This window comes from Gossypium arboreum, chromosome 5 (genome assembly GCF_025698485.1).
Source record: "Gossypium arboreum isolate Shixiya-1 chromosome 5, ASM2569848v2, whole genome shotgun sequence".
Lineage (NCBI taxonomy): Eukaryota > Viridiplantae > Streptophyta > Magnoliopsida > Malvales > Malvaceae > Gossypium > Gossypium arboreum.
This window is the reverse complement of record NC_069074.1, coordinates 27,296,554-27,357,501: the sequence shown is the minus strand read 5'-3', so window position 1 is coordinate 27,357,501 and position 60,948 is coordinate 27,296,554. Positions and strand designations below refer to the sequence as shown.

The window sequence follows — 60,948 nt, the reverse complement described above, 5'->3', positions numbered from 1 at the left end:
GTTAATGATGCTAAATATTGAATGTTGATTTTTGAAATTGTATATGAACATCATAGAATTGATGATAGCATGTGAAAGACCATGCAATTTAGTTATTACGAGCCTTGAGAGTTGATATGAATATAATACGAACCAATGGATTCGATTGTGAGAAATGGGAAAATGAATATGTTATTATGAAATGCCATAAAATACATGTGATTATGATGGTAAGGTAAATGTTAAATAGATTAATATGTGCAATTGATATGCATCATGATTCTTGAAATTGAAATGATATAATAGTTAGAATTCAAAATAATGATATATGATACGTTAAACAAGCATGGAAGTATGATAAATAAAAGCATGAGATAAGAAAGATGGATATGGTTTATTTTATTGTTGAATCTTGTATATATATATATTGAATAAATTAAACTGTTATATATGTGTTCTATTGTTTTCAAATCATGTTAGCAACACTAAATTCTATTGTTTAGCGTGCAATTTTGTTTATTTCTGTGCTCGAGTAACATTAGATCTCAAGGACTCGAGAAGTACGATAACATCCAAGATTCAATTCTAGGCTCAGCAAAGTGTATATAGATTTTGATATGTTTTGTAGCAAGCGGCATGTATCTAGTCTCATAGTTTACTTTGAATTCATTTTGAATGTTTTGGTCACTTGATGTGTTAATGGTATGTAATATGAACATGTCCATATATGATTGTGTGTGTTGGATATAGGGATATGTGGTTATGCTTGTCTAATATGTTCTGTTTAGATCATATTTGATATGATGCTTGCGTGCTAAAAAAGTGAAATTGATGCTTGATGTTAATAAGATTGCGATCATACTTGTGAATAGGTGATTTAAGTTGTTAAACATGCTTAAAATTATATTTAGAACTTTATAAACATGTTTTTAATGTTTGGAAATGATATGGTATTGTTTTGGGTCAAACTAGGTATGTTTTGGGGTCCTTTTTAGGTCATGACAAACTTCTACCGATACAAGTTGTCAGATGTATTGGTACAAATAAGTCAGTAGCAAAAAATGAACAGTAGTAGTGTAATGACCCAAAATTCACGAGCATCAGAAAAGTGCATTTTTGGGCCTTCGTCTTAGCAAACCGAATTAGTAAATATTTATTAGAAATAATTATGAGCCTAGTTGTGTGTCTAATTAGGTTTTTATTAAGTGAATTTAGCTTAATTAAGAGTAATTAGGGAAAAAAAATGACTAAAGTGAATAAAGGGTAAAAATTGAATTGTAAATTAAAAGAAAAGAAAAAGGAATAAAAGAAACAAAGCATAAAAAGAAATAGAGAGTGAAACGAAACAGAGAAAGGAAGGGAGAAAAAGAAAACAAAAAGGAAAAACTAGGGTTTTAAAGCTTAGAGCTTATTTTAATTTGCTAGCAATGGACCAGAGGCATCGGCTCAAAAAGGAAAGAAAAAAGTTATCGAGGAGTAGACACGAGAAAATCACAGTTTGTATTACTATAATTCGAACTACTATTTATTAATGTTATATTTAAATTTATATGTATGATAAGTAAATTATAAGGTAAGTACTAGTATTGAAATGATTGAAATTGAGATGAAGTATGATTATGTATGAATATTTGATGATATATTGATTGGAAAGTGGAAAATTATATTGAATTGAACTCTGATTAAATTGAAAATTATTTGAATTGAAAATATAGAAAGTGATGGAACTAAAATATGAAAATTGAATACCTTATTAACTAGTCAAGCTGAGTCGGATATAGTTGGCATGCCATAGGATTGGAAGAATTTGGGGATTTTTCAGCTTGGCCGAGGAGACACTGATGTTACTATATTTCTTCGAACTATCCGAAGAGGCACTTAGTGCCATTCAGGTGTGTTTGGGTGGATTATTCTGGTGTGTTTGGTGGAATCATTCTGGTGTGTTTGGTTGGAATTCGTGTATCCGTCAAGGTCCGAGTTTTGTTAATAGGGTGAATAAATGAAATGAGAAAATCAAACGAATTTGATTAATCGTACTACTGAAAGTATGAAAAAGAAATTGTGAATCGAATTGTGAATTGAAATAGGATATGAGATTTGAAAGCCTGAACCTAAGGTTCATGAATTTGATAAAAGACCAAATTGTTGATATATGATATTAGTTGATGAAATGTTATAAATGATATATGAATTTGAATGTAAATTAGTTCTTATGATTTAAAATGTTATATGATTGATATATATATAATTTATTAATATTATATAGTTTGAATTATGGTAATAGCACTGAGTACAGACATACTCGGCGTACAGTTGTTTCTGTGCGCAAGTCGGTAGAAGTCAAAGGTCCTGGTTCAGCATCCAGATCAATCTCGACTTCATCACAACTTTGGTGATGTATTTTTTTCCTTTTGGTAAATGTGGCATGTACCTAGGTCTTATTTAAGAGTCTTGTGAGTTTTGGTTGTAAAGAATTGGTCTCTAATGTTTGAATGATAAATGAAATGTTAAGTTATAAAATGGTATGTTTGGTACTAAAGTTGAAATGAGATAAATGACGTTTATTAGTTAACTTTTATATAGTATCATGAATGTTGTTGATCAATTTGATAAGTCAATGTTTTAGGCATGATTTAAGTATGTTTGAATGTGAAAATGTGTTGGTTTCCATATTACCTGTAAATTGGTTGCGGTTTGAAATTATAGGGAAGGTTAGATATTTATAAAGGAGTTATATTGAGTTTAAAAAAATTTCGAAATTGGAGTACTCGAACAAGTCCCGTTCCACTTCTAATACGTGTTTTGGGCCTCGAAGGTCCATTATAGGGATTTAATGATTATATTATACTATATATGTTAATTTATTTATGAATTATTCGTAAATTGTCTGATATGTCCGGTAATGCTCTGTAACCCTATTTTGGCGGCAGTTTAGAGTTAGGGGGTGTTACAAGCAGGGACTTCTACCGATAGAATTCTAGAATTTTACTGGTACAAGCATGTCAAAACAAAATTCTTCCCTTATTTTGATTTTTTTTGACCCTCGGAGACCCAAATTAGATCATGATCGTCCTCGAACATCTAAAACTCGATTAAAAATAATTTGGTTAGTGTTTTGAATGACTTGAAGTTGATTCTAATCAATATGAATGTTTTGTAAAATGTGATAAAAGTTGGATATTTTGTTGATGTTGAATGAGAACTAGTTCTAGTTATTTTTAATTAATATTTTTGAACTCGTTTTCAAGTCATTCTAAAGTATTTGAATGCTTTAACTTGTTTATTGTTGGAATGAATAGGTTATATAATATGTCAAATGTTTGATGTTCTGAATTGATTGATATAAAAGGAAAGCTAGTTCATGTTGCTTCGACAATAAATGTGGAGCTTCGCATTCGAACTTAGTGATCAGTTTGAGTGTAGGATGCTACAAAAGAGGTGCCCACTAATTCAAGCACTAATTTAATTGTGTTGTTTTTGCTCTCAGCAACACCCTTTTTACTAACATGTTAAATACTTTCACATTATAATTAATTTAAAATTTGAATAACATGCACTATTAATTCTTACATAGCACATAAATGCAAATTAATTATAAAATAAGTTATTTAGCTATCTCAAAATTTATAGCTGTGAATCTCAATTATATGGTTTCTAATATTTTAACCTATGCTTTTCTAAATAAAATGTATCTTACCATTGACTTGTTGGTTAAACGAAACCTTTTTTAAGTTTTAACATATTTTATTTATTCTTTTAACAGTTAATAAAATTTAACAAACATAAGTTTCATCCTTTTTCTGTTGAAAAACGATCATACAAAATGACGTGATATTTTCCTTTTAACAAAAGAAAATAAAAGAATAAAAAATTCCTATTCCGCTCACGAAGTAACAGAACGCGAATCGCCGTCGCTAAGATCACCTCAACACACGCACTTTATCTTCTACAATAATTCCTTCTTTTTTTTTTAATATTGAATACGCAAAAGGAAACCAGGCCTTAACTCCGCACTCATCATTTAATCGCCATTCGATTGAGTATAATTTTCAGTCGGTTGACAAAGTTTTTGCAACGCAACGTGTTACGGTTTTTTTTCCCTTTAAAGAGAATGAAAATTTCGCATAAGTTTCAAATCTTGGACTCAGTTCCAACGTAGTCGAATAAAGCTATAAGAGGGGAAGATTTCTTTCATGGAAAAGCGTGTTTACGAAGTTTGGAAAGGAAGTAACGTAAGGATATCAATTCTTCGTTTGCATTCCCCCCCCCCCCCCCAAAAAAAAAATATATAAATGCTAGGTTTTGGCATCTAGGTATTTTTAGATTTGTTTGGTTTGAAGGACAATGAGTATGGTTTTGATTGGTATAGTAGGATTTTTGGCTTCGGTTTTCATTGTTTTTATTTTGCTATGATAGAAAATGGGAGAAAACATGTATAAAATGATGAATTTATTTTTGGTGCTTTGGACTGTTCATTGATTTGTTTTTACATTCTTGAGGTTAAAAAGAGAGTTATGGTTAAGGTCAATGAAGCATTCATATCAGTTATGGATTGTAAAGTTACAATGCAAATGACCTTACAATTTTTAGGTAGAATTGAGTGCTTTTGTGCTAAAATTGCTTTGATGCAATTAGGCCTAATTCATGCTTCACAAGTAGCTCATTTTATTTTATTTTTTGTGTGTATAGTGCTATGTGTGTGCTTTCTTCAAAGGAACTTGTATAGATTATGAGAACATCTGGTGATACTGTTGTGGCCTTTCCTAAGAGTATGAACTTATTCTAAATCTGCCAATTCTTTTAGAGAAACGTCCTTACTGAAGTACGATAATTATAATTTCACCATTTGGTGCAATTCCAAGCCATCATGATGATGATGATGATGATGATGATGATGATGATGATAAAGCCTTTTCTTTGTCTAGTTTGGTGATTATGTTGATATACTCGCTACTTTACTAGTGTGACAATGTTTGGATCAAAGGAATGATTTAGTGTAGGAATCGGTGCAAAAGTATTGTTTGAGTGGATCAACAATGTAGTATTAGATTGTGGTTAAGACTCAAGATTTAGATGAATGATCACATTTGTTGGAAGTGCCATGAAATCATAAAATATTGGTTGATATATATATTTTGCTATATTCACTATTTATTAGCACCAACATAGAATAAAAGGTGTGCTAGTTATGAAAAATATAGAGAATAATAGCTTTAGAATATTGGTAAAATATGAAAATGCTATAACACAATCTGATGTTCTTTGTTTTATCTTTTGATGTCTCCAGTCTGAATGGATCGTCCATGACTTTCATTCAGCATTTAATTCTCTTCTATATACGTTATGCAGAAGTTTTTCCTTGGTGGAAGGCTAATATTTGGTCCAGATGCTAGATCTTTGCCTGTTACCTTATTGCTGATCAGTGTTCCTTCTATAATCTTTTGCATATTTGTTGCAAGGCATCTTCGACATAGATTTTCTCCATACAATGCAGGATATGCAATTATGGTGGTAGCAGTTGTCTTTACTATCTATGTAAGTATCTTTACCCTTTATTTGTTGATTGAATTGTTTTTTAAGGTTTTAGAACAATTACTCTTGAAATTATCACCCTAGTTGCCAACAGTGTTAACAATTCTGTAAGAACTTTATGAACTCCAAGTTATGGATAAATACTAAGTGCCAATTTTTAACAGTTTAACTTTTATGTTTAAAGTCCCAAAGACAGTTTATCTAAAATTTGAAATATTTGTTTGGTGGAATATATGTAGTGCAACCCTTTCATTTGATCTAGATTACTTGCCGAGTTTGTACTGAAAATGAATTTCTCATAGAAGTTTGGCCTTCTCTAATCTAAGATAAGACTAGGACAGCTATAGCCCCTGTTAGATTTTAAATTACATATATAACTTTTTATCTTTTATTTTTGTCAACTTTGTCTTTTTGATATTGCATTCTTTATTTTGATAGGTGTTGATTATTCTTTTCCTCACATCAGCCCGGGACCCAGGAATCATTCCTCGCAATTCACGTCCCCCAGAGGAGGAGCCTCACCATGATTCTTCTGTTCCAGCTCAGGCTGGGAATCGGCATACACCTGGCCGTCAGTTTCCTCGAACTAAAGAAGTTATGGTTAATGGAATGCAGGTGCGGGTGAAGTATTGTAGCACATGCATGCTTTATCGACCTCCTCGGTGCTCCCACTGTTCCATTTGCAACAATTGTGTTGAGAGATTTGATCACCATTGCCCTTGGGTAGGGCAATGCATCGGACTGGTATGTTTTATCTGATAAACCTATCTATTCATACAAGTCCGGATGTTTCATGCTCCCCTTGAGCAGTGTTTTGTTAAGAGGCTGACTATTCTGTATATGAGCAGCGCAATTATCGGTTCTTCTTTATGTTCGTTTCTTCAACAACTCTTCTCTGCATCTATGTGTTCTCCATGTCAGCATTGTACATTAAGGTTCTGATGGATGATAACCATAGAACAGTTTGGGAAGCAATGAAAGAATCTCCTCCATCTGTCGTACTAATGGCGTATTGTTTCATTGCTCTATGGTTTGTTGGTGGGCTCACAGGGTTTCACTTGTACCTCATCGGAACAAACCAGGTATGATATTGTTTTTGCGCCCTCTTAACTTGTGAGAGTTGGGTAAACAAATATGGAAAGAAATCAACCAATGAATACAAGTTTTAGGCCGTGATTTGCTTATTGTGGTGCAGCCTGCAAGGAAAAAAGATGCTCTTTCTATGTTGTTTTAATTCGATAAGTTTATTTCGGAGTTTAACTAACCTAAATTCCTGTCTTCCAGACTACCTATGAAAATTTTCGACATAGGGCTGACAACAGAATCAACATTTTCGATCGAGGTTGTCCGAGTAATTTTGATGAAATATTTTGCACAAAGCTAAACCGCTCAAAGAATAATTTCCGGGCTTTAGTTCAAGAGGAGGTGCCAAGGCCTACTGAGGAAGCGAAAGCAGAAGATGTAGGTGGAGATACGCATCCGAAAATCGAGGTAGATCTAGAGAACTGCCAAGATCTATTGAAGATATCCGAGCAGCATAATATAGAGGAAGGTATAGACCTATCGAAGATCTCCCAACGACAAAACGACGAGGAAAATGATAGTAGAGAGAGTACTGATCCTCTTCGTAGTACCTTGGAGGCTGATTCTATTATGGGTATAAATCATCGAGCTTCTGTGAATATGACTATGATTCGATCCGACCCCGAACCCTCGAGTTATGGTAACAGTAGTTCAGAAATCGCAGCTGATTCCCATACCAATTCCAGAGTTATAATAAAAGAAGCTGGTCGTTTATTTGAGTAATTTGTACAGTAGCCATTGCATTCTTTTGGTTAGTGTTTTTACTGTATGAAGGGGATATTTCTTTGATTTACAAATGAGAAAGTTTCGATTGGGGAGGGAAATTTACTCCCTTTCAGGCATAAAAATGTATTACCATCGAACACGATGGCAATCAAAACAACGAAAAAGACAATTGTCCACAAGAAATGTACCAAGAAATAGATTCAGAGGGAAAAGAATCCACTTGGTCAGATGATTGATTTTTAGCTTTAATTCCGCTGGCCTAATTAAGGCATTCAATCATCGTCCGTACAATTGGTTTATAAATATATTGAAAAAGCTTTTTAAAATTTTTTTACATTTTCATTCGTGCAATCGTACACCTCAAGCAGGAAGCACCATCTGAACCATTTAACCTCCGAGGGATACCCACAAGGTTATTACTAATTATTTTTCTTAAAATACATTTAGATATAAGCATAAAATTTAATCTTCCAAATATATCGAACAACTTTTAAATTCTACCAAAGGGAAAGAAGGCAAATTTAATCAAATCAAAAGGAAAACTCTGTTAAAAAGTAAAACATTGGGTATAATTGGTTTTCTAACTGGTGCAAAACCCCAGTTATCCACACATTCAAAAAGAGTTGATAAAACAAAATTAATCCAACCAATGCATTTCAAAACATAATAGAGAATCAACATAAACTAAGCTCAGAGAATAACAAAACCTAAACATACGATAGACGGAAATTCCTGACAAATTTGCAGATTTATGCCTTGAGCCGACCATAGAATTTCTGTTTTTCTTGTGTAGTCTGGAAACGTCCATGCCCAAATTTTGATGAGGTGTCGATGAACTTGAGCTTGATTTCCTCTAGAGCTACACGAGATGTCTGGTTAATCAAAGACTGGCGGAGTGTAACCACCCTCTTCTTAGGTCCAACACAGCCACCTTTGATCATCAGATAATCACTCTTCACAACACCATAGTGAGGGAAGCCACCAATTGGAGTGATATCTTTCTCAGTCCTGATGACCATACACATTCCACAATTATATCAACCAAAATAAACAAAACCCATTGAAAGTCTATACAATACCTTCAAAATACTCCCAATCTGATCAAAGCAAAGATTTAAGTATATTCAACTAACCTGTCATAGTCGGTAATAGCAGAGTGGGTCTCGTCACCAACCTTGCCAACCCGGTAAACCTTCTTGTTCATCTCAGTACGATGATGGTATCCATTCTGACCTGCCCTAGCAACTGTAAAGGAGACTCTAGCAGGATGCCAGGCACCGATACAAGCAACCTTACGCAAACCTCTGTGGGTCTTACGGGGCAGGCGTGTGACACCCCAACGAGTCACAACACCTTCATAACCTTTACCCTTAGTGACACCGATGATATCAATCATTTCATCCTTCTGGAAAACAGCATCAATCGGGACTTGCTTCTCAAAGAACTTGTATGCAAAATCAACCTTGTCTGCAATAGTTCCACCATTAACTTGGATCTCCATTAGGTGTGCTTTCTTCTGCTTCAATCCCTTCATTTTCCTAATCTGTAAAAGCACAAATTAACCAGAAACAGTACTATTAAAACAAAGCATTTGAAAACTACCACTTATGAACAATCAAAATAAAACAAAACCAAGGCATAGATTAAATCATGTATTGGTAAAAACCTGAGTGTGGGCCAAAACCCTAACAACAGTGGCATACTTCTTGATCTTTTCCAGCTGAGCCTCGATACTCTTTTTCCCTTCTTCACTCTCGTACCGCTTTGAGTACTTGGTGAAAGCCTTCTTCTTGGACTTGCACCAATGCTTGTAGAACCTACGTTTGACTTCCTCGCTCAGATGCTGAGCCCAAACGGTGTTCAAGCTGCGAAGACCACATGGTGTCTTGACATAACCAACAACCCCAACAATCACCATAGGAGGGGTTTCAATGATCGTAACAGCTTCACATGTCTCTTTCTTGTGAAGCTCTATGCAGAAACAAAGAACGCAAATTAGCTTGAAATTCAAATAAATTTATGGGTGAAGCATAATAAATTTAAAAAGTCCAAACTCCAAATAACCAATGCCTACTAACCCTAGTTCCAGGATAACTTCTAAATTCAATGCACTATTTTCACAAATGTCAATAATAGTTAACACATTACTTGTAAATTCCTTTCATAAAAATCATCTTAACCAATGCATTAACATTCAAAATAAGCTCAGCAAATCTTAAGGCAAGAGTTTATAAAGCTCAAAGAAAGAACAATTTAGTAGTCTATATATCAAACAAGTGGCACAAGTATCAGAGTTATGTCATCAAAGTCAACTTACTAGATCCAGGTTTTTCGACCTCTCGGACAATGTGTGTCATGCCTGCCTTGTAGCCCAAAAAGGCAGTGAGCTTGCAAGGTTTGCTTGGGTCATCCTTAGGAAATGCCTTCACTGCACCAACCCACAGTAACACCATCACATACGTATATATAGTCATTTAAATACTGCATTTGGGATACAAAAACTGTAGTTTTCTACAGCCATATAATAAACAAAAGAAAAAAGAAAAAAAAAAAAACAATGTAACCTTTCCCTCTGTGACGAGAAGCTCGCTTCCTCGGAAGAAATCCAAGGGAACCATGCCTTGGGTGTTCAAACTTCCTGTGAGACATTCTTCCCCGCCTTCATCACCACCAAGAGTAAATTAAATAAATAAACCCATTGATAACACCAAATTAAAAACGCGTAACCAAAGACCAAAATGAATATTTCAGCATCTAAGACTAAAAACTAAACAAAAGAAAAAGATTTTCACAGCGACATCAAGTCATATTCTAACAAAAAGGGGAAAAAAAAAAGTAGAGAACACAGTTTATATTTTCTTTCATTTCCGACCAATTTCTATGTATATGTAGCTGAAAGAAACGAAGATGGAGAGATTAGATAGAAGAGAAAGGCAACCTGCTGAGACTGATGCCGTGCGGCGAATGCTGTGGCTGGCTGCTGCTAACCTCCTAAATGGCTAAAACCCTAGCTGATGCTTTTTTATTTATAAACAAATGCTTAGATATATTAATTTCCATAAACACCTCCTGTTTTCTTCACTCAAATTTAATTTTGTCCCCCACCTTTCGGTTTTATGACAAAATGGGGAATCCCTCTTTTTTATTGGGCTTACAAATTAGAGCCCAGAGTTATTGGTTAGTGTGGACTAGAACTTATTATGAGTCGCCTCATGATGAGATCAGCCCAACCATTATACTCATTTATACAATTTATTTTTCTGAGTTTAATTGGATTAGAAATACAAGGTTTAAATTTTTGTTTATGTTGGTTAAATAAATATTTTGTAACTTTGCACGTTTTATGTTTTAAAAATATAACCCTAATTCTTGAATTATATTTTAATAAGTTTAAATAAGTTATTAATTTAAATTCGACTTCACCCCAAAAGTATGAGTTTTAATGAATGTAATAATAAGTTATTTGGCTTTTTAATTTTATAAAAAATATTTTTTTAGTTTTTATTTAATTTTTAACTCTTTTAGTATTTAAACTTGCATTATTTGTTAAGTCACCCAAAATAGATGAAAAAGTTAATTTATGTTAATTTTGTTGATGTATCAACGATTAAATTTTTAAATTTTAAAAATTCAAAAAATATAAAATTATTTTTAAAATTAATTTTTTAAAAATAAATATATAAATATATAAAAATAGTTTTTAAAGCTTTTAATTTTTAAATAATTATTTGCTTTCGTGGCATACACGTGAATGCCATGTCGGTAAAGTTAACATTTGTTAGCTTTTCCATCTATTTTGGAGTGATTTGACAAACAATGTAAGTTCAAGAGCTAAAAGATGTGAAATTTTAAATAAATAACTAAAATGAATTTTTTTATAAAGTTAGAGGTCAAATAAATTATTATACAAATTTATTTGTATTTTTTTGTGAAAAAAAGAAATTACAGGTCAAAGATCAAATATTGAGAAAACTCATTACATAATCTTTATCAAATAACTGCAAACCAGGTTCCCTATCTTTCCTGAGCTTGATTATCTTATCAGCAAGGCTATTCTCTTCTCTTAGAATATGTTGAAGATTCCAATTACTTAATTGCTTCAAAATCAGTAGGATTCTCATAACTGAAGTAGAATTAGAACCTTTACGAACTCCTTCGTGAATGAGGTTAACTGCTTCAAGATTGTCAATCTGTGTGATAATTATCCGAAAGCCACGATCAAAGGCAATTTGCAACCCATCAAGGATGCCCTATAATTCTGAATCGATAACTTCACAACTACTCAAATACCTTGTGAAGCCAACAATCCAAGTGCCTTGATGATCTCGCAAAAGTCCTCCAGCTGCAGCAAACATATCCTCATATTTGACCGAACCATCTATGTTCAAGTAGACCCAACCATCGGGATAGCCAGGATCAAAAACCATGCTTGAGAGTTTAGAGCCATTTGGTTTGGACATCGAAACATATTGCTTCGCCCAGTAGAGGGAGTTTTTTATAACCTCATCAGTACTCCAAGAAAGACCTTGAAATATGCCAAGATTCTGATTTTTCCACATTCGCTAGATGATAATCCCGAATAAACTAGACCAATTAACTTTGGCCACTAGATTTATGTCCTGCTGATTTCTTAAATTGAGCTCGATCCACTCATGAAGGAACCTTGCAAAAAAAATAAAATGTTTACCTGTAGGAATTAGTTGCATCCGTATCTCATTTTCCGTTTTGCAATCCCGAATCACATGCAGAATATTTTCAAAATTATGGCAGCAAGTACCACAAGCAGTATACGAACCCAAACCTCTTCGAATTCTTTCAACATTAGTCAGTAAATGCTGTTTCAAAACAAGCCAAATGAACACCCTAACCTTTTGTGGCCCATGATACTTCCAAGATAACTTCCAAACTTCCTCTTTCGTATTCCAAGAATCTTCCTTAATTTTCTTATGTTCACTTTTAACTGAAAAAGTACCAGACGTGTTTCCCCCCCAAATAATTCTATCCACACCAGAATTAGGATAAGGTGGCGGAATTTCAACAATCCGTTAGATGGTATCTTCAGATAGCCAAAGGTGAAAAAAGTCCAAATTCCAATCCCCATTCTCCGTGACCATATTACTAAGGGAAAGATCCATGTCTAAGCTAGAATTGCAGACTTTCTTTTTGGATAATGGCCCAACGGTAGGAATCCAAGGATCCTTCCAACAATTAATATTCCGCCCATCTCCAAGAGACCAGAGCAAATTCTTCCGTACGAGCGTCCAAATCTTCGATAGTGATCTTCATAAGAAAGAACGTCTTCCCCTCGATAAAGACTCTGGTATTCCACATTGGACCCTATACTTGGACCGAAGCACTTTGACCCATAAAGAAGAATGATTAGTCACTAATTTGGATCCCAACTTCTTAATGAAAGAAGTACTATGGTCCCGAAGAGCCCTTAGACCAAGGCCACCATACGATTTAGGCTGACATATCGCATTCCAGCTTATCAAAGCCATTTTTTTAGTACCACTAGTGAACCCCCAAATGAATTGTCTAACCATATTTTCGATCTTATCGTACAAACCTTTGGGGATTAGTATCGATTGCATAAAGTGGCTTGAAATTGATAATAAGACTGCTTGAGCTAGAGTAAGTCTGCCCGCAAGAGAAAGTTGTCGAGTGTCCTAACTGCAAAGTTTACTTTTCACCTTATCCATGACAAAACGCAGAGTATTATTCGTAACCTTTTCATGAAAAAGTGGAACCCCTAAGTACGAACTAAAATTCTGCACTACTTGGAATCCAAAAAACCACTAATACACCTTTAAATGTCCTCATCCACTCCTTTAGAGAAAACCATATTTGACTTCTAAAGATTAACATTATGCCCCGAAACCCCACAAAAAGTGTCTAAAACTTCCTTAATAACTCGTGTCTGCTTCACTTCTGCCTGACCAAAAAGAATCAAATCATGTGCAAAAAAGAGATGATAGAGAAACAGAGTGATCTATTCAGCCGAATGGGCAACCATCTTCCATATACAATAACTGGGTGAATACCATGCCTTAGCCACTCCATACACAAAATGAAAATGTATGGTGAAAGAGGGCACCCTTGACGAACTCCTATTGACGGTTTGAACTTTTGCGAAGGCACTCCATTCCAAAGTACCTGCATCGTGGAACTAGAAATGGCTGAGATAATTACATTACGAAGAAAGTCAGGAATACCTGCGGCCTATAAAGAGGCATCAATGAAATCCCACCGAACACGATCATAGGCCTTTTCGAGGTCGATTTTAATGGTCATCCATTTTTTGTTTTTTTGCTTGCTCTTCATGGAATGAATGACTTCCTGCGCGATGATGATATTGTCATTTATGTTCCTTCTTGTGACAAATCTGGCTTGTTTTGGTCCTATAAGCTTTGGAAAGACCATTTTAAATCTATTAGCAATGACCTTTATCACGAGCTTGTATAGGACCGAACAAAGGCTAATAGGGCGAAATTACGAGAGACATTTCGGGTGCTGTACTTTAGGAATCAGGATAATAAGGGAATTATTAAGGTCTGATTCAATGGCATCACCAGAGAAAATCTTCTTGGCCTATTCACAAATCGAAGGGCCAACAAACTCCAATTAACTTTGATAGAAGATAGCGTGTAATCCATCACTGTCGGGTGCTTTTAAAGGCACCATGTCAAAAAGTGCCTTTTTAATCTCTTCATTAGAAACGGGCATACTAAGGAGTTGAATTTCTTCCGGCTCAAGACGCGGGAAAACACCATCCCTAAGACTGCCTATTTTCCTATATTGCTCCCCATAAAGATTTTTATAGAAATTTACCGCTTCCTGCTCCAATTCTTCTTCATCCATAACCTACTCTTCCGCTTGATTTTTTAGAGCTAGAATACGATTCTGTTTCCTTCTCTGTAGAGTTTGCTTATAGAAAAATCTTATGTTACGATCCCTAAAAACTAACCAATCACACTTAGCCTTCTGCCTCCACAAGAGTTTCTCATGATGTAACACTGATTCAAACTCCTCAAGGATTTCTAGCTCAACCTGATGTAAAAAGGTCGAGCTTCTTTAATCAATCACCTTTTGGACATTATCCAATTTTTTCTTCAAAAAAATCTTCCGCTGCATAATGTGACCATAAACCTCCTTATTCAATAATTTCACTTTATCAGTGAAAGTAGTATGAGCAGTCGTCATATCTCCCATAAAACTCCAATTATCTTTAACAAACTCGAAAAACCCCAGATGTTCAACCCAACCAGCCAAGAAACGAAAGGGTCTCCTACAGGAAGGCTGAACTTCCGGCATAATAGATAATTTGAGTGACTATGATCAGATTTTAGCTTTTGTAGATGTAGTACTTTGGATAAGGGGAATTTTAGGCTCCAAGCATCATTACAAATTGCCCTATCCAATCTCTCAAAAACTCCCCTTCTATTTCAAGTAAAGTTGGGACCATTAAACCCCAAATCATGTAAACCCATGGAATCTATGAACTCACTAAAGAGAGCACACCTTTTCTCTATGATCCAACCACCTATTTTTTCACTCGAATCTAAAATAACATTGAAATCACCAATCGCTAACCATGGAGTCTCATCCATCAGTACTGTATGCTTAAAAGCATCCTATAATTGTTTCCGCTTTTGACTATTATGACTGCCATAAACAAAAGTGACCAACACCGGTTGCCGATATGACTTTCCAGAAATTTTAAGAATAATGAATTAGGAATGGTTACCCAAAATATCAACAGAAATGGTATCCTTCCATCCTATCCAAATTCCTCCTAAGAAACCTATAGCGTCCACACGATTCGAAAATTCGAAACTAAGCTTAGAAATAACAGAATCCACTTTAAAACCACTTACTCTTGTTTCTAAGAGGCCAACTAAATCATGTTTATGCTCTCTATTATACTCCCAAAAAATACGAGGACATTTCAAACCAGCACAACCTTGACAATTCCAACAAAAAATAGTAAAATTCATATTTAAAATCATAATTTTAAAAGTAACAAAATTAAGAATATCACCAACTCATGCAGATGTGGACCCAAGACCAGCAGTCTGTCCCTCAGCATTGCCTCCCATCCTTTCTGCTCCATGCCCAACTTGCGAGTTGTTAAGATTCACCATAGAACTAATAGCTTCTGTCAAAGGAATTCGAGAAATTCCAGCATTTTTTAGTCTACCTCATTTTTCCTTGAACGGGCGACTAAGGGAAGTTCTACCACGATTATTACCTATTTTATTCTCCGAACTACGTCCTCTGGAAACAGAAAAAGATTTATTAGTATTAACTAAAATATTTTTCTTATTACCTTTTAGCATTTGTCGCATTATTATCATTAAAACTAACAACCGAATAGTACTTTGGGTCTAAAATTGACGCTTCTAATTTAACCACCGATTCATTAGGGCCTTCAAACATAGGATTATTGAGAACTAAATTATTCTCCATATTTTCAGAAGAACCCGAATACACCTCTACAATTTCCTGTTCAAATAAACCATTAGTAGAAAAACCATTTAAACATTGTTTATCTAAACTAGAATTTTGTCTATTTAATGAAGGCTTATTAAGACCACCAAGGGATAACCCATTAAACAATAATGGACCATCTGGTCCAGTCCTTTCTTTACTTGGCCCACCACGCTGAAAATTTATTGGTCCACTTGTCTGCGCCTCACCCCCCAACAAACGCGTTGAACCTGCAGTCGGCAATAAAGAAATTGAATTAGAGTTGGAAAATTTATTGGACTAATCCTTGTCCTTTTGCAGTAAATCATCTGACCCTACAGGCTTTTTCCCCAAAGACATAGAAATTTTGTCTCCCTTCAATTGACTTAGCCCAGCAAAACTCGACTCACTCTCTCCTGAGCCCACAATAGGCCTAGCCAACTTATTAAACCCCCCCTCAACTCCATGACCCAAATCAACTAAAATGCCCAAATCACCTTTAGAAAAAACCTTATTTTCATAATACTTTTTACCTCTAGCTGCGTGACCGTTCTCCTTTTCACTCAAAATCCCCCCATTATCTCCATTAAATCTCCCCCTAAGCCACCATCCACCATTAGCGGTGTAAACCTAGAACCCAAAAAGTCCTTTCCAGATTTTGCACCTCCACTAGCCTGAGAATCCCTTTTACCCCGCCGTGACTTTCTCTTGACCAACATCCAAGGTTCGTAATCGACTCCCTTTCCATCATTGTCTTCTCCCACGCCATCACTGGAAGCCACCACTTCCTCAGTCATCGGCCTTTTCAAAGCCACCTTAACCCTCACCGACAGGCATATTTCCTTAACATGTCCATACTTCTCGCAACTGAAACAAATCGTCAGGAGTGCCTCGTATTCAACCCGTTGGATTACTCCATCCACCAAGACTTTGGAGGTAAGTGGTTCGTCAAGATTAATGAACACTACTAAATGGGCAAAACGTCCCCGGGTTCTGTTATTGGTTTGTAGGTCTAGTTTAACAACTTTCCCTATTAATCCGCCAATTGCTTCAATGATTTGTCTCTTGTACAGATAACCTGGGAGACCCGGCAGATGAATCCAAGCCAACACCACACTGGGATAGGGTTGCTCTGGATTAAAATTTTTCGTCCATGGTTGCACAGTGAGGTATTGCCTGAATATAATCTATGCTCCCTGGGTTAAAACTTTATTGTAATCTTCCATTTCCTGAAATTTCACCAAAAAATATCCATTAGTAATATCCATTAAGTGAAAAGAATTGACCGGTTTCCATAGATTAAGGATACGGTTTTATAGCATGTTATAACCAATGTTACGCCCGAGCAATTTAAAATAACAGTCGATTCGATCTCTTTGAACAGTATGTCTTTAATGCGATCTAAAAAAGCGATTACCGGAATCCCATTAACCATTGACGTGTTAACATCCCCATCCTGTAAAACAAGATCACATTCGTTTCTTGTAAGGTACCTATCGGGAGAAGTCAGTCCACCCCCAAAAAGTTTATCTTTGAAAGACATCATCGACTGTTGATCTGAGCCAACAACCATGTTAGTCTCTTCTCCATCAACTGCTTCTTTGAAACGAACTTTTTTGGTGTTCCGATCCCCATCGTCGCAAGGATCGCTAATTGCACCAATACTAGGATTTTCCATTCGAGAGAGTCTCAAAATTGTAATCTTAACATAGTATAATAGAAAATGTTTTTCATTGTAAATGTTCTGCCCTTTAATTTGTTTATATTTTCATACTCTTTAAGTTGACACTACTTATTGTTTAGAAAAAAAATGAATATACATTAAACCCCTCGTTTTCTTCCTTAGATTTAATTTTGTCCCCATCTTTTGGATTTATGACAAAATGGGGGCTCTCCCTTTTTTATTGGGCTTGCATGTTACTACCAAAAAGTTAGTGAGGACTAGAATTGATAAATGGGTTGGATTAGGTTTAAGCATATATTAATATTAGTTTTAACTTTTAAGCCCTGTTTTATGTAAGGATAATTATTTCAAAAAAAATATAAATCACATAAAATTTTAGTATTTTTTAATTATTGGGTAGTAAATATAATTAGAGGTGTTTATAGGTCTAACCAAGTTGGATTTCGATCAAGTCCATATATATATGATATCGATGTCATACATAATTACTAGTTTAGTTTGACTTGAAATATGAGTCTCAACTTTTATTCAAACTTGATTATATTTATAACGTACTAACTCAAACCTATTTATATTCACCAATATTATTTTATTATTTAAAATTATTTTATTAATATTTATTAATTATATATATTTATTTCACTATCATTATATATATTTTCTTCTTATTAAAAGTTTAAGTATTATTTATAATATAGTATAGTGTATTTAATTTTCATATGACATAAATTACATAAACTTGAAAGTGAGTGGGGTCGGTATGTTTTGAATATTGGAGATTAAGCCCAACGTAAATTTTAATTGAGTTTAACTTTTTCGTTCAAATTTATTTTTAAACTTAATATTTTGTCCAAATCATTCCAAATATTATATAGGCCTTTTAATTTAAATAAATGTCCCCAGTTCTAACTATATATATATATATATATATATATAAAATCTAATTTTAAAATATTAAAATATTGAGATACAAAACAAATTGCAATATATGTTCTAAAGCTTTGTTTTTAATGCATACATGTAATTAAATTTTAAATAATTAGTATGGTTGAACGTTTCACATTAAGTTGATTATTTGTTTGGATTAAATTATGGTGTAAAAATTTGAAGGTTAAATATACTCTAATTTTTATACATTTTATACATTTAGAATTCAGCCACTACTTTTATTTTCAGGAATTTAATCCATTTAATTTGAATTTAAAAATTTAGGTCAAGTTGTTATCACTATTAAAAATTTTCTATTAAATTTATTTCAATGACATTTTGAAAAAAAAACTTGATAATTATGCAACAATAAAAATAATGTTGAAAATACTAATAAGGTTTGACGAAAAATACAAACTCTTTAAGGTTTATTTATTAAATAAATTTTACCCTTAATTAATTATTATTCTATTTTTATTTTTAATATTTTGTATTAAATAATTATAAACATAAAATAATAAAACCTATTTAATTATAAAAATACGTTAACTATTAAATTAAATTATAAATCGCTTTATATTTTAAAAATCCATAGGTTAAATATAATTTATTTTCAGTGTGTATTTTTTAAGTTAAATTACAATTGTAATTATGAAAAATAAAATCTAATAATAATAATAATAATAATAATAATATATTTAAACCTAAATCAAAATAAATAAATTTATAGAGTAGAATCAGTTGTAGCAAATAATTGCTTGAGGTAATTAGCGGCTGTTGACGAACCTTATCACTGAAATACAGTAACATGCTGCTTCACAACTCAACTCTTCATCTGCACTTAATTATATTCCATGCTAGCTTGAAATTAAACCAATATTTAATCCCCAATTAACACCCATTTACGCAAAATCCCATCAACTTCCATAGTAATTATACAATTAATCATATTAACTCTTTCATGAACTGTTGATAGAGTTGAATTCCTATATAAACCTACCATATGCTATCTCCACCAACATCTCATCCAATCTTGTTCTGCATTATCATCAAGCTTCTAAAAATGGCCAACACTTTCAAGCTTTTTTCAACACTCACTCTTCTGTTTTTAGCCCTGCCAATGGCATCTTCATTGGAAACCTCGAAGCTAACCCTTCAATCTCGACTCAATGCCGACTCCCCGAGTTGCTGGGAATCACTGACCCAGATTCAATCGTGCACTGGAGAAGTCATCTTGTTTTTCCTCAACGGTGAAACCTACCTCGGGGATTCATGCTGCCACGCTATTCATACGGTTAGCCACCAGTGCTGGCCGAACATGCTTGAAACACTAGGGTATACCACGGAAGAAGGTGACATACTTGAAGGATACTGTGATCATGAAACTTACAAGTCTCCGCCGTCTGTGAAGGCTAGCGTGGTTGCTCCGGCGAATGATATGCTTCCTTGAATGGATGGCTTTCTCATTCGTGAATAAATTTTACCATGTTTTATGTGTCTTTTTCTGCAATGGTTTCAGGGTGTCTTTGTTCTCTCTTCTTTTCACGTTGTTTGTAAGTCGGGAGCTATTAATGAAATAGTTTTTCATTACCAAATACGAGTACCACATGACAAATATAATACCAATATATATTTTAGCAAGATAAGGAAATAAAATTAAGAATTTTAAATTAATATACAACAAAATTTATGTAAAAACGGTGTTTTCTATTTTTGTATTAATTTAGAATTTTTTATAACAAGACATGGTTAAAAACGAATACAATAAAAACAAATTAGTTAAAATTAACATTCATGGAATGAGATTAATTTGTGGAAAAACTCTCGTAACAAAATTAATATCTCATCGCATACTCGAGGTCGTGTAATACTTGGGATACTATTTTTGAAGTTTCAAATAAAATTAATTATTATAATCATTAAATTGTAATGCACTAATGCTAATATTATAGTAGAAATTGGAAAAATAATGATAGAAGTCACTATATATTTGTAACCCATTATCAAACAGATTAGTCTGAGAGTTGCGCTACTGAATACTGATCCAGTCCCATGATTATTAGATTTATTCACGGGCTACCTATTCATTCAAGTTTGGAAATTTGTTTGAAATTTGAAAGTATTTAAATAAAAATATTAGGCTCGAAAGATGAGTTTGGATAAAAAAATTAACTTATTTAAAATATAGGCTGGACTCGAATTTAAATATTTAAGACTAGAGCTTGGCCCAGCTTATTTTTAACTTTATAATACTTTTATTATGTAATTTATAGCACATTAAAAAAGTTAACCTATATTAAATATATAATATTATTCTAATGATAAAATGAACCTCATGTGATGGCCTAATAGTCAAGGGTGTTCTTAGTCCCAAATATGGCTTCGGTTCGAGTCGCACTAGTCGCGTTGATTGTTCGATCTTTGCCCTATTATTGTAATTCACCAAAAAAAATGTTAAAGATGAATATAGAAAAATTTTAATAAAAATCATTAAGCATTAAATTAAAATAATATAAATATATTTTTTTTTAAAAAAAATAAAAAATAGTATAGACAAGTTTAGATAAGCCAAGCTTGAACAAGCATATGATATATTAATATTATGTTTAAACTTGGCTCATGAGCACTTCAAAGTGCCAGTTTAACATTAGTTCTCGAAGTACTTTTAGGTCAAAAATCACTTTTGAGATAAAAAACATTAGTAACTAAGATGTTTTTAGGCTTTTAAAAAATATTTTTTTTGACCAAAAGTAAAAAGCAGGAAATTTTAACTTTTACTTAAAAGTACTTTTTAACTCAAAAATGCTTCTGGAAAGCAATGATAAACTAGCCCTAAATCCAACTTTCAACTCTTTTTTTAGTTAAATCCTAAATTATTGTTTATTAGTTAAAAAGTAATTAAATTTAACTATAAAAACATGCCAAATATTATCTTTGAACATTGATATAAACTTCTAATCAATTCAAACCTTGCCTAATACAAGTCTAAATCAAAATATTAGAAACAAGAGACTGGTTATGGCTGTCATCTTAAGGAGGGCCGTGGTAGGAAGCCAAATTTGTTGTTTCATTTTCTTTTTCTTTCGTAAATTTTAAGTTACACTATTCCAACTCTTAATTATATATATATATATAGGGTCAAATATATAAAAGAAAAAAGTTTAAAAATAAAGCATATTTAAATTCTGAAATGGACTAATAATATATAATGTGAGGCAAAATGAATAAAATAAATGATAAACATGAGGAGATGAAATTGAGAGTTGTATGGCAAAGACAATAAGCTTGGTTAATACCTAAGAAATGTGAAGAATTAATGGATACTATTTTCTCGATCGGATTAGTTTGATAATTATGTTTTATTTTTACGAGAGAAACCTCAAAATATGTAACGCCCCAATTTTCGGGAATTCTGTGAATGTTGGCAAAATTTCATGCTTTAATTTTGTCATTTGTGAGTGAAATTATGAAATAGGACCTATGTGAAAATGTTTGAAAATGCTATAGGCTAAATTGAAGTGACCAAATAAATAGGAGTGCAAAAATAGGAGGATTTGCATGACAAACCTCCCATTTTACATGAAGTGGCTAGCCATCATGTTGTTGTAGACAAAATGTACACTTGATATCCATAATTTATGGTACAAATTGATACAAATTGATAATAGGTTAGGTAAATGTTTCATGATAATAGGTTAGGTAAATGTTCCATGATAATAGGTTAGGTAAATGTTCCATGATAATGGGTTAGGTAAATGTTTCATGATAAGAATTTCATGTCTTTTGTATTAAAGAATTAAATGGATGAAATATGAAGTTTTATTAAAAGAAAAAGGGGTGAAAAGAACAAAGTTTTGTCCATCTTTGTTCATCATAGCTGAAAGTTAGAGAAGAGAAAGGAGAGGAGAAAGCTCTTGAGTATTCGGTCATTAGGAGGAGGAAAATTAAAGGTAAGTTCTTGGTACCTTGCTTCTATTTTGAGGTTCATGAGTTCTTCTTGATTCTACCTTAACTCTTGAAGTATATTTTGATTTTTAGTTGTGTTGTGAGCATTTAGTCATGAATTAAAATGAAGGAAATGGTTGTTGTTTCATGTTCTTTTGATGAAAAATGGAAGATAAGTGAAGTTGAGCCAAACAAATGAGCATGCATGTGCCTTAGATGTTAAAGGAAAAATCAGCTAACATGTTGTGCTTTAAAATGATGAAATGGAGATTATACTTAAGTAAAATCATAAATATGTGATGATTGATTGGTGATATACATGTTCAAATAACATGCATGCAAGGTATGTGTGAAAGAGTGATTTGGTAATAAATCTGCTTAGAACAGCAGCAGTAACGTGACTTTGGAAAATCACCATAAATTGTGGGAGAAGAATTAGAAGCTGAATAAATTATGTAATTAAAGCTTATTGAGTCTAGTTTCTAATGAAATAAACAAGAACATATTTCGAATTCTGTACAATGAGAAATTTGATTCGTAATGAAGGGTGGTCAGATTAGTCAAACAGTGAAACATGGGAAACTTTGAGAAAATTCTGGTATTGATTGGCTAAACCAAAAATTCTGAAAATTTTATGGATAGAAGATATATGAGTCTATTTTCAGGGAAAATTAACGGAACTTAATTTGGAGTTTCGTAGCTCCAGTTATAAATGATTTAGTGACTGTTACTCAGGAAGACAGCTTGCAGTGAAATTATGATTATGTGGTAAACATTAACAAAAATTTGTTAATGAGTTGCTTATTGATTTCTTATAAGCTTACTATGATCTGTAGGTGTGGTTGGCCGAATATTGTAAGGGGTTAATATGTAGTTTGTATTTGAATAGTTAGATTAACGTGTTAGTAATCCAATTGTAGGCTGTTCGTGTGTGGATCTCGTCAACATATCGTCGCAAACAGGTGTGTAACTAACACCCTCTTTCTTAGTCTAGATCGGCAAAAGCCGAAAAGCCGAAATGCAAAAAATCGGTATTTTGTAGATTTGCGAGTGTGCGAATGCTCGTGAGGTAAATCGATTAATGTTTTTGGTAAGCTGCAAAATTTGGACTGCAAAGTGTATGATTTCTGTGCCCTCGATATTTTTGGGCTTAATGGGCCAAAATTTGAAATGATGGGCCAACGGGCCCAATTCGGTAAGAACCCTCGGTACGTGATTCTGTAGTACGTGAAAGGTAGGAATATGCATGAAAAACTCTAAAATAGATAATTACTGAAATACCTTTAAAAGTGGAAAATTTACAGTTTTACCCCTAGGAGATAAATTACCGAAATACCCCTAGGGTTAAATTGACTTAAATGCATGTTTGACTGTTGTTATTTACTGCATGCCATGTTGTTATCATCTGATGCATGAGATTGGGATATTGACGGAGGAAGTATTGAAAGTGGCTTGTCCACGATTGGAGGCTTTGCCTCAATTTATTGATAATCGAGCGAGCAAAGGTCGCAATCTGTGGAGTGTTGATTTGGGTGGGTTGAGCTATTCCCCACATGGAGTGTATGGCTGGTACGGTGGAGTGTAGTGGTTGGTGGGTTGAGTAGTCTCCCCAAATGGGCTTGCATATGTTCTTGATGTTGCATGTATTTTGAAATGGGCCTATGGGCCATCTTCATTATCTGAATAAGGGCTAAGGCCCGGTTTATTGTGATCTGAAAGGGCTCGCCCAGTACCACTGTTACTGAATGGGCTTAGGCCAATAGGCTTGAGCTGACTTGGGCTTTGAATGGGTTTTCCTTACACCGAGTTTCCCCAAACTCACCCTTTTATTTTCATCCACGCGAAAATCCCCAACCATAGTGGGCTTGGAGTCGTGAGGGAATTGGAGTGGCCACCCGTTCGAAAGTTTGATTTTCTTCCGTGAACTGGACATCCTTTTATTTACGTTTGAAGTTTTGGGCTTTTAAATGTAATAAGGCCACTTAATTATTTTTGATGGTTTTAATATGTATTACTAAGATAGGTAATACTTATTTTAACTGTTGAAATTGAATAGCTTTAGGGCGCGTTTTCAAAAACAACAATTGATTTCAAAATAACACGACAACAAGCAAAGCTTCCGCAATAAAAGTATTTTCCAAAATTAATCACTTTTCCTAAAAATGACTTAATCAAATCGGTTTTCCTAGAAATATCCATGACGTTAAGGTGTGGCAATGGTAGTATGCATGTCTAGGATTGGATCTGAAGGAGCTTGGTACTTAAGCGATCCGATGGACTCACCACCTCTTTTCGGTTTCCTACCGGTGCATGCTTCCATTCACTTTAACCCTTAATGAATTAATCTTTTGAACATCAAGTACGATTTTCTGGACTTAGAATGGAATTTTTTTTAACGTTTTTGATGTGGCATGCCGGATCCGGCCTTAACGTCTGGGTCGGGTTTGGGGTGCTACAAAATAGGTTGTCAAATAGGATCAATCAGGTTTGTTCGGCAATAAGCAGTTAAAAAAAACCATCTAAATTTATGATTTTTTTTATGTTTTAATTATTTATATTTGATATTTATAGTTAAAATATATTTTTCAAAATGTACTGAAAAAATAAAGCATATACTAATATAAAATTCTAATTCATGCCAATAACTTTTTATTTATTCGTGTTAAACTAGAGTTGTTCATGAGTCGAGTCGGGTTTTAATAAAATTTTAGGTCCAGGACTGAAATGGGTCTAAATTTTTGTCTATGTCTCGCCCAGATAAAAAAATGCTAAAATCTGAGCCCGACCCACCCTTATTTATTTTTTTATATAAAAAAATTTAAAAATATTAAAATAAATGTTTCCCAACAAATTGAAAATAAATTAAAAATTTTTATACTTAAATAACACTAACATAATTGCAATTTAATAAGTAAATACCTCTAAAATAGTAACAAAATTAACAGTAAGATAAGTATTATACAATATCTAAACATTAACAATATAATAATGAAATGATAACAAATAGTGATAAAAAGTGAAAAAATTACAACAAAACAACAATTTTTTATTTATTTATTACAAATTCATGTTAGTTCAAGTTCAGGCAAAAAAACCTTACCTGAGGCTCGACTTATTTTCTAAATGAACATTTTTTTATCTAAATTCATTTTTCGAGCTTATATTTTTATCCATACATTCTCATTTTTTTAGCCGGGCCCGCATCAACATAATATTCATTGGAGAAGCAGACATAATTTGAGTATCTAAGACAAATAATTTCAACCTTAAAAGAGTTCCCAAAACAGCAATGTAGTTGGACTTTAAGAGAGAAAGAAACAGCATAAAGGTCCTGCCATTCTTATTTAATGCCTTACGGCAAACCTTAATCTAAAAAATAAACTAAAAAACAAAGTAAGTGGCGAATATTCCCATGAAGTATATCTTACTATAAATATGGTTTCAAAGATCTGGTTATGCTATCTTCATACAACTCAAGTTTTCCTTTTACTTTTTGCTATTCAAATTGCACCAAAATGAAGGGTTCCAATTGCAATAGAGTTTTGATTATTGTTGCTGTTGTTTGTTTAAATCACCAGTTACTTATTTGTGGTGCAGATCCTACGGATGGATTTATTCGTGTGCCATTAACAGATGAGAATTTCGATTTACAAAAACCATATAATATACCACTCTCCCAACGTTATAATTACTCCAATGGTGTTCGAAGTTTTTGGGTCTACAATAAAGATAAGCCCTTCAAACCTGACAGTGGCACCAGGCCTCGCACAGAAGTACGCATAAAGGTAAACTAACGTATCTTCAATCGAATGATAAAGAGAAATCTTAGTCTCGAATTTTTTGAAAAGAAAAAACTTTTCTCCTTTGAGTCTGCTCTGATTCGATTCTAGAATAATTAGACGTAAGGTGGTTACGAGATATTCAAACATCTTCAATAATAAAAAAATGACATGCAAATGCACGTGTACCATTTTTGGGCATTATATTGTTATTCAATTTCATCCAAAATCGGACGGATCTTTGGACAAATACCTCGTTTGTCTAACACACACTATGAAGCCAAAGTGCATTCTAACTGAACCGTGGTGCATGGTGTTTTAGGGACATGACTATTCGTCTGGAATTTGGCAATTTGAAGGCTATGCTTTCGTCCCAGGAGGGACATCCGGGGTGACCATAGTGCAAATTCATGGCGCTGCTGAAGGAGCAACGACGCTGCAACTGCGGATTTACGATGGAAACATGAGGTATTATAGGTACAATTTGGTGGCCACCGACTTGTACGATAAGTGGTTTAGAGTGAATGTGATTCATGATGTAGGCAAAGGGAAGATCACTGATTTCATTGATGGAGAAGAGAAGTTTGTGGTGAACGATCAAGGACCCGGTGACTTGTATTTCAAATATGGCGTTTATGCTGCACCTGCTAAATCTAGCAACTTCATGGAATCTAGGTGGAGGGACATTAAGCTTTTCAAAAAATGATTGCTATATATACACACGTATATAATTAAAGAAGTGGTTATTGATTAATGTAATATGCTATTCATCTTGGTCTTGTATACATATATATAGTTAATATTTAATCTCTGCTTAGAAAAGTGATTATTTATATCAACGTAATCTGCTATTGATCTTGGTATTATATTTTGCTTCTTGATTTCTTCCCTTTTTCAGCTATGATTCTTCCTAGGAGTTTTCAGACCCAAACCCTCTACTCTTCAATTGCTTTTCAATGGATTTTTACATCTTATCCATGTCTACATGGTGTTTGAGATTTGCTTTGTTGGTAACCTCTAGATTCAGTCTATCAAGACACCGAGTCATGATGATATTTTCATCCTCTTCAATATTTGCACGGATCATAATCATCTCCGTGTCCTTATGATAATCTTTTATGAATTTATTACTTTGAGTAAGGGATTGAAGCCTTTGATGATGCTTTCGATAATAATGTAAGAAAATATTGTACTAGGCCAATTTCAGCCCAATCCCATTTACAATTTAAAACCCCATTTACAAAACACTAAACCCCTTAAAAACCCCTAACCCAATAAGCCCACTAAGCCCAACAACTAGACCCAAAACCCACTAACCCAATAACCCCAACTAACCAAGACCCACTAAACCCACTAACCCCTAAACCCGAAGCCCAACTACCCCAGGCCCAAACCTAAAACTAAAAGACCCAAATAATATAAAAAAAACCCTAAGTCCCCCCTATTTGGTTCTGTGCTGCAACCACTACAACCAGCCCCATACCCCCACTACAACAAGCCCCATACCCCCACTGCAACAACCCCATACCGCCACAGTCCTCGTACGCCACACTCCGTGCGCATGCTCGGCATGCTCTGTACCTGCAAGAAGAGAATAAAACAACAACAGCAATAGAGCAGTAGCCAATAGAAGAAACAATAGTTTTGAACATTCGGCTATAAAAGGCCATTCAAACTGATGTAAAAGGGGTCGGCCATTTTTTTTAATGAATACAAAGATAGATTTTTTACAAAAAATACAAGTAGTGAGATAAGGGAAGTCAAAAGAAGCAAGAATAATATCAAATAGGGGCCAAAACACGAAAATCGAACCTAAACCTAAGGTGATTGTGAATCTATTCGTGTTTTGATTTCTGTTCTATTTTCCCATATATATACATACTAAAATATATAAAAATAATAAAAATAAAAAATAAAAAAAAAATTAGATTTTTACCTTTCCGGCCATCACATGCGGTGGTTTGCACGACAGACGGTGGTCCGGCGGCCGTCCGGTGACCGGACCCCTAGCCGGAGTCCCACCGGAGCTCCCTCTCCCTCTCCCCTTTCTTTTCTCTCCTTCTCCTCTCTCTTTTTTCCCTCCTTCCCTAATGAATTTTTTTTGAAATTTTTTATCTTTTATAGGGGACCAAAACGCACCGTTTTGGTCCCCCCCCCCATAATACATAAAACGACGTCGTTTTGAACGCGGGTCGGGTCGACCCGACCCGCACCAGGTCAGATCCGCGTGTTTTTTAATTCAATGGTATATTTCCGCATTAGATCCTTCCGCATTTTCAATGTTTTAAATCAGGTTTATTTTTGTTTATAATCTGGCCCTAAAATTTAATCTGACTTGCAATATACTCCCTGTTGATGCGTTGCGTTTTGATAGAACGGGAATATTACTGATTCAGTCCCCAATGTTTCGCGCATGTTGCAATACGGCCCCGTGGTTTATTTTTATTTTAGATTTGGCCCCAAAACTTCGATTTTAATCCAATTTTGGTCCTTTTTTCGTTTGTCTTTAATTCTTATTTAAATTTTCTTGTATTTTCATATTATTATTATTATTATTATTATTATTATTATTATATATTTTCATTATATGCATATACATATATGTATTTATGTTTAGTATTTTAGCTACTTTATTTTAATATTTAAATGTTATGCTTGCTTTTATATATTTTAATAATATATTATTATTATCTTTATTATAATAGTGTATATTTTTATTTATGTGTATAGATTTATGTATATATGGTATTTTTGTGTCACATTGTTGTTCTTCGTATTTTAATGCCATTATTATTATGGTTGTTAATGTAGTGAATGTGTTGTTGTATGTATACATCTTTATATCGTCATTGTTGTTATCATTAACCATAGTATATATTTTGTTATATATGTATATATCTATTTGTGCATAGCATTACTTTTTAATTACTTTACTCTAATATTTCTATATCGAGTATATGTATATATATTTAATATGCCTATGTACATATCCATGTATTATTAACTGTTTGTTCCCTATATGCATGCATTATGTAAACATTTTAATATTATTTAACATGTGTATTTTCGTTTTATATGCTTTATATACGTTTTTAATATATTATACTTTATATATTGTTATGTATATTTTAGTATATATATATATATTTGTGAAATATTATCAACAGTTTTATTATTATTTTTAAATAAGTATATATATATCGTATGCATATTTTAATACTACATTCTACAAATTTTTATATTATGTATTTAGTCCAACATTATATACTTAGTATTTCTAATATCCTTATTATTTATATCTATGAATGTATATGTCACGTAGGATGTTAGTAAGTCCATTTTTATATTGTTGTTATTTCTAATGTATATGCATATATCGTCTATGTGTTATATATATTATATATTTTCAATATTTTTGCATTATTGCCTTATATGTTATTTGCTTCAGCATATTTTTAATTTTTTTCATTTATTTATTTTTTTTAGTTCATCTCAATTTTGTTTTACATTACTTCAAGAATCTTATCCATGTCCTTCTAATTAATTTCAACAATCAAGGCAATATACTGATTTAACATTAAGTCATCGAGTTCATCGCTATGTTGGGTGAACGTCAATTGACTCGTGTTAAAGCGATATATCCTTCTCAAAAACCGGAATAAACTAAAATTTCCCGTCTTCCTTTAATCGGATCACAACTAAATTTTAATATTGAACTCGTATTTTTTAAAACAATCAAGACAACACGTGTTTGTGAGATACCAAGTTTGGGCGTCATGAGGTGCTAATAACTTCCTCGCAGCAGAATCGACTCCGAGCCCTACTTTTTCTCTGGATTTCGACGTAGACCCGAACTTAGCCTTCTTTTGTTTTAAAAATAGATTTAATAGGTGTCCGATCACACCTATAAAAAAAAGATCGGTGGCGACTCCCCTTTTTTCAAAAAAAATGAAAGTCAGTTTTTTCAAATTTCCAATAAATTATCTCAATTAGCGACCCCAAACCAAAATTTTTACGTCGCTACAAATATTCTTCTAATTAAAATGTAAGTAAATTTTCTCTTAAATCTTTGTTTAATTATTTAGAATGATTAGTGCTTAACTGAAAGTGCTTGACTGTAGTGGTCATTTTGAGTGCCACTAAAAAAAAAGACTGTAAAATAGAGTAAACAAAGTATACAAAGTATTGTTTAGGCAATTTGGTTTCGCTGCGTCTACGAAGCTTAGCTCAATGAGTAAATCCACTCTTTAATCCTCAATACAACAAGTGATTCAAGTTGTATCACTTTCCTAGTATAGCAACCACTTTTGTATCTTAAAGGCCTAGATCACTCATCTCTATAAGTTCTCTCCTTGAGAACTTAGGCTATAAACACAACTTGTTTACTCTTAAATGCACTCACTAATATGTTTCTCGATGAACAATAAAGTGCTCTCAATACTCAATACATAAATTTATACAAGTCTCACAGTATGTAAGAGTTTCCAAGACTTGCTAACATATTAGAGATTAATTACAATCCAACCCTTAGCTATAAAATAGAAAAATATAATATACTAATAAAGATCGATATAAAGTGAACTGTTGGAGATTTATTCGATATAAAGTGAACTGTTGGAGATTTATTCTTCAATGGTATCTTCACAATCCAAAGAATTCAATGGCTTGATTGGAACCAATCCAATTTTCAAAGAAAGTTGCTTTAAATGGATTGGTTTCAAAGTCAAGCTTGCATATACCCAAAATATTGACATCATACAAAGCTCATAGATTTTGTTTCAATAAAGTGCCAACTCCAACTATGGCAAGTATTTGCCTATCGCAGTGTTGATAGAAGTGGCTACATCCGATTGGCACTTAGTCAGCCACTTCAGAAATTTACCTCAACAAATTTGATAAGAAAATGGTGCTATTTGTCCCTCAATCATGAGATATCTATTTGTTTTTTTATAAAGGATACGAAGTGTTGATACAAAGGTACAGCAAGAAGGAGAGACGGAGGAGGGCATGGTGGTGTTGACGAAGATTGATTCACCTAATCAATACGAAGAGCCAAATGTTATAGAGAATGGAGGTGAAAAGTATAAAGACTGAGTGGTAATTTGACAACATGTAGGCAAGTATCTTTGAGAGTCTATCCCCTCTTCATCGTTCTAAGGGCTATTTATAGGCGAGGTCCCGTGTAAGATGATATTAACGTGTTGGACTCGTAATCAGTCATCATTGTGGGACACGTAAGGCAAATGTTTTTGATGGGATGAGGATGTTTGTGACAAGACATATCCTGTCATTCATTCTAATTCGGGATACGAAGCAATTGAACCCACATGGGGTTTCGTGACCAAAATGATCACATTCTTAAGAAAAGATCGGGTGTCCAGAGGAACGAGTGGTTAGCTTCCTCGAACGGTTACCTGCGGCTTGCTTGGTTGGCTAAGACAAAGAATAAAGCTTTTGACGACCTCCCGGTCTATAGCAGGTGAAGTACATCCCTCAGGTGGCCTTCTGAGCTGCAACATGTCCCTATTTATGGGGGAGGTATAACAATACTCCCCCTTCTAAGTGCTAACCCTTAATCGACATAAATCCTAATTAAAAAAAATACAATGATAAATGATAAACATGTAAAATTGAAAGTTGTATTAAAAAGACAACAAGCTTGTACTTATTGAGGAATAATTATATGAAACAGTGGCGCCACGTCATCATAAATTATAGAAATGATTGTATGAAACAGGGGTGCCACGTCACCATGTATCATTCTCCGATTATTTAATGACATTTCAAAAAAAATTCATGTCATTGATACATAATTTTTGTAATTTTTTTAATCTGAACTCTAAACTCGAAACCTTAAACCTTGAACCCTAAATCTAAACTTGAACAAAAAGGCTAAGTTTATGATTTAGGGTTTATGATTTGAGGTTTGAGTTTTAGGGTTTGAGGTTTGGGTTTGGATTCAGGGTTTAAGATGTTGAGTTCAATTTCGAGGCCCAGGGTTCAAGTTAAAAAGTTATCAAAATTATGTATTTAAGAGCTCAAGTTAAATGTTCAAGATTCTGGGTTCGACTTTGAGATTTGGAGTTGAGGTCAAAAAAATTATCAAAATTATGTATTAATTATATGAGAAATATTATTAAAATATCATTAAATAATTAAAAAGGATAAAAATGTTGTGGCTCCCTAATTTTGTTTTTATTATATTTACTTAGTATTTAGAATTAATGATTGCTATTTTTCGGATTAGTTGGTTTATGATTAAGGTTTTTTTTTCTTTACAACAGAAACCTCAAAAGGAATCCGGTCACTTCTTTTTAACAGCTTGTCAGGTAGCATCAACCAAGTTTGCTAGGCAATATGCGGTTAAAAATCACCCAAAATTTACTGCTTACAACTGCAATTACAAACTATATAGGTACAGGAGAAATACACATAGGATAGAATTTAATTCATAATAAATATCAAAATATGGCTTCAGCCTTTACCGATATCATCGGTGACTCATTCCCAATTATATTCTATAGTCATGATCAAAATATATTTGATTATAATCACAAAAGTTAGGTGAGATGGTAAGGGCCTCTTTTACCTTAATTAATGGTTGAGGATTCGATCTTTACCTGAGTATAGAGTAGTTTTAAAATTTATAGTTAGCATCTACCTCTTAACAGGCCTATAGAATTTGATTATAAATATAAAATATACATTTTTTTAACATAAAATACAAAACCATACCCAATACTAATTTAAATCCGGATAATATAATTTTAAAATGGGTTCATCAAGGACAGCATAATATTCATTGGAGATGAAGACATAATTGTAGTATCTAAGAGAATTAATTTGAACCTTAAAAGAGTTGTGACATATGAGGCCAAAGTTTCAGCATCAAGGCGCTTTTCATTGGCTGAGATATAAGACTAATCGATTAAAACAACAGCATAAAGGTCCTGCCAATGGCTTACGGCAAACGTTAATCTAAAAAACAATGTGGCAAATATTCCCATCAAGTATCTGACTATAAATATGGTCCCAAAGATCTGGTTATGCCATCTTCATACAACTTAAGTTTTCCATTACTTCTTCTTCTGAAATTGCACCAAAATGAAGGCTTCCAATTGCTACAAACTTTTGATTATTGTTGTTATTTTTTGTTTGAAAGATCATTGGTTTATTTGTGGTGCGGATCCTACGGATGGGTTCACTCGTGTGCCATTGACAGATGAGAATTTCGATTTACAGAAACCGTATAATATACCACTTTCTCAACGTTATAATTACTCCGATGGTATTCGTAGTTTTTGGGTCTACAATAAAGATAAGTCCTTCAAACCTGACAGTGACACTAGACCTCGCACAGAAGTACGTATAAAGGTAAACTAGCATGTATTGAATCAAGTGGTAAGAAGTAAAGTATTAATTTCGAGCTTGGGTTTTATGTGATTACTGATATTTAAATATCTTTGCAAAAAAAATATAAATGCCATTTTTTAAATTGATCTTATCTTTTTTTTACGAAGGGCATTATAGTTTTATTCAATTCCGTTCGAAATGGAACACATACTATGAAACCCAAGTGCAATATTCTAACTGAACTGTTGGTGCATGGTGTTATAGGGACATGACTATTCGTCTGGAATTTGGCAATTTGAAGGCTATGCTTTCGTCCCAACAGGGACATCCGGGGTGACCATAGTGCAAATTCATGGCGCTGCTGAAGGAGCAACGACTCTGCAACTGCGGATTTACAATGGAAACATGAGGTATTATCGGTACAACCTGGTGGCCACGGATCTGTACGACAAGTGGTTTCGAGTGAATGTGATCCATGATGTAGGCAAAGGGAAGATCACTGTTTTCATTGATGGAGAAGAGAAGTTTGTGGTGAACGATCAAGGACCCGGTGACTTGTATTTCAAATGTGGCGTTTATGCTGCACCTGCTAAATCTAGCAACTTCATGGAATCTAGGTGGAGGGATATTAAGCTTTTCAAAAAATGATTGTTATATGCACGCATATCTGATTAGAGATTTAATCTTTGTTCTATTTAGAGAAGTGGGTATTTATTAATGTAATATGCTATACATCTCGGTGTCTTTGTATAATCTATATATATATATATAGAAATATATTTATAATTTCGCTACGGAATCTACTGAAGATGTTGTCATGTTTTATATCAACTTTGACTCATTAACCTTTGATTAAACAATTATCTATACATTTATACACTATAAATTAATGAGATTATACTCTTAATAATACTAAAAAAAAAAAAGAATGGTTGTTGTTATTTACAATTATAAACATATACACATTGAACTTGTAGAAGAACAGCTTGTATAACTAGTCGTCCCTGAAACCTTGTGTAAAAGATGCTGTCATTTCCTTGATTACTAATGCCCTCACTCGATTGATTGTTACAAGGCACAAATAAACATGTTCTTCAAGCTCCTCCAGCTGTTTCCAGAATCCACCATGGCTCTTCTTCAACTCCTTCACGATTTGAAGACAAAACCTATGATCTTCCCTTTGCCTCTCCAAACAAACCCCTATCATTTCCTTCTTGTGTTCAACTTCATCATTTAACCTAGAAACCAGCCGACTCAGAGTATCGAAATCCCGATTCAAGATATAAGTTCCCTTGGCAGCAACATCAAGTTGCTCCCCAACTTTCCTAAGGAACCAACAATTCAAACATGGAAGTTTCTTCAGTACCTGTTTTTTCTTCTTTAAAAGCTTTTCAGGGACGAAGGCCAAAATTGCAGGCGCCATTGACAATGGTGCAAGAGTATGTGCTGCTATAACTATAGCTATTATTACTAGCAATCCACAAGCTGTCGTTAAACAAATCCCGGATGTTTTGTGGATGAACTTGATCAGCTTTATCTTCCGAGTAACCTTTCTTTTCTTTGATTTAAGATGGCGCAATATTGAGGAGTATTTTTCATTGATTATCTCGAAATCATGTTTGATAGGGTTAGAAAATGGGTTTTTTAGGGCAAGGAATGAGTTGAAATCCGAAAGAACTTGTCTCATGTTATCAGGAGAATGATAACAATCATCAAACAAATCGAGTGCTCGTTGAATGAAGTGATAATTACGTTGGATTTGGTTGATTTTAGTGAGGAGATGACCGCAAATTTTCGAAGCTTCAGCACTAATATCGAAGTAATCGAGGATTAGGGTTTTGAGTTCGGGCATTTCGGAAAGGATTGTAGATTTTAAGATGGAAGAAGATATGGTGTCGGGACAGGGTTCCAAGAGTTGAAAGAATTTGAATGAAGACGAGGATTCATTGGCTAATATTTGAGCTTTAGAGGAAAATTCTAGGTATGATTTGGTTCTTAATGCACTAAGGTATTCATCATTTACATTCAAGCTTTTGCGACCATCTCTCACTTCTTTTTCACCTGAAACAAAATATACATTATTATATTACAGATAAATGGAAAAAGAAAGCTTGGGTGGAAATTAGATACAAAATGAAGAAATAGTTTTATAATTATTATTTCAAGTCATAATTAGATCAATTATTTTTTTCGTTTATGTGCACGTCTTTGAAATTTTACATTATCAAGAAAAAGAAATATAAATGATGGGCTCCTATATGATTTTAAAGGAGAAAATGGTGAAAATATATTATAGGAATTCAAAAGAAGAATACATCTATTAAATAATTTTTAAAGGTATTTATTAGAATAAACCCAATAATTATAGGCCCATTAAAGATGTAAACATTATCTACGAGTTTTAATGTTACCCTATACTTTAAAACCCTCACAAATTAAAATGAGAAAGACCTTTATCCTTTCATCTAACTCTCTTAATCAAATAATTTGCGACTTTATTTCATCATTATGTACTGCTAAATAGGTTAAGTGTCATCAATTTTAAATTATTTAATCCCTTTACTGAAGAAGCTAGCAAGTTAGTTATGGAGCTTTCTTTTGCCAAAAGCCTAGTGGTTTTTCTTTATTATTTAAAAATATCATAATTTGAAGAAAAAATATATTATAAGGACGAAGTTTTAAATTTTAAATTTATCATTACTTCACAAATTAAATAATTTTTAATTTATTGCAACTTCCCTTTCTTTTTTCTTTATCACTTAAAAGCTCCATTTAAATACATTATTAATACAAATCTTTCATTCAAGCATTAGATTGTCTTATCAAAAGAGACTCTGTTTGTTGAGTGTTTTTTTCTCTCTATCTTTCTCAAGTAGTGGTATATGTATATTTATATGATATAGGTACTGTTCATTGACATGATATGCTAGTCAAGTAGGCTTCATGCATATAGACACGCATTCTACTCTAGACTCAGCACATGTTTATAAGGTCTTATGCATGTGTAACTTCGCGGGAGAACGAACTCGACTGTGAGCCAATCAAGCGAGCTCATTACAATCCAACCCAAATTCATTCGAGCTTTGGGCCAGTGATTATTAATTTCAAATTTTTTCTAAAAATAAATTTAAAACTTAATTAAATTAGGTCATGCATCAAATACCAATTCATTCTAATAATTTCCTTTTCCAATAAAAACATAAAACTAAGCCAAAGAATTAACTTAGAATTGAACTGAATTCATATTCTTAAGAAACTAAAACCTCTTTTGTTTAAGAGAAAAAAAGAAGAAATATTTTATAAGAGCAAGCATACATACCTCTTTTGATCTTGAAAGCTCTAAACCTTGCCCACATATTGATCTCTTCTTGTCTTAGAAGGAGGAAGAAGGAATGAATTTGGAGCTAATATTGGTAGGTTTGAAGGAGAAATACCTATGTGTGTAATGAGAAATCCTCTTCCTTATAAACAACCCTACAAGGGACAAGTAATTAATAATGGAGGCTTTTCTACAATAATAAATTAGAATACAACTCCTAGCTTGCGGTGGGACTTCATATATATCTTTGCCTTACTACATAAAGCCTTTTTTAAAGGAATATATGTGTATATATATATATATATATTATATTTACTTTTTCTTGTCATTTTGTATATACTGGACACATCCGATGTATTTTATGTTATGTAATGGTAAGTATTATGTCTAAAATTAAAAAAAAGAAAGAGATACATGGAGGGAGAATTATATCGTCAATATATTTGCTTGTTGCAATTGGAAAGCTTTATTATCCTCTATTTTGGGGAGTGTTCTATTTGTCCTTGTATTGTTGTGTGCTTTTGTAAGTTTACGCCATTAATGCTTGTATGTAGAAGACTCACATGAAGGCTGAAACTCATTTTCTTTTATTATATATTAATATCAAACTTAACTCAATCAATTTGTATAGCTACTTTTATGAAATGGTATTCCACAATCTATAATTCAATTTTTTTTTCTCAATGATGTAATGATTTTTGGTTTAATAGGGAAAAGAAAAAAATTATTAAGAGGGGTCGGAATTAAATTGTATATTTTACGATAATAAAAATACAATTTCATCATTTTAATAGGTATATCTTTATAATTTTAAAAGATTAAATCAATTTTTATCATTTTGGGAGGGTCTAAATGAAAATTTTTCTATTTTAAAGAGGGTTGGGTCCCTGCCAGCCCCTAATTTCACCATTGTCCATCCATTAGAGCAAAGAACTGGATTTTAAGTACACTTAAAAGAAAAAATAAATGAAAATATACCGTTTTAATAATGGAAATTATTTGGGACATTATCAATAGAAATTTTAAACTCTAAAAAAAAAATTAAGAGTTGACAAATATCTTATAACGATGTAATGAAATATTAAAAATTACATGATAATATTTTAAAACTGCTTTCACCGAATACCAAACCTTTAATAATTGGAATAATGTATTTCTAAGAATGTTGGTTGGGGTATCTAATGCTAAGCTACGAGGTTGTATCTTTATCATCCTCCACGTAATTACATCTTTTCTTTTCCAATTATTTAGAATAAAACATAAGAACTAACATCAACAGCTATCCCTAATGGCATACTTGGATTATTTACTTTTTTAACTTATTAAAATTAAATATTTGATAAATTTGCATATATATAATGAAAGAAATTATTTAAAATGGACTCCAATTAGCATTCAAATAATAATAATCAGATTTAAAACCAATAATAAGAAAATTCAGATGTTAAAATAATAATTTGAAGTCATAATTAAATTTTAATTAATTTTTTTAATAATTTTATTATAAGTTCTAATCATATATGTTTTTTTATATAATGTCTAAAACTATCCCTAACCCTTTTCTAACCTATAAATAGAAAGATAATATAATTCAACATACTCAAATCTTCGTCCTTTTATATTGATAACAATACTTATACTAATTAAATAAATATTCAATATGCAAATTTTAATTCATCTATACTATATTCATATCATGTAAGCCGTATATATAAAGTGGTTAATGAAATGAGCAGTCGGTTGGGTAACGTCCAGGCTTGAAGAGGGGCCAGGGCAGCGGTGGAGAGGTTTGAGGAAATGGGGGCAACGTGTAAAGACAAAAAGGGAGGCTTTAATTTGTAAGATTCTAACAACTTCATGTTTTTGGGGTGTCCAACTCACAAGGATTTTTCGGATTGGAAATTTGCTTTTTTATCTCTATCTCTTCATCTAGAAAAACGTGGAGAGTTGGTATGCATGCACCTTCATTCAAAGGATAAATCCAATAATATTTTAGGAATATAAGAAAAGAAGCAATCTATTAATTCCCATGCAAGATACTCTCAACGGTCTATGAAATTACAAGTTATTTTAATATTACTTTATTTCAGTATTTTAATAATACTGTAGTTGGTAAGTCTAATTAAACATTTTTATTTTTTAAATAATATTATAAACTATAGCTCAAATGCAGCCACTAACATTGAAAACTAGAACTAGAATCGGTGATTTTTGATATCAACTATAAATTCAAATATATGGTAAGTTGCAGTTAGAGTAAATGATATGTACAGATTAGAAATGGACATGGCAAAATTTGTTTAAATAGTTTAGATTTTCCCTACGTTTGTAGGATTTTATTTAGAAAGTTAATTCACTATATTTCATCAAGTACAAGTAATGATTTAAGTCCTATATACTTATTACATAACAACCTCACACTTTTACTCAAATCAAGATCACTCTCCACTAAGACTTTTGTCACACCCTGGTTCGGCCAACGGAATCTGTATTGTGTATTATGATAAAAAAAAAAAAGACACAAGATATAATGTTTTGCCTCTTATATGGCACTTAGATGCATATCGTGATTGGTGAAAACTCGGCCTTGCAGGAGAACACCTATGTGTTCATACAAGGAGGGGAGTTAAGAGGATACGAATGTGATGTTGTTATATAGCTCTGATGAGCAGATATAAAGATATAAGAAAAATTAGTTCTTTGGGAAGCGGGATCAAAAGCTAGCACAAGAAAGGGAGTACGTAGGAAAAAGGGTGCATGTGGTAGTGCACGTTGCATGAAAACATAAACAGTAAGTCTGTTAGTCATAAATGGTAGTCCACACAAGTGGCGTATTCACAGAGCAGATATGCCCGTGACCGTCACATATGAGTCTAGAAACCAGTGTGATCCGCCAATTGATTGAGATAATTGTAGTAGTGTCTGCCAGCTAGTCTACAAACCAAGGTAATGTATTTGTTTAATTTGGCAAATTAATCTGCTAGTTCGAGTCATTTCTCTTAATGCCTGATAATAATCAATGGTGGGATTGTTCTTCCCAGTAACTCATTAAGTTCTTACGAACTTACCCCATTTTCTTCTTCCTTTTAGGTTCTTTGGTTAAGTGTGGTAATCAAAGGGATACAGCCAGATCTACGGTCATTTGTGAGCCTTCTTATTTAATCTATATTGAACATTATCTTGAACACGTCAAATGTTGAATGGAAGCCTTGTTGGCATAATGTTATTTGTGACTCATTGATGTTAATTAAGCAAACACCAAAGGTTAATTCGTACATCTTTAAATGCGAGGGGTTGTTATTCTAAAATCGCACTTCCTAATAAAAGTGGTCTTAAACTAAAGGAATACCGCTCTGGTAAAAGGGGTATCCACCAAAATAGATAATGGTATTTTCTTTAAAGAAAAGTAGAAAGGTGTGTTTTCTAATCGGGTCAACCTGTGACGCTCCATACTCGAATCCGATGATCAAGTCGGACGTGGGGTGTTACAACTTTCCCCTAGAAAGCTTAGTTGTAAACCAAGTAACGCGTTCGAGTTTACTTCCAAAATTGCATTCAACATATTGATTCCCATATGAACAATGATAAGTGCTTTCTCTATACTATTCTACCTAGTACAAGTCGATTATATATAAGAGTTTAGGCTTACTAATATACAAATCAGTTATAATCATATTTTCTGTAAGTATCCACATACAAAAGACTTCAATTATCCTCATAAAAGCTAAAATAAAATTGATATCTTCAAGATATCCCAAAGTCAAATGATTTGATCTCCTTAAATAAGAGAACTTAGATTGCATGAAAGACTCCGATTCAATTCTTATTGATTTGATTCTACACAATTGATTACAATAAATGGGCCATGAATAATATCCCGAGATCACAAATACAAAGCCCAAGACATTTTGGATCAAAAGATTAACAACACAAGTAAGGTAAGTTTTGGCTTAATTCAGCTATGGCTCAAAGTTGTAACGATCATTGTAGCCAGAAACCAAAACTCCTCCTAATAAGAATCTAATGCATTTTTACTAGATAAACAAATCAAGTTCAAGGAGTTCGAGCCATTCGATTTTTATATCAAATAAGGCTTGAGCTTTATAATGTAAAACTCGTTCAAACTCCAGCTAAACTTCAAACTTTGAGTAGAACTTGATTTATATGTACTCTTAACTTTTTTTATTTTAACTCATTCGTACTCTTTAGTTTTTTTTTAAAATATTTTTATTCAATATTTATATTCAATATACATTTATACAGGAGTACATTTAACTCAATGAATATAACCATCCAACATATTCACATTTGATATTCACCATTAACATATAAACGATTAAATGGTTTTATACCATCATTTTCACATGCTTAATCACATAATCTACAACTTTATAATCTTCCCTTAGTTAGGCTTTTCCTATTTCTTTTTATAGAAAAAGTGTCTTTTGCTGTTAACTGTTTTCTTTAATACTCTTCTTGATTTATAAGATTTGTTGGAGGTTGCTATCCCATGAAGAAAGCACTTCAAAATATCTTTCATAGGTTAGCCCCAGTGGCTCCGCGGCTAAGCGATCAAGGGACAACCACCTCTTTAAAATGTTAAAATTGTAATTTAAACCTTTTACAATTTATAAAATTTTAATTTAGTAATAATAAAATTTTACTTTAATTTTTAAAAATAATAAAAATTAATTTAATTCTTTAAAATTATAAATCAATTTAAACCTTTTATAATTTATAAAACTTTAAATTAGTAATGGTAAAATTATACTTTAGCTTTTAAAATGATAAAATTTTATTTAATCATTTAAAAACTATGAAGATATAAGCTATTAAAATGATAAAATTATATTTTTACTATCGTAAAAATATACAATTTAATTATACCTCCCAAAAGAAAAAAAAATTCTAGCTCCACCTTTGGTTAGACCGACTCGATTCTTAAAACTCAAGTTCAAATTAGATTCAACTTAATTCAATTTATTTATTTATTTTACTGTTAAAAGTAATAAAATTAAATTTTGTATGAGGTGTGATGTTAAAAATACATTTTAAAAGATAAAATGTTTATTTTAAAATTATATTATAAAGTGAAAAATATACGTATTTAATTTTTTTTAAATATATATCTAAATGATATTCAAATCCGTTAATCTTATGACATGTGGAATATATAAACTTAAATTATAATAAAAATCTGGCCACAAAAAATTATAATTAACTCAAATATAAAGTATTATTATTTCATTTGTTGTTATTGATGTTACTACGATATTATATTATTATTTTGGTATTAATAAATATCCAACTTACATTGTTATAGTATAAATATAATAAAATAATTTATGATAATTCATTGTTAATATTATGATTTATGAAGTATAAATTTTATATACTTTTAAATAATTAAAACAAATTGTTTATAAAACTTAAATATAAATCACATTTAGAATTTATAGGTAATATAAATGAAGTGCAAATTTACAATTTGACACCTGACTTTTGAAAAGCTAAATGCTTAAATTTTCAACTTTTTATTTAACTTAAAAACTATTTATTTACTTTTTCTTTTTTTTTGCTTGAAAAGCGTTTTTAGAACACAGAGATAAACACACCCTAAGTTGTATGTCTGTTTCACAAAAAAATGACATATAGGGAATACTTTTTATATTTTATTGTGTTTATTTCATGAAAAATAATTTAGTCAATGAAAAATGCCAATGAAAAAAAGTTATTTGTTTTAAATTAAATTTCTCTTTTGAAAAATATAATCATTTTTGAAAAATAGCATCTATGAGTAACTTTATTTTTATACAAAAATAATTTGAATAAATTCAAATATTATTATATTTAATAATATTTTAAAAAATTAAAATTAAAATATTGAAATAAATTATTATAATTTTAATATTATTTAACATACATATTTATATTAATGGTTTATTATTTTAATGAATTGTTAAATACCACAATTTTATTTCAATAAGAAATTTTAAATAATATTCTCAATATTTTATTCAAAAGTTTTGTAATAATACTTTAATAATAAATATAGATTACGATTTATAAAAATTAGTAAAAAAATTATATTTTAAGATATAAAATATTTAATAATACAAATATAAATATTTAATTAAAGGATAATTATTTGGTAGCTTATTTAAATCCTAGTTAGTTTTATTTATCCTTTCAAGCTCCAATATGTTACTATTTATTCTCATATATGCAATACATGAAACTTCAAATTAAGTTTTAATTAGACATTGGCTATTATTAAATTTGTATAGGATATTAGTAATTGTTTAATATTATCTTATTATAAAATAAAAGGGTAAATTGCACCTAAAGTCACTAAACTATTAATAAGTTTATGTTTTGGTCACTCAACTCAAAAAAGTTACAAAATGGTCACTAAGCTATTTAAAAGTTCTCATTTAAATCATTGTATTGTTAAAATCAAAGTTATATGGCATTTTCTATAAGCACTTCCTGCACCAATCGAAAGCTCACATTCCCCTTCTTTCTGTAGTTCTATTTTTTTTCATGAAACAACTTGAACGTCACGAATCTACAAACCAAAATCCAAATAGCTTTCTTCTTCGATCACTGACACTGGCCGTCAAATCGACTTAGATCTAAAGTATGTTCTTCTACTCATCAATGGATACTAATCCATCGTACCAATCATTGAATCACAACTTGGAACTCACTAGCTAAACTTATTTTTTTAAATGAAAACTTTTGAATAATTTAGGCTTTTTTTATAAAAGTAACCCTAAAAAATAAATTAATTATCAAAATAACCCACCCTTTTAATTATGTACAAAAATAACCCATTTTCTACAGTAAAAAAGTGGTGGAGCCATATGATATGGTGCCACCACTTTGCCACGTCAGCCAGGGGTATTAAAAAACTATTTTTTGGTGGAGCCATGTTGAATGGCGCCACCAGTATAAAATACTAGGAAAATATTAAAAAATCTGGAAAAACGGGGGACTTAAAAAAAATTTTCTATTTTTGGGTGGAGCCATTCTAAATGGCGCCACCACTTTTCTGATTTGTCGGGTTCGATATATTTTTTTACTTTTCTTACTTTTTTACCTTTTTACTTTTTTCTTATATTTTGTCTCTTTCTTAGATTTTTTAAGTTTTATATTATTTTCTTAATTTATTTTGCTTATTTAATTTATATTATTAATTTTAAAAATTAGTAATATATATTTAAAATGTTTTATAATATTTTTTAAAATTTTAATTATTATTTTTAAAAATTTTTTTAACTTTATATATATATTTGTGAAATTAATTTTTATAAATTTAAAATTTATTTTTCAAATTAGTTTTGAAATTATTAGTTTTATAATATTTGAAATGTATGTTTAATATTTTATTAATTTTACATACAATTTGAAATATTATTTTAATTTTTTATCATTAGGTATATATATTTAAAGTTTAAAGTTTAAATTAAAATATATATATTTATTATAACTAATCACATCATGTCGTTGATATGACTATTAATAAATTTAAATATAAATATAAATTTTAAAATATATATATATTAAATATTATTTTATAAATATTAAATATATTTTTCTTTTTTGACTCTTTTTATTGTTTTGTTTTTTCTTTTATGTTTAATTATTATTATTAACTTTAAAAATTTGAAATATTTTATTAATATATATATTTGTAAATTTTAGATATGTATTTTGAGATTATTTTTTAAATTTTAAATACAATTTTTAAATACATTTAAAAATTATAATTTTTAATAATATAAGAAATCATAATATTTTAAATATTTTTTAAAATTTTGTCTTTTTCCTTTTTTTTTACTTTTTGAAATTTTATTTTTTCTTATTTTATTTTATTTTGTTTATTTATTTTATTATTAATTTTAAAATTTTGTAATGTATATTTAAAATATTTTATAATATATTTTTAAAATTTTAAATATTATTTTTAATTTTTTTAACATTAGATATATGTATTTAAATTTTAAATTTTAAATTAAAAAATATATATTTATTATAACTTGTCACATCATGTCAGTGATGTGACTATTAATAAATTTAAATATAAATATAAATTTAAAAAAATATATTAAATATATATATTTTTATTTTGACTCTTTTATTGTTTTGTTTTTAAAAAAAATTGTTATATATATGAGTGGGGCTTGGTCCCCTTGTATAGATGAAGAAGTTGAGTGAAGGAAAAAAAAATGTACGTTTGTTAAAATTTTATTTTTTGTTTTTATATTTTATAGTTAATGTAATATAATAAATAATTGTATTGTATGTTTATTTTTTATATTATACAGATTTGAAGATATCTTCGGAACAAATACGGATCACACTTCATCGATGATCGATTTAAACAGTAAAATTTATTATAAATTAAAAAAATTCAGTTTAGTTTCCCAATTTTTTTGCTAATCGCTACTCTGTTGAATATGTTTTGACCGCTTTAAAATACTTATCTCTAATTAGTTGTTATTTAGCTTCATTGAACATTTTAGATTATTAATTTGATTATACTTTGTAATACTTTATTTTTGTTATAATTGATTTAGATATACATTATTTGTAATTGTATTTATATACTTCAAAAAAAGTTAGTAGCACTCATCTCCAAACATCTAATTTAATCACACAAATTATAATAGAATAGATATATTATAAAAATAAATTAGGATATTTTCATTTTTTAAATAACTACCCTTAAAATCGACTTACTTAAAACCTTACTCTATTTTTACTAATTTCATACTTAATTTATTAGACGGTGTGTAGGGATTAATATGAAAAACTATTACTTGACGAGCTCGATTTATGAAAAAAATTCTTTTAATTTTAACAATAATAATAAAAGTGAATATATTTGATTATTTACTAGTTAATTTATAAATAACTAGAAAACATAAGTATTTGTTTAAAAATACTTTATGTTTTTAAATTTTATCATATAAAAAATACTAGTATTCCTTGAAAAATAATTTTTCGCTATTACTCACTTTAAAATTTGAATAAGATATCATAAAATTTTAAAATTAGAAATATATACGTATTGTAGCCATTGGTGTCAAATTGAACTTGCTTGAACCAATCATCTTCTCTTGGGTTGCTTTCTGGTTTGGACTTATTTTTTACACTGATGGAGTTTGAGTTGCTGCTCAATGAATTTTTCTTTTCTTGTAATTTTACTAGTCCCCAATTCATATTCCTATAATTTCTCCCATTCTTTTATTATTAATATATTTATTTTAATTAATTTAATGCTTAACTATGGTTAGGATATAATAATCACATTTGATTTCTACGTGTTATTATTAATATTTTATGACAAATTTTCATTCTATTATTAATATATTAGTACTTATTTAATTTAACTTAAATAAAAAATATACTTAGAATGGTTACGTTGGTATAATATAAGTGTGATGTTTTTGTTTTCTCAACCTTTCAATTTTACTCTTGAATATATTTTTATGTTTAAATTACATAAATAATTGATTTATCATATTTTTATAAAAAATTTACCATACAGGATGGTTATCGGGTTTTGAGGTTACGGTGTCATTTTCCCAAGTACGATCCGGACGAGTGGATCATGCCATACTTACGGTTGGCCGGATTTGAGGACGTCGTATTGATCCGGAGGTTTGACTTGAGGCCAAACTTACTATCCGCCTTGGTTGGGCGGTGGTGTACGAAGACCCACACCTTAATTATGCCGTGCGGGGAGTGCACTATCACATTAGAAGACGTCGCTATGCAACTTGGGTTACGAGTTGACGGTGCTATGGTTACGGGTCGAAGCAAAGTGTTGGAACCTTCTGTAGTATGCCACAGACTGCTTGGACGGTCCCCTCGTGATGGGGAACAGAATTTCACATGCTTGACATTAGCATGGTTGAGAGCAAATTTTAAGCAGTTATCGAGCACTGCCACTGAGTAGAAGGTGATGTATGCTGCTCGAGCCTATATTATGTAGCTGATTGGGGGGTACTTTTGCCGAACAACACGTCTAATAGAGTCTACTTAAAGTACTTGCCTCTATTGGAGGATTTTTCTCGTGCTGGTAGTTACAGCTGGGGATCTGTAGTGTTGGCTGCATTATACTATGAGCTCTGTCGTGCAACAAAACATGGGGTTAGTAATATGGCTGGTTGTCTGGGTCTACTGCAGTCTTAGGCTCTATACAGGATGCCGTTTCTAGCGGCTGTTAGGCACCAACCATATTCATGGCCACTTATAAATAGGTAAAAACAAAATTATACTTAACATTTAACGACTCATAAGTGTGGATAATATTTTTCAAAGTTTAACTGCCAACGTGTTTGTTTCGATTTCATATGGGCGACGTCTCCGGGAATTGGTGCGAGCCATACATTAATCATTTACCGTCAAATGATAGAGGTGTACGCCTGAGAGAAAGTAATATATATTAATATAGTTTAAGTAACGTTTATTTAACTTATCCACTTACAGTATTTGATGTGAATTGACTCATTATGTTATATTGTGTAGTTCTTGTGGATGCCGTATTCTGCAGTAAACATTGCAACCCTTATTCCTCAGAGGGTTCACGCTGAAGCTCGTATGTGGTGCATTAACACGCCGGTGCTCAACTTCTCAACCGTTGAGTGGTACAACGGTGATCGAGTTATGCGACAATTTGGGTGTAAACAATTTGTGTCGGTCGAGCCACAACAGTTTGCTGATGTCCACAGTAAGACCATGCAAGGGAGACATACATTAGATTGGAGCGTGGAACATCAATGTTATGTAGCACTATGGAATACCCGGTATGACAGGCAGCCTAACAGGGGGCCTGAGATGCACTCCTGCATGTTTGACTTCAGTCCCTCGACTGAATATATGCAGTGGTACATGAATCGATGGCGAGTTTATTTATATGGTGGACAACTTATGATAGTACCAGGTCATAGCTACAGACATGGAAATCAACCTACAGTGGAGGTAGAGGATCAACATATGGCGGAGCCCGACTCGGAGGACCAAGTTTTAAACACATCGGAGCAATAGGTTGACACTTTTTGTGATGAGTCCCAGAGTAGTTCATATAACCCGGACATAGGTGGTTCGAGTTCATATCACCCGGACATGGGTGGTTCGAGTTTATATCACCCGGACATAGGTGGTTCGAGTTCATATCACCAGGATATAGGCGGTTCAAGTCTATTTGACCTAGAGCAACCACCGACATCAGTTGATATGTTTGGTAATAACATGTACTCCACCCCGCCTCAGGCCACGATCGACCCAGTTGCCAATCCTTCAGATGTGTACAATACACCTCAATGTCCACCCCGTCAACGAAGGCCCGTAAACCGTTGTACCCCAAACGATGATACCACTCTTGGTTCTTTCCAATTTTAAATTATGTAAATTTCAAGTATTATGTGATGTTTGTTGTATTGGTTTAAGGTTTCACAACTTATATATTAGTGTTTTTTTATTTAATTTATTATAAAATCTTTTAAAGTATTAAAAGTTGCAACTATTAATTTTAAATATAATTTTAACACTAAATAATACAAATTTTATTTCTAAAAGATCATAATATAGACAGACCTCAGTTACAACATTTAATTTTTTTCAGACCGTGAAGATTGGCCAGTGTAGACATTTCCATTGGGACATTTGCTCCGATTGTGGCCAACTGTTCTACATATGGTGCAACGCTTTGGATCTACTTGTTCTCTTACATCCATGTCGTTTCGAATCCTCGTTATTGTCGGTCTACCTTTGACTCTCCTACGTAGTGACCGATCAGGCAATATCTCGAATACAGGCGATTGCACTTCCCATGTCGATATATCCTTTAATACAGGAAACTCGTTACCCCAAATACGCAACGTACGTTCAAATGTGTATACATCATCGATATATTGTTTGACATTCAAACTATAGGTAGCACAAGCTGCAACCACATGTGCACACGGGTATCGTAGTGCTTGGAACATCCTGCACTCACACCGCCTGTTTCGGAGATCAACTCCATAGGACCGTGGTGGGATCCCTGACCGACGACTGATATACTCTGTCACTCGAAAAGTTTCCAAATTTTGAGAATATAGTTCTACATTCATCAACCTTTGAGTGTTATCTTTCATGGCATCTCTGATTTTTTCGACGTACACGTGTCCTGCCTCTAACTGTTTTGCTTGTTTCAACCTCATTTTTGGCATTAAGGTTGCTAACCTGTAAAATGTGGCTGAAAAAACAGCTGAAATTGGCAAGTGACGCGTACGCCTTAAAACGGAGTTAACGGCCTTAACAAGGTTAGTTGTCATATGGCCATAACGGTACCCCTCATCAAAACATTGAGCCCATTGCCACGGCTCCATGCTACTCGACCACTGTGTAAGAGAAGGTTTGCAGCCCGCCATATCAGTCTCTAACCTCGCCAACTTATGTCTAAATCGGTGTGGTTCCAGCTCGTACCCTATGTATATATTCCGATAAAATGCGTTAAAATTAGGAAATAGACTAGAAATAATTACAAATATGAATTTAAATACGATATTTTTACCCATGTTGACAATTCGTTTGCGCCAGTCTTTGTTCTTATACTCATTGTGGAAGTTCACAATGATGTGACGAATACAATAGACAGACCTCCACGGAACCTCCGATTGTCGAATTGCAGTAACAAGACCCTTCGATCTGTCAGATATAATGCAAATGTTGTCTTGCCTGACAACATGTCTCTGTAAGTTTCGAATGAAATATGCCCATGATTCAGAGTTCTCCGACTCTACGATGGCAAAAGCGATTGGTAGTACATTTCCATTACCGTCTTGTGCAATCGCAATCAGAAGTATCTGCGTGTATTTTCCATAAAGCCATGTTCCATCAACTTGCACTACCGCTTTGCAGTGGGAGAAGGCCCTAACACATAGATCGAAAGTCCAGAACAGTCGACGAAACACTCTTTTTCCCAGTTTTAATTTTCCATTAGGGCCTCTATAAGGCAACGTTTGCAAGTCCACAACAGTTCCTGGGACATACTCTACCATTGCTGAAATCCAACTCTGAAGTTCATTGTATGACTCATCCCAGTCGCCGTACAATTGTTGCATGGCCATTTGTTTCGTTCACCACGCTTTCCTGTATGACACTCTGTACTAAAATCGAGCTTGCATGTCTGCAATCAATGTCGACACAGGAATGATTGGGCTATCTTTCACCAGTGGCATGATACAGTTGCAAATACTTTTGGCATCCAATTTTCAATGGTCTTGAGACATGCGTGCGACAGTACATGTATAATGCCCTTCTAATTTTCGTATTTGCCACTGTTGAGTCCTCTGTATAAATGCAGCACTAACTCGCCAACCACACCCATCGTCGCCTCTCTAACATTCCCCAACGTATAATGTCGGTGTAGATTTGGCAACCTTGTAATCAATTGACAACTTCATGCTGTATTGTTTGATGGCAAACACACAATCCGCCTTGTTCTCGAACTGTTGCCCAACGAACAACTCGTCGAACTATGAATTTAACGCCAATCTATGAGCAGGTACTATATCAGCGTACTCAGGGAACTCAGATGCATACGCTGCATCTGGATCTACGTTCAACATGTTGCCTCCAGGTTCATTTCGTAAAATAATACCATGACTCGGGTTACAGAATGAAGGGCCGTGAACATCTTCAACCTCCTCCGGGCCTTCATCATCGATATCGTCCGGAAACTCATCAACATCGGGGTCACTAAAATCTTCAACATCTTGATCAAAATCTTCACCATTATTGGTCATTTCTCTGACATTTGTCTTAGTGCTTATTATCACCTCCGGATGTATTTGTAGACGGGGACCGAGGGTTGGGTTGTTGTACGAACTCCCACCATAATTAGGAATTTTGGGTATATTCGATGTTCCACCTCATTCTAATTGGCCTGTCCATCCAACATTAAGATCAAAATCAAATTCACGATGTTGACTTATTGGGCTAACATTCTCAACAGGCTCTAAGTCTGCTAACTCAGCAAATAATTCAACTGGTTGGGGGTTCACACTCCCAGTGGACCACCATATTTCCATCATAGTGCTCAAGTCATCATCATTTAACAGTTGCATCGCACAAAATTTGAACGGATCTGTAGAGATTGGAAACTTGTAAAATAATTTGGACATCGCCCTTCCACAACGAATAGCTATTTTCGCACTGATCTTCCTTTTCATTTCTGCTAGCTTCACATTTTTTTTTTAATCGCAAACCTACTCTTTACCGGCCTTGAAATACACAGCCAATATCACCTTTTACAATTCACCATAAAAAACAACATACACAAAAAACACCTCATTATTCATTTTTAACAAATTTTTTTAACTTTTCCACTTAACACAACAACTACACCACTCTATATATAGAAGAGAACCAATAGGTGGAGCCATTCACCAAAATACTGTGATTTTTTAGAGTATAGAGGGCCCCGTAGCAATTTTTCCATTTCCTGGTGGAGCCAAATAATTTGGTGCCACCAGTTTTCAAGTCTGACAGCCAACTTATTTGTTTCAGCCTTTTTTTTTTAAAGTTTTGACTTTCTTTTTTCTTTTTTAAAGTTTTGACTTTCTTTTTCTTTTTAAGTCCTTATTTATTTTATTTATTTGAAAAACTTGAAATGTATTTTTAAAATGTTTTATAATATATTTTTATAAATATTAAAATATATTTTCAAATTATTTTTAAATATTAAATATATTTTAATATTATAAAACATTTAAAATGATTTAAAATATTTTTAATATTTTAAATGATTTTAAATATTTTTAAATTTTACATAGAATTTTGAAATTTATAATTTGTATTTATTTTTAAAATATTTAACATTTTTAAATTTTTATACAAATTTTATTTAAAAATTTAAATGTTTAAATGTTTTATATTATTAAAATAAAACAAATAATAAATTTGAAAGATCATATCTTTAAATTATTTTAATATTTTATATTATTAAAAATATGGTTAATATTTAAAAATAATATTTATAATTTTCAAAAATTAATTTGAGAAATATACATTTAAAATTTTAAAAAAATCTAAAACTGATATTTAAAATTTTAACAAATATATATTATAGAACATTTCAAATATACATTACAAACTTTTAAAAATTAATAATAAGAAATAAATAAATTAAATAAACTAAAATAAAATAACAAAAAATTATAAAATCTTAATTTAAAAATTCTATGTAAAATTAATAATATATTAAACATACATTTCAAATATTATAAAACTAATAAACAAAATACAATAAGAAAATAATATAAAACTTAAAAAAGAAAAAAATTAAAGAAAAAGACAAAATCTATGAAAAACTAATCTAAAATTTAATTTGAAATGTATAATAAAAATAAATAAAATAGATAAACAAAATAAAATAAGAAAAAATTAGACTTCAAAAACTAAAATAAAAATAAAAAATAATTATTTTTTAAAATTTTAAAAATTAATTTAAAAATACATTTTAAAATTTATAAATAATTAATTTCACAAATATATATATAAAGTTAAGAATATTTTTAAAAATAATAATTTAAAATTTAAAAAATATTATAAAACATTTTAAATATATATTACAAATTTTTAAAATTAATAATATAAATTAAATAAGTAAAATAAATTAAGAAAATAATATAAAACTTAAAAAGAAAAAATTTAAGAAAGAGACAAAATATAAGAAAAAAGTAAAAAGTTAAAAAAGTAAAAAAAATATAAGAAATGACAAATCAGAAAAGTGGTAGCGCCATTTAGAATGGCTCCACCCAAAAATGGAAAAAAAATTTTAAGTCCCCCGTTTTTCCAGATTTTTTAGTATTTCTCTAGTATTTTATACTGGTGGTGCCATTCAACATGGCTTTACTAAAAAATAATTTTTTAATACCCCTGACTAACGTGGCAAAGTGGTGGAGCCATATCATATGGCTCCACCACTTTTTACTGTAGAAAATGGGTTATTTTTGTACATAATTAAAAAGGTGGGTTATTTTGATAATTAATTTATTTTTTAGGGTTACTTTTATTAAAAAGCCAATAATTTAGTAACCATTTTGTAACCTTTTGAAGTTGAGTAAACAAAAAGTAAACTTACTAATAGTTTAAGGGTAAACTAAGATAGAGGTCGTCACCCACCTATGATTTTCTTCTTTTTTTTTTTTTGGTCATTCAACTATGAAAAGTTATAAAATGTCACCCAACTATTTAATTTTATCCTTTTTTTTATTACCAGTTGGCTAACGTAAAAATACAAACACCCAAAAATACAAGATAATTAGATAGCCGAAAAAGACAGCATTAAATAGTTGAGTGACCATTTTGTAACTTTTCATAGTTGGGTGACAAAAAAAAAAACTATACTTGAGTAACTACTAATATAGTTTATTCATAGTTTAATGACTTTTTAAGTGTAATTTATCCTAAAATAATTTTCAATGTTAGATTTCCATGACCAATAAAAATCTTGAAAACATTGAAAATCAAATTATAAGTGTTTTAGTTGAATATTTATAAATATTTTAGTTGTTGAATTTAAATATTAATTGATTGTTAATTATTATTTTAGTGGATTCAGAATTAATGTCAATATTAATTTTTATATTTATTATCTACATCCTCTTTATTTTTTATGAATAAGAAAATTAGATTTGAAAATCTATTATTTGAATTAGCTTTATTTTTACAGATAATAAATTTATATTTGATTTCATTATTCATATTCGTTCCATCGATATCTTCTCTAAGGATCAAACCCTTTTTAAAATTTTTGTTTTACAATTTTTACCTTTTACTTATTAAAATCAATTACATATAGTATAAAATCCTCTACCATTGTTTTATATCCCTCATATAATGCTATTTGATTTGAATTTATATTCAAATAATGACAATCGCAATTTTTTTTGGTGGAATAGAAAATACAATTTAAACCTAAATCATTAAAATAATCTCTTCTAAAGGGTATTTTCAATCAACCGTAAATCAGTTCTCTTATCTCGTACTGTCTTAAAAATTTTATCAGCATATTTATTATTCCCCGAGAAATATGTTGAAGACTCCAGTGTCTTAAAAGTTTCAATAGTTTATGAATTCTCCTGATCAAAGCGAAATTGGAGACCCCGAGTAATCCATCCTGAATGGTATTAATTGCTTCAAGACTGTCAGTTTGAATTAAAACTCTCTCAAAACCCTGATCCAAAACGAGTTTGCAATTACCCAAATATATGCTGAAACTAATAATCCACCCCCCATTTAAATCATGCACTAGCCCTCGAACTACAGCAAATGCATCTTTAATTCTAACCGAACCATCTATATTTAAACACACCCAATTACTTGATAAGGGAGAGGCATCGATAGATCTTTGAATCTTGAAAATAAACGATTTAAATACAAAAACATACTGCTTTGCTCAATTGTAAAATATCTTGATAACTGCATCAGAATTTCAAGAGATCCCCTAACAAATTTCAAGTATACAAATTCAGATATTACAAAATTAGAAATATTTGACGTGCTCCCATTGTTTTATCTTAATTTCTTACACACAGTTGCAAACATTCAAATTTTGTTTTTATTTACATTAAAAAGATGTTTAGAAATATGTTAATTTTTATTAATTTTTTTAATTAATGTTTACATTATAATATTATCTATGTTTAATTGTTCCAATAATACACATTACATCATATTTTCGTTGAAGAGGTAAACAGGGTTAAACCATTTCCGTGGAAGAGGTAAACATGATCAAACTTCAAGGAACATTTTTACTCAGAATTGTGTCCCCTTCCTAAACAATCCAACCCTTCGGTTCGACTATGAACAATCCTATGAAACAGTTCTCTAACCTTCTTCTCCAATGGTTCTAAACCTTCCGTCACTGCCTCATAAACCTGCCCCATTTCCTCCACTCTCTGCCTCAACTCTTTTTCCTTCTCCTCGCTGATCGGAAACTGCACCGAACCCGTCAATTCACTCAACGACCTCGAACACTTGTCGATTTGATAAATCTCCATTAATAACCCACTCGTGTTTTTCCTATCTTTCTTCCTCGACTCCTCCATTATCTTATCGTGCAATGAAAGGATGGAAGCCGCCCAAGGGAACTGCCTAGACATGTAGAAATGAACCTGCAAACCCCGGTCCTGGCACGGTATTGCAGCCACCAACGCCCACATTACAAACAACAAAACGTTACCCATCGTGAAAACAAGCATCGCGAGTCCATTGGTGGCGGTAATTTCGTTCGCTCGTGGTGAAACCAAGTTGCTCCCAATTGCTTGGAGCTGTTTAGCCGCCGACCAAGACCTCGAAACATTCCAAGACAATGACCTGAAACAATAGACGAGTCAAAAAAAATTATGTTTTAAAGTGAAAATAATTAAGAATGAGAAGAAAAATGGATGGTAAAGTGACCTGAAATAACCGAGACGATGTTGATCCTTGGATTGACTATTGCTGCTATTATTGTTTCTTCCAAAGGAACGATTCCTTAAAGCCAATGGTTGAGAGGAATCTTTGTCGTCGACCAACCCAACTGCTAACTCCGACAAAGCCTTTCTGGCACGACGAACTTGCCCTTCTCCTAAGATTCTCTTATTGGTGTTGTTTTTATTGACATTACGATGACCTAAAGCGCAAATCACGATTTCCATCAGCTTCTGCCATTGCTTGATTTGATCGAGCCCGTCGCGAATCGCGTTACAAACATCAAGCGACTTAACACTACGCTCGTAAAAATCAGCGATCAACCGATCCAAAGGAGGTTTCATTAGCCGACCTTTGTTGTTAACGAGGATACCCCTGAATTCCTCTTCGCAACTAAGGAAAATATCAAGCAATTTCCGAACCCACGGGAGGGAAAGCAATTCATCGGAAGAAACAGAACCTAAGTCTTGGAACCGGTCGGCTATTTGCCTTTGAAAGGATTCAAGCTCCACCTCGTTGAAACCCGATCCATTGTTTAGCGACTCCATCGCCTGTGCTTTGATCCCTCCCAAACCAACGGCTTAAATTCGTCAACGGTGTCAAATTCCCTTGAAATTCCGTCGCGAGCATTCTCAAATCGAATAATTTCAACAATAATCATTATTATTATATAAAATCCCAAAATCTGAATTGAATTAGATCCGTTATTTAAGAGAGAAAATTAGGGAGAAAAGAAGACGAATCATGGACGTGGAGAAATCCTAAATGAAAGATCGGCATTTTTTGTTGGCGATTTTTAGACCACGTTTTAAGGCTGTTGACAAAAAAAAAGAAACCGACGAGGAGGATGGGAGATTGTGGTCGAAACAAGTCGAGGACTTAATTGTTAACATTTAAACTTTCGTTGACGTTTTGGTAAAAATAAAAACTTTAACACGCGACACTACAGGCAAGTTGGATCAGAGATTTTTGTTTTGAGCAGATCAGGAGCGTTGATCAGGAAAATTCTAGCAATTTGGGACCACCTATTGGCGCGTAATTAGACCTCAGGTTTTGTCAACCCATTTTTCATATAATCAGATTTTTTCATATTTAAATATGTTAATAATTCGGTATTGAAAATGTATTTTTTTGAACATTTTGAAATACTCAACGTTTCATTTTAAGCTTTTTAAGGATTATACCACCATTTTTACGGCAAATTACCAATAAAAGCTCCTTTTTTTTTAATTTACCGAAATGGGCCAGGTCAGAAATTATTAACCAGAATGGGCCAGTTTTTACAAAAGCGCGCCCACGTCGGTAGCGTTGTCGGGAAAAAAGCGAAGCGCTTCCTCAAGAGCGCTTTGCCTCGATGAATGACGCTTCCTTGAGGCGTGCTTTACATCACGTGAAAAAGCGCTCCTTGAAGCGTTCTATTTTTATTAGGGTTTTTGCAATTAGGGTTAGGGTTTTGAGAATTTTGAGTTTTTAAATTTTAGGGTTTTAAGGAAAAATTAAATAAATTAAGGTTTAGTGTTTGTTAATTAAATTAATTACTAATTTTAAAAATTAGATTATGGTTTAGTGTTTATGGTTTTTAAGGAAAAATCAAATAAATTAGGGTTTAAGGTTACTTGAGTAAATTAATTATAAATTTAAAAAAATTAGATTAGGATTTTAAGGTTTAGGGTTTTAGGGTATTTAAGAAAAAAAATTAAATAAATTAGGATTTGGGGTTTAGGGCAACTTAATTAAATTATTTGTTAATCCAAAAAAGCTTCTACGTGGACGCTCTTTTGCTACAGTAGTCTCTGAAAAATAAATTTGAGAAGGCGTATCGTGCAAATAGTGTCAAAAACGCTTCAAGCAGGATGCATTGTCGAAAAAAATCTTGAAAGAAGCTCCCACGCGGACGCTCTTTTGCTACAGTAGTATCTGAAAAAATAATTTTGAGAAGATGTGTCTATGCAAATAGTGTAAAAAACGCTTCAAGCAGGATGCATTGTCAGCAAAAGTACTGAAAGAAGCTTCCACGTGGACGCTCTTTTGCTACAGTAGTCTCTGAAAAAATAATTTTGAGAAGACGTGTCTGCGCAAATAGTGGTAAAAACGCTTCAAGTAGGATGCATTTTCAGCAAAATTACTGGAAGAAGCTCCCACGTGGATGCTCTTTTGCTACAGTGGTCTCTAAAAAAATAATTTTGAGAAGACATGTCTGCATAAATAGTGTCAAAAACGCTTCAAGTAGGATGCATTTTCAACAAAAGTACTGAAAGAAGCTCCCACGTGGACGCTCTTTTGCTACAGTGATTTCTGAAATAACTTGGGCTATAAATAAGCCAAATTTTGTTCTCAGGTTGCATAACTTACAACAAAAAAAAAATAGAGAGGCTAAGAAGGATAAAAATTAAAGATAAGTGAACGCATTAGTGCTGTTATTTACTATGATGGTGAGGTTCGTCACACCAAGAACGGTATTGTTTTTTTTTTAAGAATACAATACGACTGGTTTTTAACTAGAACATAGATTTGACAGAACTTCGTAAAAGGATTATGCGTAAAATATTAGGAACGATGCCAATGAAAGTGTTGTCTATTAGGTATTGATTTTGTGCTTCTATTGATCCAGTAACATATGACTCATTCGACATCAAAAGTGCTCGTAGCTTAGAGGTAATGGTGCAGTCATCTTGCTAGTGGAGCACCATATATTGAGTTATATGTACAATTTGCATCGCCAAATGATACATTTGTGGCTGCTGTTCGAGAGGAATACACGACCCCTGCCCTACACTCCGTTAGTGGGTTACATAACACGGAACCGTCAGTTTTTGGTAGCGGTATGGAATACACAACCCCTGTACGACACCCTGTTAGTGGATGGGACATGCACCTAGGTGGGTCGATGTTTGATGCTGGAAATACGTACTGGGGAACGACATCAACTTATAGTGCTTGGCAATCTACATCCAATTGGGGACGTTATGAAACGCCCAGAAGAAGGGATGATGTACTCCCCATGACGTCCACTGGTGAGGGGACCTCATACGTTGCAGATGATGGTGGGTTAGATGATGAGTCCGATGTGGATCCACCTCGAAAGCCCGGCCGCGATGGTACAGAAGTTGGATTATTTTCTGAACCGGAGCCTATTCCAACTAAACCTGAAGATGTTGAAGGGGGTTCAGATAAAGAAGAAGATCCACGATTCAGGGCATACTCGTCTCCAGCCCACATGCATAATGTTGATCTATCTGCAGATGATACATTGGAGTTTCTAGATCTACCACACAGAACACGTGATCATACAAGTTCGTTATTAGATTCGAGTGAATTTGAAGTTGGTAAGAAATTTTTCAATAAGGATAGTTTTCTTAGTGCATTGAAACAACATAGCATCAATAACGGTGTTAACTACCACGTGGTTAAATCTAAATCCGATAAGTTTGAGGCGAAGTGTGCAGTGCAAGACGGAAGTTGTTCATAGAAAATCTACGGCTCGTTGAGGAAAAGGACAGGGTTATGGGAGATAAAAAAGTATAAAGGTCCACATACATGTGCTACAGGTATAGTATTTAAGGTTTTTGAATAATACTGTTATTATGTAATGTTACATTATTTAACGTACTTCGTTGACAGGTATTTCACAAGATCATCCCAAGATGGATTCAGCTATGTTAGCTAGCTTAATACTACCCACAGTGAAGACAGATCCTAGGACTCCAGTGCCAGTCTTAATTGTTAATATTCGTAACCAAATGGGGTACACGCCCTCTTACCGCAAGGCTTGGATAGCTAAGCAGAAGGCTCTAGAGAAGATGCATAGTGGGTGGGACGTTTCATATAATGAAATATGACAGTGGTGTCAAGTGCTAGAGAGATACGTCCCAGGTTGCATAACAGACCTTCAAACAGAATCTGCATACTACAACGACCGATTGCTCCGTGGATGCCAAGTATTTAAGCGTCTCTTCTGGAGCTTTAAGCAATGCCGAGACGCATTTGCATATTGTAAGCCATTGGTACAAATTGACGGTACCTTTATGTATGGTAGATATACCTACCGGCTATTGTTAGCTGTGGCACAGGATGGCAGTGTGAGAATCTTTCCAATTGCGTTTGCAATAACACTAGGGGAGTTAGCTGATGACTGAGATTTCTTTCTTTCTAGGTTAAGGAGGCATGTTTACCCCCAACCTAATATCTGTGTCATATCAGATCGGGGCACCTGAATACTAGCCGCAATTGCGCGACAGGGAAGCATGTGGCATCACACACACCATCAGTATTGCCTAAGGCACTTTGCGTCCAACTACCACGGGCAATTTCATTCTACAACTGAAAAACGACAAGTAACCACCAACATGGGTATTTAACTTTATCTTTATTAATATAATTTCGTTTGGAATATTGAATTTATTTTAAATGGAAAAGTGGTATATAATTTTCGCTATCAACTTTTATTGGCAGAGTATGAGATAAGTAAGGATCGTTTTCATGAGATGTTGGCAGTTTTCCATTCAGTTTAACGAAGAGGGTCATGACTACCTATGTAATATACCTTTCGAACAGTGGACACAAGTATACGACGGTGGCTTACGATATGGTCACATGACCTCAAACCTGGCCAAATGTATAAATTCTGTTCTGAAAGGAACACTCATTTACCGATAACATCAGTTGTGCGAGAGACATATTTTCGTTTAGCGGCACTATTTTCGAAATGAGCAGCGAGTTATGCAGGCCAAATGCAGGGAGGCCATGTATGGTGCGTAAAGGTATTGCAAGAAATTAAAAAGACGAAGGCACGGGCGAACACTATGCACACAGTGTGTCATGATCGAGACAACTTATGGTTTCGTGTGACAGAGTTTGACAAACCGCACCAAGGTATTACTGGCGGGCAATATCGTGTACACTTAAGAAATAGGACTTGCGATTGTGGGAGGATTGACGCACTTCGTTATCCATGCGCTCATGTAATTGCAGCTTGTCAAAATCTTCGTTTGAATCCCATGAGCTATGTCGACGACGTGTACAAATTGGAATACATGTATAACGTGTGGAGACACATATTCCCACCGGTCCCAGATGAACGTAAGTGGCCCTCTGTATCGCTTGCTCCGTTTAAGCTGTTACCGGATAGAGAGTTGCGGTGTAAACCAAAGGGTCGACCTTGCTCGACTAGAATACGCAACAATATGGATATCCGAGAAACAACCAATCAACAGAAGTTATGTGGATGGTGTAGGAACCCAGGCCATACAAGTAGATTATGTCCAAATCGCAATAGTTGATAGTTGTTGTAATTGTTAATATGTTGTATTATTTATATTTTATTACATGAAATAATATAAAAATATTCAAAATGTTGCTTTATTTAAAATAATTTTCATTTTATTAAAAATATAAAAGTAAATTATAATTACTTTATTTAAAACAACCTTTTATCTAATTACATGAAATAATATAAAAATATTCAAAATGTTGCCTTATTTAAAATAATTTCCATTTTATTAAAAATATAAAAGTAAATTACAATTACTTTATTTAAAACAACCTTTTATCTAATTACATGAAATAATATATAAAGATTCAAAATGTTTGTACAAATATATTAAAATAAAAATCAATGTCCATGTCGGTCGGATTCAATGCCACATGGAGGTCGCCGATGGTTACGCGTTGGATTCCTC

General features: G+C 32.5%; 8 protein-coding genes, 2 long non-coding RNA genes and 1 pseudogene across 10 annotated transcripts; 7 read left to right on the top strand and 4 right to left on the bottom strand.

Moving 5' to 3' along the window:
• The first annotated feature begins 4,169 nt into the window (after positions 1 to 4,169).
• LOC108450884 (protein S-acyltransferase 8-like) lies at positions 4,170 to 7,418 on the top strand. The gene is made up of 5 exons (XM_017748651.2): positions 4,170 to 4,211; positions 5,329 to 5,514; positions 5,950 to 6,255; positions 6,360 to 6,593; positions 6,796 to 7,418. The coding sequence occupies exons 1-5, from the start codon at positions 4,173 to 4,175 to the stop codon at positions 7,315 to 7,317; spliced, it is 1,287 nt and encodes a 428-aa protein (XP_017604140.1). The 5' UTR covers positions 4,170 to 4,172; the 3' UTR covers positions 7,318 to 7,418.
• A 422-nt stretch (positions 7,419 to 7,840) lies between these two features.
• Positions 7,841 to 10,441, bottom strand: LOC108453632 (60S ribosomal protein L3-like). Its single transcript, XM_017751861.2, has 6 exons — positions 10,259 to 10,441; positions 9,885 to 9,979; positions 9,638 to 9,748; positions 8,987 to 9,291; positions 8,454 to 8,863; positions 7,841 to 8,328 (listed from the first exon to the last, which is right to left on the bottom strand). Exons 2-6 carry the CDS (start codon positions 9,967 to 9,969, stop codon positions 8,070 to 8,072), a joined length of 1,170 nt encoding a protein of 389 aa, XP_017607350.1. The 5' UTR covers positions 9,970 to 9,979; positions 10,259 to 10,441; the 3' UTR covers positions 7,841 to 8,069.
• Positions 10,442 to 16,269: 5,828 nt separating this feature from the next.
• Positions 16,270 to 17,615, top strand: LOC108451981 (uncharacterized). The gene is made up of 2 exons (XR_001866332.2): positions 16,270 to 16,725; positions 16,863 to 17,615. It is a non-coding gene; the product is annotated as an uncharacterized LOC108451981 (long non-coding RNA).
• Positions 17,616 to 19,268: 1,653 nt separating this feature from the next.
• LOC108452761 (egg cell-secreted protein 1.1-like) lies at positions 19,269 to 19,995 on the top strand. The gene has a single exon (XM_017750555.2). The coding sequence runs from the start codon at positions 19,404 to 19,406 to the stop codon at positions 19,848 to 19,850; it is 447 nt and encodes a 148-aa protein (XP_017606044.2). The 5' UTR covers positions 19,269 to 19,403; the 3' UTR covers positions 19,851 to 19,995.
• Positions 19,996 to 22,164: 2,169 nt separating this feature from the next.
• Positions 22,165 to 23,783, top strand: LOC128292607 (uncharacterized). Its single transcript, XR_008282592.1, has 2 exons — positions 22,165 to 22,350; positions 23,266 to 23,783. It is a non-coding gene; the product is annotated as an uncharacterized LOC128292607 (long non-coding RNA).
• A 2,077-nt stretch (positions 23,784 to 25,860) lies between these two features.
• On the top strand, positions 25,861 to 26,963 carry LOC108450883 (citrate-binding protein-like). Its single transcript, XM_017748650.2, has 2 exons — positions 25,861 to 26,130; positions 26,447 to 26,963. The coding sequence occupies exons 1-2, from the start codon at positions 25,861 to 25,863 to the stop codon at positions 26,828 to 26,830; spliced, it is 654 nt and encodes a 217-aa protein (XP_017604139.1). The 3' UTR covers positions 26,831 to 26,963.
• A 6,263-nt stretch (positions 26,964 to 33,226) lies between these two features.
• LOC108452834 (citrate-binding protein-like) lies at positions 33,227 to 34,125 on the top strand. Its single transcript, XM_017750617.2, has 2 exons — positions 33,227 to 33,498; positions 33,742 to 34,125. The coding sequence occupies exons 1-2, from the start codon at positions 33,229 to 33,231 to the stop codon at positions 34,123 to 34,125; spliced, it is 654 nt and encodes a 217-aa protein (XP_017606106.1). The 5' UTR covers positions 33,227 to 33,228.
• A 147-nt stretch (positions 34,126 to 34,272) lies between these two features.
• On the bottom strand, positions 34,273 to 36,833 carry LOC108452515 (UPF0496 protein At1g20180-like). Its single transcript, XM_017750312.2, has 2 exons — positions 36,797 to 36,833; positions 34,273 to 35,538 (listed from the first exon to the last, which is right to left on the bottom strand). Exons 1-2 carry the CDS (start codon positions 36,831 to 36,833, stop codon positions 34,472 to 34,474), a joined length of 1,104 nt encoding a protein of 367 aa, XP_017605801.1. The 3' UTR covers positions 34,273 to 34,471.
• An 11,584-nt stretch (positions 36,834 to 48,417) lies between these two features.
• On the bottom strand, positions 48,418 to 49,920 carry LOC108450882 (uncharacterized). The gene is made up of 2 exons (XM_017748649.1): positions 49,365 to 49,920; positions 48,418 to 49,277 (listed from the first exon to the last, which is right to left on the bottom strand). Exons 1-2 carry the CDS (start codon positions 49,918 to 49,920, stop codon positions 48,418 to 48,420), a joined length of 1,416 nt encoding a protein of 471 aa, XP_017604138.1.
• Positions 49,921 to 54,436: 4,516 nt separating this feature from the next.
• On the bottom strand, positions 54,437 to 56,205 carry LOC108452453 (protein ROH1-like; annotated as a pseudogene).
• Positions 56,206 to 59,975: 3,770 nt separating this feature from the next.
• LOC108450881 (uncharacterized) lies at positions 59,976 to 60,549 on the top strand. The gene is made up of 2 exons (XM_017748647.1): positions 59,976 to 60,030; positions 60,122 to 60,549. Exons 1-2 carry the CDS (start codon positions 59,976 to 59,978, stop codon positions 60,547 to 60,549), a joined length of 483 nt encoding a protein of 160 aa, XP_017604136.1.
• Positions 60,550 to 60,948: the final 399 nt, after the last annotated feature.

Excerpts from the sequence above, each read along its gene's own strand:
- LOC108450884 (XM_017748651.2), top strand. The coding sequence starts at position 4,173 with ATGGAAAAGCGTGTTTACGAAGTTTGGAAAGGAAGTAAC. Across the intron at positions 4,212-5,328 it reads AAGTTTGGAAAGGAAGTAAC|AAGTTTTTCCTTGGTGGAAG; the intron begins GTAAGGATATCA and ends TACGTTATGCAG. Across the intron at positions 6,594-6,795 it reads ACCTCATCGGAACAAACCAG|ACTACCTATGAAAATTTTCG; the intron begins GTATGATATTGT and ends CCTGTCTTCCAG.
- LOC108453632 (XM_017751861.2), bottom strand. The coding sequence starts at position 9,969 with ATGTCTCACAGGAAGTTTGAACACCCAAGGCATGGTTCCCTTGGATTT. Across the intron at positions 8,864-8,986 it reads GGGTTTTGGCCCACACTCAG|ATTAGGAAAATGAAGGGATT; the intron begins GTTTTTACCAAT and ends GTGCTTTTACAG. Across the intron at positions 8,329-8,453 it reads GCTATTACCGACTATGACAG|GACTGAGAAAGATATCACTC; the intron begins GTTAGTTGAATA and ends TATGGTCATCAG.
- LOC108452761 (XM_017750555.2), top strand. The coding sequence starts at position 19,404 with ATGCTATCTCCACCAACATCTCATCCAATCTTGTTCTGCATTATCATC.
- LOC108450883 (XM_017748650.2), top strand. The coding sequence starts at position 25,861 with ATGAAGGGTTCCAATTGCAATAGAGTTTTGATTATTGTTGCTGTTGTT. Across the intron at positions 26,131-26,446 it reads GCACAGAAGTACGCATAAAG|GGACATGACTATTCGTCTGG; the intron begins GTAAACTAACGT and ends ATGGTGTTTTAG.
- LOC108452834 (XM_017750617.2), top strand. The coding sequence starts at position 33,229 with ATGAAGGCTTCCAATTGCTACAAACTTTTGATTATTGTTGTTATTTTT. Across the intron at positions 33,499-33,741 it reads GCACAGAAGTACGTATAAAG|GGACATGACTATTCGTCTGG; the intron begins GTAAACTAGCAT and ends ATGGTGTTATAG.
- LOC108452515 (XM_017750312.2), bottom strand. The coding sequence starts at position 36,833 with ATGTGGGCAAGGTTTAGAGCTTTCAAGATCAAAAGAG. Across the intron at positions 35,539-36,796 it reads AGCTTTCAAGATCAAAAGAG|GTGAAAAAGAAGTGAGAGAT; the intron begins GTATGTATGCTT and ends ATTTTGTTTCAG.
- LOC108450882 (XM_017748649.1), bottom strand. The coding sequence starts at position 49,920 with ATGGCCATGCAACAATTGTACGGCGACTGGGATGAGTCATACAATGAA. Across the intron at positions 49,278-49,364 it reads CAAACGAATTGTCAACATGG|GGTACGAGCTGGAACCACAC; the intron begins GTAAAAATATCG and ends ATATATACATAG.
- LOC108450881 (XM_017748647.1), top strand. The coding sequence starts at position 59,976 with ATGAGCAGCGAGTTATGCAGGCCAAATGCAGGGAGGCCATGTATGGTG. Across the intron at positions 60,031-60,121 it reads GCCATGTATGGTGCGTAAAG|AGTTTGACAAACCGCACCAA; the intron begins GTATTGCAAGAA and ends TTCGTGTGACAG.